At 40.0% G+C, this 72,089-nt stretch overlaps 1 long non-coding RNA gene across 2 annotated transcripts; it reads right to left on the bottom strand.

Moving 5' to 3' along the window:
• Positions 1 to 3,984: 3,984 nt before the first annotated feature.
• Positions 3,985 to 22,542, bottom strand: LOC116453675. Of its 2 annotated transcripts, XR_004243896.1 has the most exons (3): positions 16,382 to 22,542; positions 16,008 to 16,116; positions 3,985 to 4,522 (listed from the first exon to the last, which is right to left on the bottom strand). It is a non-coding gene; the product is annotated as an uncharacterized LOC116453675 (long non-coding RNA). The 2 variants fall into 2 exon arrangements; XR_004243895.1 differs by lacking the exon at positions 3,985 to 4,522 and having other exon boundaries at positions 14,502 to 16,116.
• Positions 22,543 to 72,089: the final 49,547 nt, after the last annotated feature.

The raw sequence follows: 72,089 nt of genomic DNA on the forward strand, positions 1-72,089 counted from the left end.
ATATGGCTCAGCTGTAAATTGGTGTGCTAAGATGGAGTTTCTCACTGAGCAGAGCTATCTCTTGTAGCTTCATAAAGAGAAATTAGCATTATCACACAGGAGCCTCTTTCCCAAGTAAAACACGAGCCCAAAGTGCTAACTAGAGACCTTCATGGAAGTGGCAGAAGCACAAGAAAGAATCTCAGAGATCTGATAAAGCACATTTAAGCTATCTGACTGAATTTTCCCCAGCAAAGGGACTCCGTCTTAAGCAGATGGCAGAATATTAAAGAAATGCTGTAATGCTTCTTTAGAAGGATCTCATTTATAGTAGCAGGATGATAGGAAAAAGCTATCTGTAAACTGACAAGTACTATTAAAAAGGAATTATTAAAAATAAAATTAAAAAAACCAACTAACCAAAAAACTAGAGGGAGATGCACTGGGAATGCTAGTAAACTTAAACATGGACAAAAAACCATTTGTTGAAGAAGAGGGGTGGTTAAGTGTGATAACACATTACTGGTTTAAAATTGCTTTTGAAAGTCTGTTTTAATCCGGACTGGCAGCAACTATTGCTTTTAAGAGACACAGTCCCTTTATCAAAAAGCCAGCTGTATTTTACTTTTTCTTATTAGAGATCCACATGCAGACTGGCATTTTCCTCTCTGAAATCTTTTAACTGTTGTGGGTGGTCTCAGGTGTGCAGGCTTAGTATAAATGGATAATTTTAAAAGGTGTTTTCAGGCATAGCCTTGAGCTATTGGAATAAAACTACCCAGCCTTACGAGCAGCCACTGGCACAAGGGTAAGGTGTGCAAGAGAGCCATCTCAAACTCCTTCTTAGTCCCCCAGGTCCTACTTTTACTTTAATTCCCCTTTTTTTGAGAAAATTTATCTGCACTTTTCTTCTGTTTCGTGCATCACCTGCTAGCGAGCAGCTGAAAGAGCGGAAAGAAAAAACTCTAGGGCCTCCGTTTCCTCTCACAAACCTTCACACAAGGTTTTCGTGGCCCACAGAGAGGAGCTCCCCCTTGCTCAGCTGTTTTTATTTCACTCCAGTAGGGACTTAAGTAAAACACAAAGGCCATCTCCCATGGCTGCTAGGAACAGGCAGGGGACCCAGGGCCATAATACCTGTTGTTTACAAATAGGCAGCTCAGGCCTCCCAGCAGCTCTGGGACACCACTTAAGAAAAATACTGCAAAAAAATGCCTCTCCATCTTCCCCCACAAGACACCCTCTAGTTCACTTTTTCGTTACCTGACTCTACCTAAGGGATGGGAAATATTTTCCTCACCTAGAAAGCAGCCATACACAATGCTGTGGGCTCTGCTTTTGCCAAAGTGTGCTTTCCACATTAATGTAACAATATAAAGCCCAAAATTTTAGTTGGAATAAAAAGACTCCTTCGGATAGTCATTGGCAAAACCAACAGACATTGGTGCCTACAGAGAGCTGACCTCTATCCACAGAAGGAATTTTCAAAACCCTACTGCCCATAATCATAAGCTTCTAAAACTACTTCACCCCCATCTTTCTGATTGTGGTGCAATTCCCAGGCTCCCCTTGGCCTCTAACCGGTATGTTTTCCCCTTTAGCCCCTGTCATCACTCAGACCTCCTGCTCTGTTGCACTCCAGAGCTCCCTTAGGCAGCCCCAGCTCTTCTACCCTCTGTAATCAAAGAGTTAAGCAGAAATACCGCTTTTGTTTCGAGGTTCCCTGCCTCTGGTCAGATTTCCCACCCCACCACAGCAAGATCCCCATGCTGTAATGAACTATCACCTGCCTCTTGAGCATCCGCCCTGCTCCATGGCAAAGGTGGTTCAGAGACCACGGAGCACTGACCTCTGACCCTCTGGGCACTGGGCTCAATCACCCCGATGGACTTGGTTACATGGAAGCCAAGGAGAAGATGGATAAATCCTGCTGCTGTGCAACGAATTTTCTGTTCAGGAAACTCATCACAAATAAATTTTGTCACACACTGACATGACAGAGGAGTCATCATCGTATCTTATCAGCACAATAGAGCACATAAAGAACCAGTGGCATCTGCAGGACCATTTCACCTTATTTCCTTTAAAACATACTGACCTCTCTGGTTCCTTCATCTCTGGATCATCAGCGACCAATTTTTTTCACGCAGGGTCATGTGAAAAAGATTGTGTGTTCTGATTGCACATTAGATGAAAATCCACTTAGCATTGCATCCTCAGGCAGGCCAAGATTGTTTGACTTTTTTTGCAAGATGTTGTTGTCATGGTACCTTCCTCCTGCTGCTAGTATTTTGTCATCTTTTACGTAAACTTCTACCATAAATTTAAAAGTTTCACTACTGATCCTTTCCCCATGTGTTTCCGTGACAAACTTTTATTTATCATCTCTGAGCTGCAAGGTGAAGAAAGTGGAACAGGGAGTAAAGAGAGAATATGGAGGTAAATTATTTGAACTCCCTCTGTGAAAATAATCTCTTCATCCCTTCTTTGCCACTAACTTCCAAACTCTTGTTAGCCTCAAGGTTATCTACTCCATATGAACCTCACAATGTTAAAAATTCCTCCAGCAGCCTGTGGTCCAAACAGAGCCCATCTGGGGGAGCCCCAGGAGCAAATGCTCTTTCTACCCATAAAACCTTTTCCATTTGACTTCATTGTCTAGGAAAAATTACTTCAGCTCCTAGTGTTGGTGGTTTCATTCAGATATGAGTCTCAGAATCTGCTGGCAAACCTCAGGCATCTGCACTGCCATCTAATCATTATTCCTTCTCTTTTTCCAGTGTTAAGTTTGATGCTAGACTGTGAAATACTAATGCCTGGATTTCCCAGAAAGAGAATGAGAACCTAATAGTTAATCCTCTGGGAAATGTGACGGTCTTTGCAAAAGCAAGCAAACACAGCAGCCTGGAAATACAAGCATTGCTGAATGCTGCTATCTGAATAGATCCTGACATATGGCTGTCTGTTAAATGAGGGAACACGTTGTAGCACTTTGAGGAAATTTTGATTGACCTTCCTCTAAGCGCTTTATAAAGTTTTCTAAGGTTTCTTTGTTTTTTAGCAAATACATCAGGAATAAATACTGTTGATACCAAGCAAGATCTAGATTATTCAAAAAAGTTAGAAACACAATGCCATTTGTGATTGTGCTTTAGAATCCTTTATATGAACTAGCAGACTGTACAACAGATGCAAGAACACAACAGGATTTAACCAAGACAAACCCACACATAAGACATTGTCAGAGTCAAGTATTTTCTTCCCATTAAAACAATAAAGAAAGAGGAGAGCAATAATTCCTGGAAACCAGGTGTGTGTTTTAAGCAGAAACAACATGAAGTCTTGCTAATCTTTTTTTATTCAAGTAATTGTAATGGTGTAATTTTGTAATTTTGGAAAAGAAAAAGTCGTCTACTGAGAGTAACGGTATTTACATCACAGGGGCATCTGTGTCCAAATTTAGTTTGGACTCATAAAATCAAGCCTTGCTGCAGTAAGGACAACTTTCTAATGTTTGGTTATCTTCTCTTTCAGGAGAACACTGGTTTTGCCAGATAGCAGCTATAAGATAAACAGCAAACCAGTGTTAGTCCTAAATGCCCATTCTGGCTTTGAAAACATGGTTGGAGGCCACAACTGCTATGAAAGATAAAGATGTGGTCACTAAAAATTCTACTGGAGTCCCTGGGACAAACCAAATTATTAAAGATACTGGGATACACACACATTTTTACAAGCAATTATTGTCTTTCATTATTCCTCCAAGAACTGCTCCAGAGACCAAGTGAAATGGAGATAAAGCAGATTAACCGGTATGCCACCCCTAACAACACTAAAGAGATCTGCATAAACCAGGTTGAAGAACTTAAGGCAAATTCAGGTAAGGAATTACTTTTTGCATAACAGCACATCTGGAAATTTCCAGGCCCCTTGTCCCCTCTGACAATTTCCTCATTTCAGAGAAGGTTTTACAAACACCTTGTTCCAAGGCATAACACTTTTCCACTGAGGGAATGCACAGGGCTCTAAGGCTTTTCAGATTCTACAAAACTACTACAAGCTCTCTGCACGCGGAGGGGCCAGTAACAAGCTTTTTAGACGTTCTACTGGAACGGACCAAAATACTCAGGACAAAAAACCCCCAAATCTCAGATGTGGCATGAAATATTGACAGGTACAGCCACACACATGTGATTCCATAAGATGATGACAAACTCAATAACATTCAACAAACACAGAACAGTGACAATGGAGTTGTTATAATTTGTCAAATCATTTGATGTTGTCTATCTGCGCCTTTGTCTTTTACCCCAAAAGGAAATCCACAGCTTTTCCATAAGTTCATGAGGTATTTCACACTAAATTATTGTTGGTGGCATGAAACATGGGTGTGTGCTAGGTTAGTTTGATGGTGATGGGCTGTATTTGGCCAGAGCAGGTACCCCAGTTTGGTGGGAATACTCACCTGAGGCTTCCATCTCATCCTCTGAACATCAGCCAGGTTTTCTGAGGCTTAATTTTCACCATCAGATGATGTTTCTCCCTAAAAATGAGAGTCTGCTTTCAAAAGGTGTGTGGTGTTTCAGAGGACATGCTCAGTTTCAGAAATGTTTGATATGTAACAACTAAATACAGGATCTACATTAATCTCCTGACTCTCAAAATTAACTGTCAAGAATACCCAAGAGAACAGCGTTAATGGGGAGTCTTAGCCCACAGCACCTACTATCTGCCATTCCTATTAAACACAGGAGAACAAAGAAGCTGTTATAAATGTTGATATTTAGGCAAAAGAGAACACTTTCTGTGCATATTCATGACACATTAACATTAGCCGAATTTTTGTTCTGCCCAATGAGTTCAGTGATAAATAGATACAAAACACGGTTGAACGTGGCTATAGAAAATAAAGATGTTCCAGGAGCAAGTCAGAATATCAATTGATTTTACATGCTTGGCTTTTTGCTTTCAGTGTTCAGTTCTGCCTCGGGTTATGAATTTTCAGAAGCAAACATGAGCAATTCAGAGTAAATATAGAATTGCTATTTGGGCTGGTGCATCATTGCTCTTAGGGTCCTTTTTTTAAAGGTTGCTTAAATCAATAGAACTGTACACTTGAAAAAGTCTGTAATATATTCCAGTATTTTTCTTGGTCATTGAAAAGCTTTCCATAATATTTCATTCTCCTTTATTTTAAGATATATGTGGGAAATCTTTAATGATCTCAAGGACTATAGCTGGCTGTATGATACAAAAATTGATTCATGATCACTTTTTATGGATATAAGTGGTGAATTTACTGATTATATTATTTAATACTACCAGAACATACATTAGTCAATTCAGTTTTCACCTTTTAACATATATAATTTAGCTCAAAACCATCATAAATAATTTTATTATTTATACACATATTTTTAAAGCCATCCAGATGTGCAGCAGAATCATGTACTACCAAAGAGCCTCATACACAATGCCACACGAGGAAAGTAACTTCTGCTCTACCATTCCTCAACTGTAGTTCAACCATGTGGTTCTTCATCAACTTCTGGTTCTTCTCCCCCTCCCAGCTAGGACATGTTATACCTTCTCTATACAGTCTTCATAGAAGGGACACATTAATTACTGTGAAACTCCTCTATTGAGTGTGCCCTGATGACAGCTGAGGCCAATGGATGCTGCTAAAATGTCTGTAAAAATTACCAAAAAAGTTTTAAAGCATGAAAAGTAATTTTCTCATGGTCCATTGGTTCACAATATTAATCTATAACAGTATAATTAACGTCTCTGTTATAGTTTCTCTTAAAATAACTTCTGAATAATCACACCAGTGTTGAGCTTTCCTTCAGTCTGAAAAGTGCTTGCAGATGTGGTTTGGATGTTTTGCAGCTCAGAGAGCCAAGGTTCCCAGCACCTGGTTGCAGTTTGCAGTGGAAATGCTCCATTTTTTTCCAGACAGTAAAGGGCAGGTAATTAAATCTCTCTGCATTGCAATTTGTGCCCCCTGATGAATTGTCCCTGGCCCTTGGTCTGTTTTGTTATTTGAATTAGTAATTTTGGCAGGGTGGGGACAGTCTCTTGATCTCTGTCCTTATGAATAATTGCCATAAAACCACCAATCTCAGTGCCAGTCCCTGGCACCATCACGGAATAAAACTCCACCTCAATTTACATTGATACAGTGTTGCTGTATCCCTCTTGTTATTTCCATTCCTCTCACTTTGGTCTGTCTTTGGCTCAAAAGTGATTTTGCTCAGTCTGAAATATCCTATCAAAGATAAATTGTCTTCTTGTGGTATTTACAGTATTCACCACAACCATCACCAGTACAGAGTGATTGAAAGGAGTACCAAGCCTTTGCTCAATACTAATACTCAACATTAATCTAATGATGCATTGATGATGGAAAAAAAAGGCATGCATATCTCACTATGCATCTTGCAAAAATGCAAGCTCAAGTATTAAATTCTTTGTAGTAATTACTATCGAATTTCATGTTATTTTCTCCCCTCGAGTCCTAGCGCTGTGGGATGTTGTTACAGGAGGCAACTGTTGAAAAGTGGATTGTTTTCTTATGTGTGCAGCCTGTCCCTGGAACAGCAGCAACATCTCAGCTGGGCTAGGGAAGGACTGCAGGTACTGCTTGATCTTGGATTCTATGTTCTCCTCTTTAATGGGGTTTAAAGTAGACATTGCAAATGCAACTGAATGGTATTTGAGATAGTACTGAAAAAAACAATTTAAAAGCAAAAAAACCCACCCTTAAATAGTTCAATATGTACAGTGTGACAATTCTTTCCATTGGCAGATTGCTTTGCCAAAATTTACAATCGACAGCAGTTCCTTTCTTAGCCAGCCTCCTGGAATGTTTCCTAATCTCTGCTGCCTGTTAGGCACCTGGCAATCCCTGCTCTCCTTCCCATTCTCCATCCACCCGCTTAAACCCACTTTGTGCACACTGAGAGCCTCTGTGGACAGGGTGAGGTCTGGGGGGGATCCCACTGGGCAGCTCCAAATGGAGCAAGTCCACCTCTAAAGCGTGGTCTGATTAGCAACAAATTAAGCAAATTTTCCCAGCTTGAGAATTAAAGCCACCATACCCAGAGGTCAGAAAAAGATTGTGTCCAGGTCATCGCTCATTCTGCTGACCAACGGTATTTTTTGGATCTCACTCTCCTCCCTGTCGGGGTTTTTGCCTTCCCTGCAGACTGTAAGCCCTTCCAGACAGGTATTTCCCTGTGGTCTGTGCTCAGACTGCCTGGGCAAATTACATTCAGGTTGAAGTCGGGCACTCCGAGGTGTTTTCATAAAGTATTAATGTGCATACTTCCCTTTGACCATAATTTTTTAATGATATTTAACAGGCTCTGGCTGGGGATGTTTGCCAATTTAAAGGCTGGCAGCAATGCTACTTAACATGTTGTTTACTTTAAGTGGTACATGCAGTTTTCTTTAAATGGTAAGCAGGTTTTGGCTTCTAAATCTTGTTTTAACATACAAATAACCAAAGAGGAGTTAAGAGGATTCATTGCCAGGCGATGCAGGGATTTTTTATCCTGTATAAGGTATATGGCAAAGGCTGTGTTCTCAGTGCTACAGAGCAGCCCACCAGCACAGCTTTTGCCATCGGTTACTGGATCTCCAGCACTGAAAGCATTTCCAGTCATGTATTTATAAGGTTTGAGTTTTGTGCTATTCTCACTCAGCTTTGCACTGTGTATTGGTGTGAAATTGAAACAGAAAGGATGAGACAGAAAGAGAATCCCATGCAGGGCAAAAGCAAGTGTGTCAAACTGTCTTTCAATCAAAAATATGACACCAATGAATTAGAAAACGAAGAAATGGATGGTGTTACTGAACAGTGGCTTTAAAGAATTAACTCAATGTATAAATCTGAGATATTGGTTGTCTGTCACCCATGTTATGCATTGTTCTTTCAGCCACTGATTCAAATGAACCTTGTAAATTGAAATATGCACGCAGAATGAGATGTTCATAAAAGCCTTTGAGAGTTTCACAGTTTGGGCTATAATTACTTGTTTAGCACAATTCCTGGATACAGTGACTGCCTCTCGAACAAGGACTGATTCTCTATAGTTCCTCCTGGTTTTATTACAAGGTCATTGGGGAAGGCCTTATTCTATGCAGTGTCAGTGGAACCTGGACTAATAAATAACAATGGGATGATTGATTAAAAGCCAAGAGCCTAAGTACTCCAGATGATTCACTGTGCTGCAAATCTCATGATTTGTAGACAAAAGGCAAAAAGGCGTGCAGGAATAAAAAGGCAGCCCATGGCAAGGAGGAAAAAGAACCTGGAAGCCAATGACTTAATCACTAGTCTCATGTTTACTTCAAACAACTTCCTTCTTACTCTATAATTTTTTAATACCTCAGGCCAGAAACTTGTATCACATTTCTTCATCTCGCTTGGTTCTAAACCACAATAAAATGCCAATATATCAAGGCCAAGATAGGCTGACTACTGTCCTGGTAAAGAGTCAAGAGGATATTAATCTTTAGTAGTTGATCTGTGGTATTATCCAAAGCAGAGATGTGCTCATTTAGGAATGATTCCCTTCACCTAACTGGAGCTCCCATTATTCATCTAGTTTCTCTATGGAATTAATGGAGAGCACTGGCATAGGTGTTTTCCTAGGTGAGATGATTCATGCTCTGGAGGTGTGAATAATTCTTGTTTGACTAAAGAGGGAGCTTAAGCATTTTTAAAATTTATTTTTACATCATTAAAAAGTCGAGAAAATTAATTTTGCTATTAATGGTTGACTTCAATGCAGAGCTCTATTAGTCAAAAAGAGGTTACTAAAGAGGAACAAAGGAGTGAGGCTTCAGTTAGCTCAGTTTCAATGGCAGGACAATTCCATTATGCCTCATGACAGCAAAACACTGCTTTTGCCCTGAGTTAACATTGTGGTCCTGCCCTTTAAAAATGTTCAGAAGTCCACTTCTTGGCTAAGATCATGAGGCAGGTTGATTGCCAAAAGCTGTCCTGCACCACAGAAAGATTTACTCATGCAATAAAAATGGAAATGTGAAGCTGCTTTATGACTTTTTAACACACAAAACTATTGGGAAGTGCTATAAGCTCTGACCTGCACTCACAATTATAGTTGCCATCACTCCTTGGGAATGAGACCTGAAGTCATAAATACGTCCACTTCCATGAGATATTGGAAATTACTTCAAAGTATTCACTTTCAGAAGGAAATAATGCACTAATTAAATAAAAGGCTAAAAACTAAAAACTGGTTCCAGAGATAAGTCTACTTTGAGCAGACATTTGTGCAACTCTCTAATACTCATGCAGAAAGAGTCAGTGGGTAGGGAAGTTCCTTCAGCCCCAATACATCAACTAATACTCTACTCAAGTGCTTCTGTCAAGTCTATTCCTAGTGAACCCAAGAAAAAAGACCAATTGGCTGAAAAGATGGAAAAAGAGAAGAATAGTTCCTCAACGTTAAAATAATTTGTAAAAAATAAAATTAAAGAAATTAAAATCTAAACACCTCCATTTATTTAATTTCATTACATTAGACAGACTCCAGCCTCAATTACATTTATTTTCATGTGGAAAGAGAGAATCATTCATGTGCCTTGAACTTTACTTGCATTAAGGATAAAATTTCCAAGATTCCAAGGAGAGTGGAAAGTGCCATTCTTCAATTTCCAGGCTAATTTCAAAAAGCAGACTTTTGAAGGACATAAAATATGAGCTGTGTTACCCTTATAGCTTTACAAATAATCCTTTAAAGTGCTAAAAAACCCAATTTTTTCAAATGAAATATTCTATGGGACACTTTTCTTTTAAAACAGTTTTTTTAAAATACATATTAGAATGGTACCACCTCGGCAGTCTATTAAATTATTTGATGTGATTCAAAATACACGTAATGCTGTTTGCATTTAAATTCTACAGAAAATTCTGCAAAAAACATGGTTGCAAGACAGGGGAAAAATAACAGAATTTCTATATCCTTACTTCTGGCTAACCAGTCTCCAACTGGAACAGGCAGCATTTGCAAATGGATATGGGTTCAGTTATTTTCTCCTGATTTTCTCAATGTTTCAATATTTCGTTTTCACTTGTGTAACAAAGAAAAAGAACTCATAAAAAAGATGATAAGCGAGAATTCTGGGCAAGTCTTTGAAGTAATACTGGTAATACACTCCCGGGAAACTGAATTCCCGTTTGCATAATTACACTGGCCAGAACTATCTCCCTGTCCAGCTTGCAGGAGTTCAACTCCTCTGAAATGCTGTCTCTATACCCAGGAGACACTGGTAGATTACACAGCTGAATTGAGAAAAGAACTCAAAGCACAGCTGCCTGATTCAATATTACACCTTAATGGGAAGTATAATGCAAGTTACACACTATGCAGCAGCAATATTTTAATATTTTGGGTAAATAATACACAACTGCTGAGGACATATTGAATTGCAACACTGCAAAATTGGGGTCAATAGAGTTGAGGGTGTGGGGTTTTTTCCCAAATCAAGCAGGCAGTAGTCAGAGGATGTGGTGACTTAGTTTCCCCCTGTGTAAATACAAATCCTCTACACAGTGTTTGCTCCTGTATTTTGAAACTCACAAAACATGCAAAACTTACTCGTGGAAGTGTTGCTCTGCTGGAAGGCGGATTTCCACAAAACTGCAGCAGTGAGAAGACTTCTGTCTTATTACAGAGAGAGAAATGTCGACCAAGTGGGTCACTGTTAACCTCTGCACCCCGAATTTGTGTAAATGTGGTGCCATGGAATGACTGCCTGTCCAAACCTGCAGCCATAACTCAGCCATGGAGAGGATGTGAAGGCAAAGATGTCATGGGACAAGCTGTGTTCCCTTCCTGAGACAGCAATATATTCCTCTCTGCAGAGCGAAGAAAAGCCTTGGCCATATCAGCAGCAGCAGCTGGTGTCTAGCCAGCTAATTTTCAGTTTCCTTCAGTCAGTTATGCATAAACCTTTCCTAATTGTTAGTCAACACACAAGAAAAAAGTTCCTCCTCCTCAAAATGTGGCTGGGGCTGGCTGAGCCCTTGGAGACACTGAAGGTTTTCTGAAAGACCCAGAACACACCGAACTTCCCCCAAGGTGCCAGTGCCTGCAGCAGCGATCTGGAGCTCTCAGTAATTATGTTAAGTGAGAAATGTCATAACTGTGGAGGGAACTTGAGACTTCAATACCAAAATTGGTTCCTGGGGAATGACAATGTGCTTTTAAGTGCAGGAAACAAGCATGGAGTTTAATGGTGATAAACTCTGATAAAACAAAACAAACACACACACCCCACACCAAAATATCAACCCCCCACCCTGTATTTGCAATAAAATCATAAAGTGGCAGAAATCTATCAAATGTGCTCTGCTTGACCATAATCAAAAGGTGACCTTTATGTTTCCTGAACATCTATTTAACAGTGAATGCAGTTATCAAAGACAATTTTCTCTAAATAATAAAGGATGAAGAAACACCTAAAGAAAAGTTGGACCATCTGTCTGCCTCCTTAGTCATTAACATTCACCTTCAGTATATGCTTGGCTTGTTTTATAACTACTTGACTGACAGGAGAATTAGTTCATTCCCATGGTTTGGGTTTTTTTTTCCTTTAGACTTCATTTTTTTCTGTCATCTATGCATACATTTGTTAAACAGAAGGTGGGGGCGGAATATGTGAAGTCTGAACTAATTTGAGAAACTCGCGCAGCTCCTGCTTGCAGATGTCATGGTGTTTGCATTTTACATATTCATTGAAGTTATTTTCCTTTCTGGGGTAATGAAAATGCATTTTTAAGCTGCCTTTAAGTCCCAGGTACACCCTGAATTTGTAACCATGAGCAGGTTTTCCCTGGTGCTGGGGGACTGCTCCTCCAAATGTTTCTATACGTTGATGGATTTGTCAGATTTCTCTGTTTTTGTGTGTGAAGACAGTGGTCCACGTGTCTGAGCTGACAAGTCTCATAACTGGCTTTCATAAACCAAGAATGGCCTCCACAGGGCTGCAAGAACTCACCAGGCGCTGTCCAAGGTGATAACATAGAGCAAAATAAAGGGAGTCAAGGATTTTGACCAGAATTTGCAGGCTCTAATATGGAGAAAAATTACCATGTAGAAGGGATTCACTTTGTAAATTTACAATAAAAATCCCCAAAACACAGCAACAAAAAAACCAAATTTCCACTCAACTTTTAAAATCAATTTTATGCCTCAGCCCCTTTAAAGCAACAAAGCAGAATTTTGTGGGACAATAAAGACTGAAAAAGAGGAATGGTGACTCGAAGTGTTTTCTGAAGACCTAGGTGCTTTTAATATATTTTGAAGATGTTCTGAACTAAAATATTTTCTTGACATTCTAGCAGCTTATCTTTCATGTGTTTTTCCAGTGCACGAAGTACAGGCAGAAAATATCTCAAAAAACAAATCTTAAACAGATTTTCAATTAAAAGCATAATGAAAATGGCAAATAATAACAGGGTAGTTTGAAGTCTACTGAATTCAACAGCCAAACTTTTAGAATTTACTCATCAATGGCACAGAAAAGGTGTTTTCCTACTTTCTTCCAATGAATTCTCCTTCCATTTGCTGTAAGTTTAGAAGTTTTTGACTCTTATATTAAGTGTTTTTTCTAAGCCAATTTTGTAAGATAAAGTCTCAAAGAATTCTCCTTTTCCTCTAGAAATGAGATTATTTATAGCTTACATTTAGGATTCCAGTAGAAACATGATTCAACATGGGGTTCTGCTGCCTGTCCACAACTTGACAACAGTAATAATTGTTTATATTGAAATCTAGAATTTTTATAATTAAGTTCTTATATTAGCTTATTTATGCAAATTAAATAATGAGCTAATTAGCTAAAAATTCCCACAAAAAACCAGCTTATAATTTGCAACATATTTTTTGCTTCAACTGCTCTAAAACACTGCTGTGGAAGAGCTGCACAAATGGACTGACACTGGCTCCCAAACTGCTGCCATTTTGTCAGGAAATGAGGGAAAAGTTCAGGCTCAGACAAGTGAGCAGCTCCCAGAGCACCAGGAGATACCAGTCAGCCTAGTCCTTTCAGCTTCATATAAAAGGCCAACAATTTTTATCTAAACCTTCCTGACTTCAAGAGATCTTCTGGCTGTTATTTGGGAGTGGAGGGTGGAGGGTGTTTGCCTATTTTCCATCAAACTTTATCTGGCTTGCTGGTGTTCCAATACCAAGAACATGCACAGCAATATGCCACTAGAAAAACTGTTGAGAAAGAGCTACATATTATTTTTTAACATGCAGGTGGAGTTCGTTTTATCTGTATCAGGAAGAATAAATCCATCACAGGGAAAACTGGTGACGTGGTATTGCCTTGTTAAAAGTAAACTCTCACTGGAGATTCACTTAGAGAGTACAAATAATACAAACAGATGAATAAAGAATCAATAAAATTAAACTCTTTTGCAACTGATGACAGCAAGAAAAATTACCCTTTCAGTGAGGAAAGATCTGATCCAGAGTCTGATGATTTTAGGACAACTTTACAGTGTTGCTGTTTCCTGTGGCTCAGTTTGCCTTTCCTTACCGAATACAAACAGCAGGCAAAGTAAATTAAGCAGGCAAAAATCAAGTAAATCAAATAATTGAGCCATCATATTCTTTAGTGGTGATTATTAATATTTTGCTATTTATCTGAGTTAAAGTGGGAAATTTGCTCCAGAGTGAAAAAAGGCAGCTTTTTCTACCTTTCAAAAGGTAGAAAAAAATGTCCATTGCTCATATATTGTAATTCTCCTGCATTCAAGGCACTGGTCTCAACAGATATAAGGAGAATTTATTTCATTATTGCAGAAATCATGAGGCAGAGGCATGGAAGGAAGCAAGGATGTCCAACCAGAGGTCTGCCCTGCCGTGGAAATCACCAGAGGCCAGCAGGTCCTTATTGTAGGAGATACAGCCCATTCCCAAGCAGTCATTCTCAGGGAGGAAGGCAGATAAATTTTGTATCAGGCTGAATTTTGGATTGGCTCATTTTGCCCCTTTGTGCAGGGAATAAGACTACAGGTCCTTGCTGTCCCCTCTTTCTATTCCTGGCGAGGTGCTCAGGATGACACCCGTCCTTCAGGACTCTGGGATGAAAAAACATCTCCTTGTGCTAACCCACCAACACATGCTGCTAAATGTTTTATGTGTTTTGTTGCAATTAGAACCACTCCTGGAAGACAGGAATGTCAAGCCTACCAAAATTCCATTAGCAGAGAGCAGGGCTATGTCTAAAGTGAAAAACTGCATGCACAACCTTTGAAGGATCAGGGTCTGACACTGTTCACTCAGTCTGTGCCTCCAGCTGAAAAATGTATGTTTCACAATCTCAGAAAGTATTTGATTTTTCTTCAAACTGCTGCAGCTGAAGTATCGTTAAAAACATTTTTAGAAACCCCACTTCACTTAAAAAAATACTTTTAAATTTTAATTTTACAATGTACCTAAATAAAGTATTAAATAAATCCCAAGCACAATACCACATTTCATAGCTAAACATTTAATATATAGTAAGAGGGGATTGTTATGTTCCAACAGGAAAATGCAAAGTAAAAATTACAAAGAATTGTTTCTCTGCCAAGCTAATTTCATTTAAAAAAAGATACTGAACTTAAAACGAAAACAATGATTTACAGGGTATTATTGACAACATTTTTGTTTGTATTTCCTTCTTGGTTTAAAAAAAATCAACATTTAAGACAAGTGCCAGACAAAAACCCTCAAGTATATGAAAGTTTCAAAGGAATTTATAATCTGGCTGTGATCTCTTTTCAAGTGGGAAGCTGTTTGATAACTATCTCTACCATGCTCTTTATGGCTAATTTTTCTGAGTGGCAGTTGTATAGATTTATCTGGATTCAGAGAGGATCTCTCCACTAATTCAAACATTTCGAATGTGCCTCTTCAGATTTCTCGTTCTATATTTTACCATCATTTTTTTGGTGATTTTTTTTTTTGGTGGAATCTCCTTTACTTCAAAGCTTAGCAAAAAAAAAAAGATAGGCAAGAGAAGACCCACAACCCAGATGTGGCTGTTTTCTGCAACTCCTCCCTGCTCCATACTTAACATCAGCTTCATTCTGGTCCACAGCAGTCTAACAGCTTGCAGATGTTGACAAAACTGGCTGAATGCTGGGCTTTTCTGTGGAGCTTAGTAAAAATATATTCATTGAAAAGAGAGATTCTGATTTACTCAGCCGTGCTTCAGGTACCCCCCCACTGTGTCTCTGGAAGTAGCCTGGATTAGTGGATCCACTGTGGGACCACCCTGCATAGTGGTGTCCTCTCGTGCATCACAGCACACAGGAATCACATCCCTGGATTCAACAATGCAATGACTCCAATGCCATTTCCCTTTTCTCCAGTTGGCTAGAAAGATTCCACTAAAAATCTATGGTTTTCTCCCAGTTTCACTCAATTTTCATTGATCTCTGCTGCTTTCAGGAGGTCAAAACCTGGCACAGCCAAATAACCCTACAGGTAACCCTGAGCAGAGGTAGCAGATTTGCTTAGAGCAGTCAGTGGTTTATAAATGCTGGATTGTGTCATGGTTAGAGGTGTAAATGGTAATTTACAGGGAAAAAAGAACAATTTAAAAATAGTGATCCAACACTGAAATCAGATTCGAATAGGAAAACTCTTATTAGAGGTTATCCATAGAGAGCAGAGTATCAAATCACAGCCTGTATTTCAAGATTATATTGCTCTAAGAGCCAGTCTTGCTCCAGCATGTTTGTATTGACACTCCCATTTATACTCCCACATTCCTGACAACTGACATTAGTCACACAGGTGTATCATGCCTTGTCAATTGAATTTTAAAAATATTTTTTAAAAAAGCACAGATGTTACAGTGCTAAACATTGATTAATCTGGGTAGTGGTGTTCCCTTACTCTCTTTTAAATTCAGTCTTGCAAGAGAAATCCACACTATCAGACAATGATAAGGCAAATCACTCATATCTGAATTTTCAATAATTTTTTTGTCACCTTCTGTACCATGTCTTCCCACGCAGGCAGGATTTGGTCCTGCCTTGGAGTCAGAACCATCCTGGGTACAGCTGTCTCTGTCATGGAACCACAGAGCTCAGCTGGATTTCTGAAAAAAACAAAATTGAAAAGTTATGGATTTATCCTAAGAAAACCCCAAAACCAAACAAGCAAACAAACAAAAACCACTGAAAAGAAAAAACCAACCAAAGAAAATAACCAACCAAAAAAACCCCCCGAAAAAACAAAAACAAAACTAACCAAAAAAAAAAACCCAAACAAAGAAAAAGCCACAAAGAGCAAACCCCCTTATTTTGTTCTCTGCCCTTTCATATTTTTTTACTACATGAAACAATACATTCTGTTCTTAAAACCTGTGCGTGTGTGGGCGAAGAGGAAATGACTTTTCATTGCACAAAGGCACATTTTTATTATTTTATCTTCTTCCTCTTGTCTTTCTTCCTAGAGTTCCCATTTTTTCTCCCATGAATGACTGCAAAAGAATCAGAAAAAGAATGAGCTTCCTCAGCATCCTTGTTACTTTCTCCTCAACTCATTACTTTCATGAACTGTTCCCACCTCTCTCTACACCCTGAGCCTAACAAGCCATTCCCTTCCCCACCTTCTCAATTGCCTCTGGTCCCCAAAGAGCAATGCACAGGGGAGGGAAGCTGCTCTCAGTCATGCCTTGTTGATGCACAGCAAGCCTTGCACATGTAGTGCAGGAACTCTAATGTAGTATTTGTGCAGTTGAGATAAAAATTTGGTCGTCCCTCTTTGGGGAGTGTATTCCAGGCTTGGAACTTGTCCTTAGAAATCATCATTTTAAGATCTGCAGGAAAATTAGGTATTGTGCCTGGTAGTCTAAAAGAGATACCTGAATTTTTGAGCTGTGCAGATAAAAAATTAACAGTGCATTTTCCTAATCTGCTTTGTACGGTTTCCCCCCTCAAGACAGATGCATTTATATCTCCAGATCTATCACACAGTACCTGCTATTAGCCTTGCATATATACTCTCTAACACACACCAGGAAATATAAAGAAGGAATAAAAGCCCTTGATGATAGTGTACTTGATTCAGTGCAAATCCCTGTGGATGTACAGCACACAGAAAGTCAAAAATAATTAATAGGGTCAGCTCCAAGAGATGTCAGGTTCACTGAAGCGTTGTGTGTTTCTTTGAAAGAGAAACAACATTGACACATTTTTAAAACTTAGGGTAAACTAAATGTTGTCTCTAGAGGTTGGCACTTCCACAGCACTTCGGTAACTTCTCCCCACCACCGCCTGTGTTTACTCTCAGTTATACTGCTGGAATGCGTTGCTTCTTCCAAGGATGTGGAAATTTACACATAGAATCGAGTAAAAAACAACTGCTATGCATCTTACCACGTTGTCCAGTAATTAATCCAGACATATAAATGTGATGGCCAAGCTCATGCACTGCTCATTTTTCCAGTGCAAAAAGAGCTTATTTCCATCAGGAAGATGCATTCACAATTCAAACCCAGTGAACGCACCAGATTTGAAAGGCATATCAAATTTTGGCGAAGTATTTGGTGGTTTTCTCCCTGAACCCATCAAAATCAAATACCAATGAGTTTCAAAGGAGGAAAGTCTATGCTTTTAGCCAATCCCATTAAGCAGGAAGCCATAACAAGCACGTGTACTTGTCACCCAATTCTACCTACATTTAGTAACTGTTTTTAAACTAAATTCATTAACATTTGCTTTTCTAGACACAAACAGCACCAATATTTGCAGGCTGAAATTTCAGTCATTGAGAAAGAAAGAATTCATCGTATGCAAATACGACCTAACAGCCTGCCCTGCTCGAGAACCTCTCCTTCCCAACACGGAAAACATTTCCCTTAGAATATAAATTTATCCCAGCATCACACATAATAATTTCTTTTGTTAATTTGGAATTAAAAATAAACCCTGGAGGCTGCTGAATTCTTTTCTGCAGTCACAGTGAGTGCTGCCAACTGAAGTCCTTCAAGTGTTTTTTTTGCAAGGCTCAGTTTACTGGTAACGGATTTTAACAAGAAAAGGGGAGCTTCTGTTCATTGTTTTGAGAGTCACAGGCAAAGCTCTGCCTTCTTAGGGACACACTGGAGGCTCGGGAGGAAGGCAGGAATCATTAGGAGGAGGACTGGCAGTTCCAGTGGCAGCCCTCTGGTGGCAGTGACAAGTGACCTCTACCAAGGCAGAGTCATGGCCATGAGAGAGGCCACACAGCAAAAATGCAAGGAATGAGGCAAAAGAGAGCAGCAGCCTAATGCAGTGTAATTTAAAAGCTGACCCTGTACATTAAGGCTAATGAAACTAAACAACTATCATCCTGCAAAGAAAATGAACACTATTGGGAATGGAGCTAGAGTACTTGAAATCCAATTATCCGTTATATCTCCCCAGAGATTTGGATCACATTCTTCTTCCTTTCATTAACTGAAATCTGTTTTTTCTTTGATTAAAGTTTATATTAAAAAACTCAAACAAACAGAGCGATAATCAAAGGTATGTATCATCTTATACCCACTCTGCATTATTAAAACCTCTCATTTCAATAATTTGCATGATATTTCACTAGCAGTAGGCTTACTTAGAAATAATCAATCTGCCAATTAGCAAAATTCTCCTCAAACCCACAGCTTTTTATAGCCGAGCTAAGGATATTTCTGCCTTCTGCTGTAGTTTGACATATTTAACCCTAAGAACTTGATGACGATCCAAGAATATCCAAACCCAAAGCAGGTGAACACAAAATCTGAAACTCATTACTGATTAAATTAATTAATATTTTAGTCTGTTTGTGATACATTTTAGGTAAATTCTCAGTAGTGAAACAAAAACAGCGATACAAAGAGCTTTCTTTCTACCTTATTTATTAAAAAAATGAAAAAATCTATCACTTATCTCTGGGCTTGATTTCGGTGTTTTATTCAGTTGAAGAATGCCAGAATTAGACCACTGAGTATTTCAAAAAGGAGAAGTGCCAACACATTCAGCAGGCATAAAAGAAACGAGATATACAGAGGAGTACCTCAGAACACAGCCAAGGACAGATATATTCTCCAGACTCCCTTGATGCACTCAGCAAAGGTACCAAATCTCAAATAAACCCTGTGGATTCTGGAAGCGTGAATTTGTATTTTACACCAGAATTCCAGACCAAAGAGTAAAGGCACTAAAGTAGGATCACTGTTTCTCAGCCTACATTCATTCTCCTCCCCAATGCTCAGAGCCTGCTCCCCCTTACCTTCAGTCATCCTATCACTTTCCCAGCTGCAGAAGAACAAGGGAAATCCACAGTTTGAAATAGGACAGGCAAGATTTTCCTACTCTCACTCCCTGAAGGGCGCAGAGTTGCACTTTTGACATGAAAACTGTAATAATTTTGAAGGTGGGCAACAAACACAGGGAGTGGGGAGATAATTCTCATGTGCTTGACTTCGAGTGTGAGGCTATGGGAGCATGGAATGTCCCTTTCCATAGAGTTCCCTGTGCTTCAGTCAGGCTTTTTGGACTTACCTTACTCATCTTTATCTTCAGCATCACACACCTAAATTACATAAATTGGCTGGAACTGCTACTATAAAACTGGAGCAAAATGCTGCTTGTACGAATGCACTTGTACTCACATGTGGAAATCAGAGCTATTGATGAACGCATGTTCAACTTCCAGAACTTGTCCTGAGGTAAAATTTCAGTCAAAAACATCAACTTAAAACATTCTCTTTTTAATAAAGATAACCTGGTTGATTAGTAAAAAAATTCAATTAAAATTATTTTAGTAATTGCTTACCCAACCTTCTATCAACAAGATAACAGAAAGGATATGGTTTCTCTTATTTCAAACAAGAGAAAAAAGAAGTACTTCAATTAGACTTGTTTCTGTGATGTTCTGTTTCATAAAACAAAGAACTATAATAATTCAAAAACTTAATAACTTTTTTCAAAATTTTCTAAAGCTTACTTCTTCATTGGTATTTTCAGTAGGCCAAGAGCTAGGTCTGTGTCCACCCTGGACACACCTCCATAATCAATCATGTTTTTAAAATAGGTCAGACTTGATCCTTTAAGTAAAACAAGCTGAACTGTCCTAGTGCTGAGCAGCAGGTGGCCAGAAGTATATCTGTGCTGATCCAAAGTGGGAATTTCTTATCTCCTTTCCTGACAGCAAATTCAGCATAGGACATCTAAGGATCTGCTGTGAAACCTTGGTGATTCAACTCTGTATCAAAATGATGAAGTACAAGTGTATTTGCAGCCCAAGTGCAAGAGAAGTCTGGGAGCTAATTTTGTATAAGATCACAACCTCCAAATTAAATAATAGATGTAGCCTGCCTGCTGCATCATCAAAGTTTCATTAGGTTCTTTGCAGCTGTATGTCTTTGATCTCAGCTAAATAAATCATAGATGCATTGTGGTTTTTTGGCTGGATTATGTGCCATGCTAAAATCACTTATGGAACAGAAAAAGGTGTTTGGATCTGCATTGTTAAAAAGAGGGAAGGAGATGGTAATTCCCCCTGAAACTTCACCTAGAGCACTAAACTACTTCAACATCTACCTTTATCCCCATACCTGTATTCAAAACTGGCTAATTTTTTTCCTTTTTTCCCATCTTTTTCAAAGAGCAGTACCACAATTCAGCAACTGCACTGCTGTAACTTGTGGAGAGGAGACAGAGGCTGAATTGAAGAGCTGCAAGGGCCCCTCATGAGCCAGGGTTTGAAAACTCTTTGCTGTTTGGTGTATCTGAAACACCTTTGTACTTTTTCCTACTGTCTCAGTTCCTGGGCTCATTTATAGAAATTAAATCAACAGCACTGAAATGTAACAGATACTGAAGTTCCCAGCCTCTGTAGCAAAGTGCTGCTCACAATCAGGGCAGTTTGCTTCTCCTTTAAAAGATTAAATGTCAGGCCAAATCCTGCATTGCAGGGCATGGACACCACGTATTTTACCTGAGGAGGAAATAAATTGATCGATTTATTTATTAATGACTTGCAGCAGGATTTGCATTTTGAGCATCACAAGATTTCCAAGAACTCTGATTGCACATCCACACCCTTAACCTAGATCTGAATGAGATCAAAAGGAATCCCCTTGGGAGCTGCTGCTGGAGCTGGGAACTTCACCGCTTTGTGTTTCCAAGAGCTATTAATTTCTAGGCTTTATTTTGCTCCTGATTAAGACCAAATTAAAAAGCAACTTTCTATAAAGTGCATATAAATTATTGCATTAGGTGGTTGTCATCTGCTGCTGAACTGCACTTTATGGCTTAGTAGAGTAAAATAAATCATTATAAGGTCAGATTCTTCTTGCTAAAGTTGCTTGTTTTCACAAAAGCATACAAATTACTCTGTAAAACAAGTGAAATCAGTTACGTTTTACCCAAAATTCATTAACAGCACTGAAATTTTTAAGGCTTATAAATGAAAATTGATAGCCACAGTCCCACTCTAAATGAGGCATTTTAATTAACGTTTGCATGTGCAATTGTTTTTTAAAAAGGCAGACAAAAAGCCACCCTGCAGCACCTTATGTCTTCCTTAATGTAAATAGCTCCTAGGAAAATATGTCAAAAAGATTTTACATAGAAAATCATATCAATCACTAATAAAACTATTAACTAATCAAATTATTACATATTTGTACCCTGAAGAGAACCTATCATTTAAAACCAATGCCTACTCAATACCAAGAAACGTTAAAGAATGTATTTCCCATGTTATTTCCCACAGACAGAAAGTTTCAAGGAACACTTTGTAACTCAGATAAATTTTTTTATTTCTTTCTTGAATGGAATGGACATCTGCTGCATTTTATACCGCTATTACTACACACTCCGCACAAGCAGCTCTGTCTCCCACAACGTAATGAAAGATGTTTTCTAAAAACAACTGTGCAAACTGTGAACGAAGTCCATTGATGAGAAAGCCAAGTTTCCATGACCTCAATTTCCTGACTGTCGCACTGACCCTCGCTCCTCTGCTGGGCCAGCCCCTGCGGTGTGCGGCACAAGTGGGGAGCAGCTGGAGGCTCTCGGCTTTAAAGCTGCTCCTCAGGAGTTCAGCTCTGCCCAGGGGGGCTGAAGCTCCAGGCACAGTGGCTGTCAGCGGCCCAGACCAGGGAGAGGATAAAAAAGTAGCGAGGAGGCTTGCCACAGGAGGTAATCCAACTTTATTGGGAGGTATCCACAGAAGACAAGCCCAGAGCGGATCTGGGAAACATCTTATAAAGGGAGGTGTCACAATGGGGGCTGGCTTAACTGGGGACCAATGGGGATCTCTTAGGGGAGGGATATGGACAGGGATAGTCACTCATAGGGGCCAATAGTCTCGAGGGGTGGAGGGAAAGGGGTCACATGCACCAATGGGGCATCGCGGTTTAGGGGATTTCCAAGAGGGAGCAGGATCTCGGGAGACTGACGGGGGCCATATAAGGGTAATTAGGGAGGGCTGTGGTGACAGGCACAGAACTTTCGGGAATAACGGGAGGGGTTTGGGTGATTGATAGGGAAAGAGCTAGAACAAGGGGAGGAGAACAACCACATAGGGAGCACCGGGGGAGCGGCTTGGGTCTGGGGCAAACCAACTGGGAATAGGAGTGGGGAAGGTGGGGATGAACTATTGGGGTACGGAGAATATGTGAAAGTACAATAAAAGTATCGCATCACCACAGCTGTCATTTGGTGAAACAACTTTCTTACTACAGAAAACAATTTTTTTCTATTCATTGAAGAATGGCATTGGCTCAGGATATTTTTTAATTGTCACAGAGCACTTCTGCTTTGCTGCTTGAACCACGGTGTCCTCCCTAAGCCAACACGCCCAGGGTTTGGGCACAGCAGATCCTGTCCATGCACAGCACACAAGGACAGGTTAGGTTTGTATCAACACTCTCAGATATTGTTTTGGTTCTTTAGAGCATTCTCTTCACTAAGCTGTGCAGATTTGATATCAAGTGTTTAGACATAGACCATTTGTACAATTTAACCTTCACTATTTATACAACTATAAAGGGAATAGGCTGTATTTTTATATCCCAGAGCAGTGCATAAAAGGAATAAAAAATGCAAAGAGTGGATAGACAAGCTTTCAGAAAAACTGTATACCCTGCTCTTATGTTGCTGCATAATGGTGTGTAAAATGTACTCTAATTATTTGGTCACAGGACACAGAGTGTAGCTGGAAACAAGAATATTAATGACATAAATTCTACATATCACTAGCCTTGAAACCTTCATATGCCAAGCACAAGTTTAATATTCTCCCTAAACGGATTTTTTTCTTGTTCTTTTCCTCTTTAAAACAAAGCATTTTGCATAGCAGAATATTTTGATTACCTACTCCTGTGGCAAAAAGCATGTCTCAAGGGGTGTTAAGTTACCCTAGTACACTGGATTCATTTTTGGCTCAATATTTTACTCATCATCTCTTTTCCTCACTTGTTACTTTTAAAACTACTATAGCACAAGGTACAGTCTCAAAATATATAACTCAATATGTTAGTTTCTTTGCCACATCAAAGACATCTTTCCTAAAGTGAATAACCATGACTGGATAAGAAACTATTCCGTGTATTATAAAACACTTTGTGTTTTATTTCAGCTTTTGTTACGCTTTTTGCAACTACCTGATGGCTGTAAAATGTACCTTTCCTTGGGCGTTTTTTTTTTTCCAGCTTGATACAATCTCTCTACAGCATTCTCTAGGTAAGCACAAAGGAGCCAATCATTAGAAACAATCCCAAGTTTCTGAGGACAGTTATCTGAAAATATGTTTGAAATGATACAAGGGTCCAACTCGAGCCATTTTAGAAGATTCTGATTTACAGAGAACTTGGCTGTTTCTGAAAGGTCTTTCAAGATGTCAAGTTAGCCCTGTAAAAGGACCAGTCAACCCTAAAATTATAGGTCATTAGGAATTAAATGCATGACAAATTTTAAAAGGAGCTCAGAATAATACCAATATTTAAGTTATCTATTCAAAAGACACTACCATGGGCTCCCTGGTTAATTCTCTATGCAGGTACTCCAGCTGTTACGAACCCCAACTCTGTCAACAACAGAAGTGCCCCTGCCACTGCATGAAGAGAGTTTTGATAGAAGCAGAGAGACTGAGACCTCTTTTCCTGCCTGCAGAAGGGCACAGTGTTCCCAGGTTACATGAGCACAGTGAACAGGAGAGCCAGGGAGCAGCTGGCACAGCCTGGCAGTGTGACTTGGGACAAACGACAGCACACAGGGCCACTGGAGGCCCTGAGGAGCATCCCCAGCACTGCTGCAGGAGCCTGGCAGGTCAGCACGCCCTGCTCCTCAGGGTCAGAGCTGAGTCACTGTGCTTTACAGAGCTCCAGCAAGTACCACTCCAGAGCCTGGCGCTGCTCAGGGCATCCCTCTCTGCGTGGGAAGAGGGAAAAAACCCATCACAAACCCAGTAGCCCCCATCCAGGGGACAGCCTGGAGATAAACACGCTGCGACAGGGACATCTTGAATTTCCCTGCTCCAGCCTCTGACCAACAGGCAGCACACACACACACACGCACAGAGACACACACACACACAGACACACACAGAGACAGACAGAAGTAACAACTTGCTGTTACTCTTTTTCCAAATGGAAAGCTGGGATATGAGAGGAGATAGTGACTTCACTCAGCCTGGAGAAGGCTGATTTACAAACAAAGCAACAACTTTTGCTAAATAATAGATTGTGAACTACTCATTAGTCCCTGAATAGAACTGCACAGCTGCTGTCTGTCCAGCTATTATTAACCACACACAGTCAAAAATGAAAGCAGTTCACACAGAAAAGCCAAAGTATGAAATGAATAAAGAATTTCAAACCTTGTTTCAATTGCAACTTCCTTAAATGAAAGAGTTGGTTTCTAATCAGGTGACAGTGAACTATTAACTTCCCGGACTCCTAGCATGTAGGAGACAAAAATCTCTTTCCATTATGTATATTAAATATGCTGACATGTTTTCTGAGCACCTTAGATGTGTTCTTCAGGGTAGTCTGTGTCAACCAATTTAGTCAACACTTAAAAAAAAGCCACTCACTGTTCAGGTCTCAGTCCTAGCCTGAAAACCAGATAATGTCCGTGATACCAAGAGTGCCTGATTGGGGATGGGATGAAATCATCGCTTACTAATTGAGGATGGAGAGGACAGGTATGGACAAGGAAAAAAAAGTATATCCAAAACTAAGATATAAGGTTAAAAGAATAATTTACCTGTTGTTTTAGTCTTGTGTGCTCGTTATCAAGAAGATAAAATAGATGGAGTTAATAAAAAAAAAAAACCCTAAACATAAAGAAAGTGTAATTTTTCTGATGAAGTATAAGGCTAGCTGGTGCTTGCACATGCATTCTGTACAAGCTGAAAAACAAAAGCATGCTCCTACAGTTGATAGCAGCCAATTTTCTCATTAAATCTAAGATAATATTATTATTTCATGTTTTAACTCCTTAAGACCCTTAGTAATTCTTATGTTTCCAAAGTAGGGCATGAAGATAACATGGCTCAAACCACTTGGAGAAAAGCTTCTGAGGAAGCCTAAAATAGGCACTGCAGCTGTAAAAGTGAAAGGAGGACAGGTATTAAATAAACAATGCACAGAAGGCAGGAGCACATGGGCCACGTTCTAGATGACACAAGGAGGCCAGAAAGGAAATAATGGCACAGAAGTTTTGAAAAGACAAAATGCATTGAAGAATTAACTACAATATTTCCACCTTTGTTTTTGCCTCTGTGTGTTTCACAAATGTGAGGACTTTGAGGCATAAATAGAATTACTGATTACAGGAGGCGTTTTGTTTTACTCTAGCAGTTGGATTATGAATTTTTCATGCTTTACCAAGGAGGAACATGTGCCCATAGATGTAAAGAGTCTATGAACTACACTTTGTGCCTTCCTCCTCAAATGAAGCACACCAAAAAAAATCTCATTTTGGGGAAGGCTGGATTAGAGAATTTGAGGAAAGATTGCAGCAATATTAGAAGGCTGGAAGAGAGCAAAATTTCCATGTCACAAGACAGCAGGGTAACTCCAAGAGGCCTCTGGCAGGAGTGGCAGACATTTGGTACCTCACAGAGATGGATGCACTGCGAGGCTTTTCCAGCAACAAGCAGAGCTTTATGACGGTTTTGTTTTCAGCAACGTGACAGATAATGCCCATGAGGGGCATATTTCAGTTTCCTTGTAATCAAGCTGAACAACAGCACTTAACTTAATTCATGCAACTGTCATGCCCAGAGAGGAGATGTCACAACAATATGGAAATGGAAAGTGTGATTGCTGGAAAGAACAGTTAACAATAACTTTCTAAAAATAATATCATGTTTTTAATTGTACTCTCAGCTAGGAAAAGATAACAGAGATGCAGTAATTTAGTCTCCAACATCCTCCCTCCCCTAGGGCTCTTATGAATTACTGTCTCATTCTGGAAAGCCTCATTCTCCCATTGGGACCTCACACTACAGGAGTGGTGAATCCTGGTCACCCTCAGGAGCACCCAAAACCCAGGAAAATCATTTTTGTACATTACACCTCTTGCACCTTTGCTGTCACGGACAAGGATTGGGTTTATTTTTACAAGTCCTCTATAAAAGAGAGGATAGAGAATAAGAAGATAAAGAAGAAGATAGAAAAGCTCACCTTCCTATAGATAAGGAAGGTCCACCCTTATAAAAAGGTGCCTCTTCAAGCACAGAATTTGAGGGAGTTCCCACAGGCCATCCATAAAGGCAGGAGGAGAAGAGACATGAGCACAGGTTGCTGGAACCCAACACCAGCACTGGGAACTCTCATTAGTAGGGATTAAGGTGTTGATCAAGGGTCCATTAGTCACTGATATTCACAATGAACCTCTTGCTTTGCAATTCATCATTTCTGTACAAATTACCTATGAGTAAAGCCAGATCACACAGAAATAAAAGGCAGCATTTCATCCCATGCAAGTATTCACATGGAAGGCATCAGACACCAAACATTACCAGTAAAATGTAATTGGGATAATCTGTCAGCACAGCAGCGTGCCAAAATACCCCTCTGACAAAATATGAGCCCCAAGAAACAAATTAATTTACAACCAGAGGCACGAAAGATTAATTGCTTGAAGACAGAGGAAGAACCAGGAAGGCAGACTTCGTAGAGCCATCATCAAATATGCCACATAATATATAGTATAATATATAATAATATAATGTAATAAATATAATGTAATAAATATAATATAATATAATATGCCACATAATATACAATATAATAACATCACAAAAGAGAAAATTACTGATTTTTTTTTCAGGAATTTTGTTCCCTGGGAAAAGAAGTCCCTATTACACTGCATGCAAGAGAAAACAGATTGGTTTTAAAAGGTACCCCACTACCACCAATTTTGACAGCGGCAAACTTATAAATTTACCTGGCTGGCTTCTGGTGGTTACTGTAAGCTGATTTTCCCTCTCCCTGGGCTCTTGGTTCTTTGTGTGAATGCAAGGGCTTTCAATCCTGCACCCACTCAAGAGCAGTTTGGTAACTATTCATGTTGGAAATAAACACTGTGGTGTGGGGTACATCACAGCCTTTAATAAACTCAGAACAGATTCCCAGAACCTCTCCCAGGGACTGCATGACTACAATAAAATTCCCATTTAATTTGTTCTCTAGGCTCCGTGGATAAATGTGACTTGAAACCGCAGGTTCTCCTTTGTCCCACCCTGCCTTGTGTCTGCTGCTGAGCTCTAAGAGAGAGCTGGGACAAAGCTTGTTTCACATTTTGGAAGAAATTCTTATTCCCCTTTCATTCCTTAGTTTTCCATCCCCAAATATACCCAAAATTTGCTGATTCCCCTCTGTCCAGGGCCCTGTGTCTGATGTGGGGCCTGACAGAGTGAAGGAGAGAGGACACATCAGAATCAATCCTTGGCTCTGTGACAGACCCAGTTGAAAAATGGAAATATTTTAGCAGCTTTACTCCCAACACTGTTACAATTCCCATCAACATTCTGAGAAAATAATCACGTTTTCTGCAATAAAAGACATTCAGTGAGAAACAACTGGAATCAGAAAGAACATTGACAGCAAACTTTGAAAAGTACATTGATAGAGTACAAAATAAGCTACATGTGATAAAATCAGCAATGTAATAGTTTTTATACCCATCCTGGTTTGCGTAGGAATAAACTCATATAGATCTTCGAGACATTGTCGTCCACAAAGCCTGTGAATCCAAAGGACTTTTGTTAAATATAATGTAATTGCATGACATGTTAGCCTCACTGTCACCATGATCCTGTGTTAAATACGTCACAGGATTACCATACTTATAACTAATTATTTTTTTGCCTTAAACAACTCAGAACAAAATACAGTTCAGTAAAAAAAAAGCCTGAAAAATGGTAATTCATATAGATATGCATATACATGTGAATATAATTATATTTTAAAAAATGAGAGTTTTCCTTTCTATACTGAAAAAATCTCTACATAAAAGTTTTCAAAACAAGTTTATATTGTCACAAAATATTTCAGTTTGACTCTGCAGAAATTAACACAGGAAGCAATGAAATCCCAGGCTATTTCTCAGGCGTACGCAGGAGCGCAGAAGCTGGAGAACAAGTTCCTGTTTCTATCAAAGGACTTGAATTAATCAACTCATTTCCCTGTGCCTAAAATTATTTCTATGGCATTTGCATCTTTATTATCAGAAGTCTACAGATAAAACACACACAGCACAAGGATTAATTTTATTGGCAGAAATGAAGAAATCGCACACAGCTTCCCTGTGCTCCCCTCCCCCCGGCAGTGCCAGGACTGGTTTTCACCTGGTGTTTATCAGAAATTACTATTAGCAGACACGTTTCTCTTAAGCCATAATTCTTAGGCTCCATGCTGTGCACTTGAAACTCCTATTCAAGGCGCTGGGAGTTTGGAGACAGCAAGTGTGATGACCTTTATTATGGGCTGTCAGCATGCCAGGAACACCAGCCCAGTTTCAGTGACAGTGAAAAAAGAACTCCATTACCTGAGTGGTAGCAGGATCTTATTCCTTTTAGGCTCAACTTCTAGAAAGAGATATGGCCATTTATTCAGTGTATTTGGAGAATTGTAGGAGAAGGGGGCTTATTTATTCATATTGTTCATGTAATGCCTCAGAGTACTCATAAAAATGAGGAGGAGCTGCAGCTCCATTTGAGACACACTGCTTTCTGAATTTTGGGGGGGAAAATGCATTTCTTTGGATCAGGCCCTCTCCTGTGAGTAAATGCTGGCACATGTTGGAACCGACAGTGCCCAATATTAACCCTCAAAACTGCTCTACTCTTTGGATGCAATAATTGCATTATGTAGAAAAAAATCCCTTCCAAACATACTGTGATCAGCAGGAGACTTAATGAAGATGATTTGCTGTGTAGACTGTAAGTATAAATTTTTGCTTACCAAATCCTGTCCCCTAAATGAGTTGTATTTCCTTGCTTCCAAGTGACTGTCAGAGCTTCAACGGCACTTTTTGCGGACCATAAAGCCCCAGATGAACTCTTTCCTAAATAAGATTTTAATCTCATTAAAAATTTTCATACATTGTGCTCTATATCACAGGGCAAATGAGCAAAGGATGAATGATTTTTTTGGCCTGAGGCATAATGCATCTAGCTTCAAATTTTGTTTGAACCAATAGCCTCGTAAGAAACGGTGCAAGTTAAGTACATAGCAATGAATTCCTGTTGATTTCCCCAAAGATATAATCTCAATTTAAAATATCTATGATTTTTAATGTTTTGTAGATGGCCTCTTTTACAGTTCTATATAAATACTATTATTAGTTAGAAATAGTAATAAAAATTATTAATATTCTCCCGCTTTTTTACAACACTTTTCTTCCCTCTCAGACTATGCCTTATGTTTTTCTTCCCCGGTATGCAGAGTTAATATCTAAGTAACATGAAAAGAAATCCATCAACATGACTGGAGACCTCAGAGGTTTGGTAAGAGGACATCGAGCATTTCACCCAGAGGTTGTTGATTCCAAAGTGCCCTTGGCTGGCCACCACTGAAACTCATTAACATTTGAGGGCTCTTCAGTGGTCTGCAAACCTGGATCTTTAAAATTCAAATTCTGGTGCAGTCAGATTGGGCCTGGCAGAGGAAATGCCTCCAAACGAAATATGAACAGAAGTAAAGCACTTTTCTTGCTGATAAGTAGAATGCATTTAGTCGTGAATGAAATTAAACACTCATTTATACCTGCTCTTGTTTTTAGCTCAAGTAAAAAAGCAATGCTCAGTGGGTAGAAGATGTCTGGCTGAGGATTTCTGGGGTGCCATAAATGAAAGAAAATTGCTGATGGGGACACTTCTTGCCCACAGAGAAGGTCCAGGGGCAACAGCGTAGAGATGGAGTGCCAGAAGCACTCTCAGTTGAACACAACCTGCTCCACAAATAAACAGAATTTAGTCTCTAAGGCTGTCAGCCTGGGATATGTCATAAGCCCTTAACTGTTGTTTGAAGTACAGAGATATTTTATAGATGAGAAGTGTAACAAATAATTGATGGTTGCAATGCCATTTACTGCAGGAGAAGGAAGATCAGGTCCATCATAAACTCCTGAGATGCAGGATCCAGAGGCACAGATCAGCCAGGACAATGAGTCTTCTGCTCGTTAATGCCCCATTAATGAAGCTCTGAGAATTCGCCCTGTGGAACCACACAGATGTCACTATTTTCTTCTGATCTCCTCCTCCCATGTGACAGTTATAAACCTAAGTCTTCCCTGGCACTTTATTAAATAACTTGAGTTGACTACTTGGTGGACTTTGAGAATTATTTATATTCAAGCCTCCTGAATCTTTTTCTTTTTTGCTGTCTTAATGCCAGATGCCCCTGTGCCTTTGCTACCTGGAAGCACCATAAGTCTTCCATAATTCTCAGTGGGAGCTGAGAATTTCCCTTCCCTCAGGATTATGTCTTTTAACCATATCTCAGAGAGAGGAATAAAGCTCCCTTATTGTGCTTAGGGGTTATTTGAATATATTTACTCTGTAAAATTAAAGAAGCATCTCAGCAGTATCTTGAACACAACTTTACAGACTCTTGAAAATCTGAATCAAGTTGTTGAGGGATTAAAACTACAGTGAACAGCATTAACAGCTCACTGGAATAGTAGTTCCCATTAATTCTTGGAAATACTAAATTTTTGGCAGGAGACTTTCCAATACCCTCAAGGCTTTGTCTGTTCAAATTTCAATGAACAACTTTACTATATTAACAGAATTCCTAAGGGAACCCATAAGCTTCTGCTCTTAAGAGCTAGGTAAGAGGGGAAAAATAAATCCCAATAAATAAGGGAAAGTATTCCTGAGTTAATTAAAATGTTGTCATTTAACGTATTGATGGGTTTGCTTTTTAAAATACACCCGTTATAGTTATAAGCTTAGAAACAATTAAGTCAGTTTGTGAATTGTGTTTAGGAACAGAGGCAGCTGAATATGTAAGTGATGAGAAAATAATCACTGGAATGGATGGTTCTCATCCTATAAGCAGTTCACAGTATATTAAAAATCAGCTGCTGCATTTTCCTCCTCCCAACCTATTTCCTTCCTAGTATTTGCAGAACTAGGTCAGACATAATGTCTTTATACTAACAAAGTAAGAAAGTAATTTCTCCCTATTCATTCAATTCATGTTTTTAATCACATCATAAGGATATTAAAACATAGATGGATCTCCAACCACTGATCATAAAGATGATGATTTGTAGGACAGGTTCAGCAAATAGTTTCTACATCAATCATGGTATGAGAATACCTTCTGGGCTAGATCTTTAACAGGAGAAACTCTTTAATGAGGCTGATTCTACATCCCTGGAGGACACATCCTTCCCCTCTCATCCCATTTCTTCACCACCTACTTCCTGTCATTCCCTGCATTCCATCTCCACCTTCCAGCACAAGGGAGAGATTCACCTTGTTGTTCTCACACATCAAAAACCCCACTGTGGCAACCGGCCACGCATTTGTAGAACGTATCACTCCCAGGATCCCAGGTTCCTTACAGACTGTATTTTATGAAATCATTTAGTTCACAGCCAGCTCTGGAAGGACGCAGAGCATATAAATATACACATATAGTTATATATAAATAGAAAGCAGCTGTACAACACACAGGAGATGAAGAGAATACTCTAAAATGTTTCTTTGCTAGAAATCCTACATAAAAGTGCAGTTGTTGGAAACAAACTAAAAAACACAATCAAAGACAAGTTGCTTTTAATCTGGCATCAGAGGAGCCCCATGAAACTGTACTGGTTTATGTGGGTTTATTCACACCTTATCTGACACCAGAATAGCTTTCTGCTTTAGACAAGCCCGTAAAACAATGAATACCACAGGGAACAGAGAGTTTTACTCTCCCTTTGTGTTTTTCCCAGTATTTTAGGGCCTCATTCGTGGCTGGCAGCTTTAATACCACCATAATAAACATAATACTTCTGGGCTGGTCATTGTGATTGCCACAGAAAGGAGAGAAATTAGTAGTAAACTTGTATTTCAAGATATCTCTTGCAGCTGAACAGCACAAATCTGAATCTGCCCCTCAGGCCCAGAGTGTATAAGCAACACTCACCCAGGAAGCCATGGGAAAGCCAGGAATCAAGTTCATTTCTCCCAAGTCACAACTCAATAGCCAAACAACCCTCCCCATGTGCAGCTGTGCCACAGTCACACAGAGCAGGAGCTGTGGTGTGACCTGCACTGCAGAATGGCACCTGATGTGACATCCTACCAGTGGGGCACAGCTCATTCAGAGCTGAACCATCTGCCTGCCATCCTTCCCCACCAATTTCCTCTCCCAGGGCTCTCACACAGACTTCAAATGGTTTAAGATCTGAGATCTGCCAAGGCCGTTGCTCAAGGCAGAATGTATGACTGTATGGATTCAGTTCCCATGTTTTGTGTGCTTTTTCTACAGGAAAATGTCATTGCACTGTCCAGACCTGAGTTCTGCTCAGGAGCAGCAGAACTGCCACTGTCACAAGAGACAGAGACTTCTTCATTCAGGACTTGCCAGCTGGAAGCTGACCAAATGAGCATTCGCTTACACTGTGCGACCAAGCTCACATGGTTTGATCTGGGAAACAGCTGCTTTGGATGGTTATGGCTCCTCCTGGACCAGAAAAAAAAAGAAGTCACATCTGAAAAAAGGTCCTTCCAGAAAGTAATTCAGATTCCAGTGTGCCTACATTTCCTTCTTAGAAACCATTTATTATTTTATTTCTGTCCTGCGTATTCCTTCTGACTGGCCTGATTAAACTGATGTCTGAAACTGTAATGCCTGGACAACTTAATACTGAATCCCACGTACATCTTACTTCTCCACTATTTTTCTTTCAACTGAAAGATGTGTTTAGTCAAAAAGTCCAGCCACCTCCCTCTTCATCTAGAAATGACTTTGATGTTTGTGGATAAAGGTCTCCAGTGTCAGCTAAAATCTTGCTATTCCAGTTCAAGCGGAAACTCAAATGTGACCCATAGGTAAAGCTTTGTAAAGGGAAGGCCTGGTCAAGTCATGGCTCCAGCCTGTTACTTAGCCTAAGTAGAAGAGGACTGTGAGGGTGACTCAGCTAGAATAGAGGAAGTGAGGCGTGCCACGTAAATGCCTCATGCCCGCACCGTGGTGTGTGGTGGTTGGTTAAATTGGGTTTGACAACCGACTAACGGCATAAAACGGCCGGGGTTTTGTCAGTGAAATTCCTCCTTTGCACCGCCTGGGACTCCTCGCTGCTCCCTAGCGTTACACTCAAACACTTCCCTCTTCTTGAACCCACTCAGGGCTCTCTGGATTCTGGTTCATTACCCCTCAGGAGAATGTTCTCTAGGGCTCATAAATTTTTTAAGGCGTACTTCTGGCTCTGTCTGCCCCACAGGGTGAGTTTCCAAACCTTTCTGTCCAGAAGCTCGGGTACAAAATGACCAGGGGAAGATGGGTTTTCTTGCATGTGCACAAAGTCCCTCCCAAGCCACTCACACAAGCTGAGGGTCAGCTGTGCAAGATGAAGTATGTCTTTTCTACCATGTCCAGTTTGAAAACAACAGTCAGTCCCCTTTTAATATGAGGCATTCTATTTGTTTAATGTCCAAAACAAAACCAAACTAAAATATTCTAATCCCCTACTTTGTCACTTTATGACTTGCTCATTCTTCAAGCCATTTGTCAAGAGTCTCTTTTGCAACTAACACAAAGGAGCCAGTCTGTATTTAGGGAGGGGAAAAAAAACCCAAAAACAAACAAAAAAACTCCAACACCAAAATGAGCTACTGAGAAGATCATAAAAAGTTCTATAAGGCTCATCCTTATCATATCCTTTTGCATTTATCTTCCATCTTCTATTTCCATGTAACAGATTCAAGAAACATCAGAAGATAACTGATGTTGAAATGATCCTATTTGGGATGCGGTGGGCACAGGCTACGGGTAGCCTCACATTAAACCCAAAGGTTCCCTCAGTACCTACGTGTATAACAAGCAAGAAGGATTTTGGAACGTGACAAAATATCAACATCAGCCCCTGATATGAACCCTATGAACATGGAAATTTCCATCGTGCTTAGACTTTAAAAGAGCAGGCAATAATGGGCCCAGGTAAAGGAGTTCAGGCAGGGCCAGGAACTGTTTAATTTATGAGCTCTGTTATTTGCCTTAGTTAGCATGCAGCCACAGGAAGGGAGAAGACCTTGATTATTTGCCTGCTGAGGTGCAGAGCACTACATTGAGCTGCTAATCCTAATATTAGACTGTACCTTTAGACTTCTATTTACTTAAAAAAAGATAAAGAATAAAGAAAGGGGGGGGAGAATAGGAAGATTTCCCAAAATCAGAGAATTAATTCTTATTCAACTACATTTCTGAATGTCCTGGCTACCAGTAGTAAAAAATAATACATATATCTATTTTACTAAAATTCTCATATTGTTCTGGAGAAGGCCCTGCATTGCCGGGTAAACATTTGCTGCTCCAATGGAGGGATTACACAGATTTCTGGGAAGAGCACAGACCCTGGGCAGAAGCAAAACAAGAGGGTGAAAATCACCACCTCCCCTCAACACAGGTTAAGGGAGAAGCAAAATTGCATAAATATGAATGTACTAAGAGAAACAGAAAAAATGCGTCCTACCAACATGTCAGTCATTAAATACACAGTAAGGCAGTTTCTGCACAGATTCCAAACCAGGCTGCACAAGCAGCAGCCAAGATGCTGCATCCACGACTCGCGGTGCTGGGATCTGTGCCGCAGCCAGGGCCAGACTGTTTAAAGGATGGATCAGTTTGAAAGTGGAAATTAATTTGCCAGGTGAGAGCCCTCATCTGCAGCAAGTTGATATTCCCCAAGTGCCAGCCACAAAGACTTTGCAGCTGTTAAGCCTAATCCCAGTTTAGTGAACAAATCTCACAGTACTGTCACAGAGCTCCTGTTTTGGATCTGGAGATGGTGCCAGGGCTGTCTTCATCCTATCCTGGCTGCTGCACACACACAGAGTTTCCTCATATCTGTGCCAGAAACAAATGCATTGCTCCTCAGTGTACTATCTTCAGAAAAAGGGACTGCTGGGCTCAGACACAGAGACAAAATCGCCCTTCCTGATCTGTCCTGTGAGAGTACCAGGCAGCACGGCCCTTACCCAGCCTCTGGGATGCTGCCTTCACAGACAGCTGCAGTTTGTCTGTGCACATCAGCAGCTTTTACTTTGAAACATCTCCTTCTCAGTCTGTTTTCTTTCTTGGGTGCTTTGGTTAAATTCATGGATCCCATAAACCTAAGGAGGTTTCTCTGTGGAAATTTCCGAAAAGCCTGAGGAAGCTCTCTGTCCAAATACCATCAGAACTGCTGTTCAGCTGCCCATGCTCTTTTAGAATCTGCAGCCTATTCCCTTTAGAAACTGCAGCCTATTCTTCCTCTTGCTCTGGAGACACAGTTGTATTTCTTGAGTGACTTCCATAAATTCTCAGGAATTTAAAAGAAACACAACCTCCAGGTCTCTCAGTGGCTCCATGCTCCCTGGTTCATTCTCTTTCATTCACTTGTGCTAAACAGATAAAGTCTTCAGTAGCTGATTAGTTCACTACTACTAAGTTATGTACAGCTCATACTGCAAATTATTTGATCCTATCAGCTCCCAGCTGCTGCAGTTTCAGCTTCTCTACTATCTTTCTATGTCTGTTTGAACTGAAAAGCTCGTGACCACCTATGCCTTAACTCTTACTATTTTTAACCAATGCCCTGGATGCATTTCTTATTGCTTCCTGCTTAATTTCCCTTGCATTTCCCTGACACTTCAGACCCTGTGTCATGTCCCAGTCTAATCCTAGGCAAAATGGCCTCAGCTTGTCTTCTCTAACTAACAAGAAAAACCGATCTGCCTCTTAATTTACCCACACGAGATGTTGATTCCCACAGCACCATCAACACCAATGGAGCTGCCAAAGGGGGACACAGCAAAGCCTCACCCCCAGCTGCTGGCATTTGCACTTTATTATGCAGCAGATAATAGATTGTGAAACTTCTGTCTGAAAAATTCAAACCAAAAAATGAATGGTTCGGTGTATGTGCAGTTTAATTTGATTTGACTATCTTATGGAGAATTTCATCATCCACTTTATTGTACTGCTCTATTTACTGATGTTGCCAGTGCTAGGAGCCTGGATTTCTTGTTTATTAGGGCTGGCATAATTGAAGTTTGCCACCCGATTAATTTTAATAGTTTAGCAGGGAACCTGAGGCTAATGCATATTGGCTGTCAGGCTACAGATAAATTTTGTCCATTTGGTTGTAAAGATTTCTGAAATAAAACCTGGCTATTTTCTATTGTAGAGCAATAGTTGGGTGAAATAGTGTTTTCTAAGGAAGCCACAGACTCAACTGCCCTGATTATGCACTGAGGCTCAGGAGCCCCAGACACAGGCTGATCCAACATCCCAGTTCTGATATCCCTCACACTGAGCGCTGATGTAAGAGATTTGAGACTCTGTGGATGTAGCAGCAGTTTAGAATTGGTTTGCCTGGCAGAATTCCAGAAGAGCCCAGAGTGGGGAGTCAAGAGATCTGGACCTCAATCCCAGCTCTCTTAACAGCCACTTTTACCTCCTGTGCCTCAACTTCCCCAGCTGGAGTGCACTTCGTGTAGGTGATTTCCCCTGCAAAGCACTGTGTAAGTGCTCATTACCATCAGCTTTGGGAGCAGAGTGTTCCAGCAGGATCTGAAAGGGCTTGGAGAGTTCATCTGCAGGTGGAAGTGGTGTCTAATTGTCTCTGGACTGTGCTGCTGAGCACCCAAATATTCGCCTATTCTGCAGGGGAACACTTTTATTGAACCTTCAGACCTTCTGGAACCTGCAAACATCCCGAGGGGACAAGGCTCTATGTGTGTGTTTCTTCCACAATGGAAAGGAAAAGGGGAGGAAAGAGAGGGGAGAAGCCTTCTGTCTTCCTCCTGCATTATCCTAAGCTCTTCTGCTTCAGAAACTTTATAATGTTTTCCTAAATATGTAAAAATTTCTTTCATATGTACATTTGTATCTGGAGGCTATCCCTGCTTCTATTATGACTTCCCTGCTTAGGAACTGGGCTGGAAAAGGGAGGTGCGTGGTGCATTTGTGGGATGGACGGGTCAGGCTCTGGCAAGAGGAATTAAAAAAACTTTTTCTCAGCTCTTTTTCAAGCAACTTAATTTGGAATATAAATGATCTACGCTGAAATGATTAATCAATGCACTCATTATGCTTGCATGGTTACTCCTTAGCACCAAAGGAAGTAAACAACAGCCTGCAGGATAGCATGAAAGATGAACAATCTTAGACCTCAAACCTACAAATTAATATATTAGGTGAACATCAAAATCTCTGAACAGAGACAGTATTAACTCAACCCACACAAAGCAGCAGGCAGGATCAAGGCAATAGCGCATCTGTTCTAATATCTCACAGTGCAGATCTTCACTTATTTGCCAAAAAAAACATCTATTAAAATTAAAGGGAGTTGCAGAATTTGGTGTTGACATAATGAAAAAGAATAGTTAATTTTATTTAAGAAGCACATCTATTTAATGCAATTCATATCAGTTTTTGCAGTGATGAGTTGCTTGTTTGTATGAAATTCAAAGGGGTTTTTTTTAAATGTTATCTGAAACTTTAAAAAAACTTGACAAAATTCTTCTACCAAAAGCATTTTGTGCTGACTTTTTCTTATTTCCTATATATATATACATGGTCAGTCCAAATTCCTACAAACATTCACTTATAAAGGAACAGTTAATAACTTCAGTATAAATTTATCTTTTCTCCCTCCTCCTCATTTCTATCTCTTTTACGCTCTGAATTACTGAATTCCAGTAATAAACATAGTAAAATAAGTAACCTAGATAAGATAGATAATGAGAAAATATGAGTTTGGATCTTAAATTGGCACTAATTTAAAAAATAATCCACTTATCCAGATCAGAGTAGAAAATAATGGAAGGATAAACTTCACAGTTTTATCAGTCTACAGAAAAATGTTGGTACATGAGGAAAAGGCACCAAGTGCTTATCTCAATATACAAATCTTAGAAGCTGAGCAGGAAAAACGAACACTTATTTCTCACCATATCAACTGGAAATGTTGAGGGAATTGGTCAGACCTAGGAGACAGTAAAGCAGAGCAACACAGCAAACCTCAGCTTAGAGAGAAAATGAGCAAAAATTCATCAAAAGGCCATTCACTTGAAGAAAATGCATTGAAATAAGTGAACATCTTGAAAAACAAAGCAATAGAAGAATTTTATCAAGTTAGTATTTTCAGCCACATTGAGTAAATTATGTCAAAAATCCCGAAGTCAGAAAATTGTTGCAGAAGCATCTCCAGAAACCTGGGGTTGGATGGTTGGGTTTGTTTTCTTGGTTTCTTTTATTTTTGGTTTGTGGTTGTTGTGAGGTTTTTTGGTTGGTTGGTTGGTTGGATTGGGAGGTTTTGTTTGTTTGTTTCTTTAGTTGTTGTGGCTTTCTCCTTTAGGGCTCCAGTTGTTAATTTACAACAGGGCTTTGGCCACATTTTCAGGACTGGTCTTCTGGTGAAGATTGAGACAACCAGAAAGATTTGGGGGCAGGACAGGGAGAAAGGAAAAACATCAAAATTTGGAAAACATGAAAGCAGGAGTACTCTTTACACCTCAGTAAAACACCCAAATATCATAAATTTCAGGGAAAAAACCTTATTATTTTATAGGAAAGCTGTGACAAAATACATTTTTGAACAATTAATAAAAGCCGAAATCCACTCCACACTGAAGAGATTCTGTTAATCCTTAACCATCTTCCCAAGGGACCAGCCCTCCTCTAATGATAAGCCTCATCAGGCTTCCTTGGACTGTTTTGGTCATCAAATCTCACAAAGAGACGAATTTCAGAACACCAGCCTGTGTACTCATTATTTAGAGTATAATCCTACTCACATTATCATACCTGCTTTCTCTCTGCTCCGAATAGCAGTGTAGAAATAACTGTGCCAGAGTTTACAACAGACAAATAAAACCACACAATGCTGCCCTCACACCATTACAGTCCCCAAAAGAGCCATAGCCAGGCAAAAATGGGGAAAAAAAAATGGAAGGGGAATTTTCTGTGCACATTATGAACTGCAGCAGGGCCTCCTTGGGGTTTATTTATTTTTAAAGGACCAAGGATTCTGAGTAGACAGAAGTTGTTGGGACACCTTGGGAGGGTTTCAGAGAAGCCAACTTAACCCTGGCCATACCCCTGGGCTCTCTCTGAGGCGGTGAAAAGCAGCTTCTCCTGAAGGTAACTTGGAACAGGAATCCCTGGTCCCCAAATCCTGAAAGGTTTGGGATACTCAAGCTAAACCATATGCTGTTGTTTACCTGTAATTCCAGCACACCTACCCACACCAACTGTGCTGAAATGCTTAGCTTTCTTGGAAATGATCCCTCACTCTGCAACAGGCAAATCCATCTCTGGATGCCTTCACCCAGCAAGCAGAACCTGGATCCCTGGAGCTTGGGACATGACAAACAGCACAGAGCGTATGTCACTGCCTCATCTGCCCCAGAAGCATGGCTGCTCTCTGGCTTGCAAGAAAAATAAATATTTGCTCCTTACATTCATCCCAGTAGGACTGGGAATGTGAAATATTTGCTGTAAGATTTACGATGGTGGCACAATTTTCTCTCCATCAAAAGAGAAAGGCTGATTCATGAATAATCTATAGCCACCATAGACTGAACTCCTAATCAGAACTATTCAAAACAAACTCAAGACTCTTACATAATTAAAGGAGGGAGGAGTGGCTCTCGGTGGTTCATACAGTAGAAAATGTCAAATCACTACTCAAAATAATCCCTATTCACCTGCAAATTATCCAATTAAACATCTGACAGACACTGACAAATGTTGTATCCCCCTTCTACAGCAGCTCAATCTTATGAAGAAACTGTGTACTGAATATTTGTATTTTTAAATGGTCTAGCAGAGACCTGAAATTCATCCTTACCATATTTCTTTCCACTCACAAGTCTTTAGGCTACAAATAAAGCTATAAACCAAAACATATTTTCTCTTTTTTTTTTTAACTTAGATGTGGCATCTCATCCTCAAAATTGTACCAATTCTTAGGGATGAAGACAAATCAAAGTACTGGTACTGTACTCCACACCAAAAATCCTTACCCACATCATTCCTACCTAAGCAATTCTAACCTAATTTTGGGCACAGCAAGGAAGAGAGCAGGGCAGGGCATATATCCAGATCCTCCATCTATATATAGGATTTGTCCATCTGTCCTTTTCCCAGCACAGGATCCAGCCGTGAAAGCAGATTAAAGAAAAAGCTCCATCCCCACTCCACATTTTGACCTATGATTCATGTGCTGCTGCTTGAAGTGTTCCCTTGTCCCATGGTATTTGACATAATTAATGTTCATTTACTGAATAGCTGTCACTGCCCATCAGTGCCATCACTGTCCTGCTGTCCTGGGGCTGGCTACGGGGCACAGTAAGATCCTAATAAAAAATGTTGATAGCTATCTTTTGTATTAAGTGAAATCTCAGCACAAATTAAAAGAATATACCCTTCAAGGCATTTAATTTCAATCATCAAGCCCATGTTATTCCTTAATGTACTCGTAAAACTCAGAAAGTGCATTGCACATCACTGAAAATGTGACAAAACCCCGAGTTCTGAAGCTGTAAAGAGCATCCAGTTTTCCATTTAGCTCTTCCATGATCATCCCACTGAAGGCCAGGCCCACAGTGAACTCCCTCTATGGGTTGTGGCTCCTGAGGTAATATTTCATTTTGAACAGTACAGATAAGAAGAAAGAGGGAACTCCTGTAAGCAGCAGGTGTTAATTATTCTACTTGTATAAAATAGCAGTAAATTAATAAAATCTCTGGGTACTTCAGTAAAGTTGTGGCCAGCTCTAACAAGACTTTATGTGCCCTGAAAGGTCTCTATGCATAATGGCAACCTGACTTTGAAACTGCTGGTTCAAAAAGCAGCCAGATTAAAAAAGCAGCTTCCTGCCATTTTCCAGTTTCATTAAAATCTTTGTCTTTGGAATGAGACATTAGAAATGAAATGCTTAATATATTCATGAAATACAATCCAGCTGTTTGCCATGGTGACCTTTTCAGCCTTCTGTGTTTCATACTTTGATTAGCCATGTACTGGTAGGAAAACCCTCCCACAGCTTTTGCCAGCAGCCCTGACTCCAAGCCCTCCATGCTCCTGGGTAAACAAAAATAATGCAAGAATGTCAACAAGCAGCTATTCCAGAGCAATAGGATCTCATAGGATCTCACATTTCCTTCAGCTCTGCAGAAGGCTTGTGTGCAGGTTTTATAGCACACAGAGAGTCTTGCCTCCTGCAGCCTTTATTAAAAACTACTGCACCAAAAGCAGTATCAAAAAACCAATCAAAAATAAATTTACTGGGAAAACTAAAGCTACAATGCACCTGTGCTTTTATGCTCTGACAAGGGATTTTAAACTTGGGAATGTTTGTATCCACTTCAGCATCCTCTGCATGCACAGGCAGAAAACCAACTGGATTAGGTAAAATTTAAGCACAGATACAAAAGCTGGAAGTGTACCTTCAAAAAAATCAACAGATTCTGACTAAAAATTGATCCAGAATCTTTTGGTCTTTGGTGTAGACCACTGTGGTTATTGAGAACACGTAATTGCTTTAAGCTCAAAAGATGGTATTATGGTCTCAAAGAATTGTTAAATCTTTTGCAGATGATTTTAGGAAATGGAGATGTAATCTGGACTGTGGCTATTCTGTTTCTCTATCCATTCTATTTTTCAGTAAAATGCTTATTACAAAAATACCAAAACCAACAACAAAGAAAAAAAATCCCCAAACCCTAGGAAAAATAAAAAAAGGGCTATTTTAAAGACATTCGTATCAAATGCAGAATTTAATAACTAAAATAACCAGAAACATTAAAATAATATAATAGCTGTTTCACAAATTGACAGAAGACATTGAACTCACATTTAAAACTGACTCTGTTACTGATGGTGAGTTAAAAAGGCTCTGCCAGTTCAAAAAAATTGCTATTCTAAATCTGTAGCTCAATTAAGAATTACAGACACACTCAGACTTCAAAGTTAAATATTTGAAAATATGCCTCCTTATTTACAATCCAAGAATCTGAGCCCAGAGTTGTACCTGAAGGGCTGAGCCTTTCCTTTCCTTGCCAGAGGCACCCAGACCCAGGTTACCCCCAACAGGAGCTGGTGTTAACACGAGGTCAAGAAAGGACAATTTTTGGGTAGGTGCAAGAAATCCTCCCATGAGCAACTGAAGTAACCTGAAAATGAGCAGCCCTGCTTAGTTAGAAGACAGATTTTTAAATCCTCAGTTTCAAAATCCACCACTCCTACTGACATCCCATTCTTAAAATTCTGTTTTCAACACCACTTTATGGGGATATGCTCAATAGGCTACTCTGTATTGCATAAAATTTGTGAATTTCGAGCCATAAATTTACATTTCCTCAACATGGACAACATCAGCCTAATGCAGAAATTATCACTGGGAAATTGGATTACCCTACTCACCTCCACATAGGATACCTGCAGTTCTAGTTGGGGTTTTTTGGTGTTTTTATCCTTTCTTTTTAAAATAAATTTCAATTTCTAAACCTGTGTGCATTTAAATTCATACCCTCAATTACTTGCACCAGCAAAAGTGTTTCACATCTAATTATATGGCACAGGCTGCCAAACATACAGACCCTTTTGTGGTGTCACTACTTAAACATATGGATGGAAACAAAACTAAAATAACACTGGATGTAATTCTAATACTGAATAAAAGACTTTCTTATCTAACACAAGACTACATTATAAAGCCACAATTTTATTATTTAGTTTTATTGTTTTAAATTAAATAGAACAAAGTGGCTATTTCATCTTCCTGATTTAATAAGTTAATAAAGGCTTTTGGAAAACATATACTTGATGTATTGTGGAACACAAAAGCTCCTTCTCATGTTGAGGAAAGAATTAAAAAAAGTCTTCCTGGGAGGTGCTGCACCCTGCACTGTACTTTATGAAGACAATATTTGCCAACAAAGGGGAATTAAGTCATTCTCTGACACAGCCTTTTGTCTTGCTTTACTTGTGCTTTTACTGTAATATGGTAAATTCTCTGCATTCTTACAAATATCTTCTTGCCTATCCCATTTTCATGTGGGGCAGGGATTGTTTTTAAGCATTCCGTTTGATCAGCCCTGGGGAAACACTGTAACAGGAGATGCAGTAGAACATCGCATGAGGAAGGAGAGAAGTTCCCTGCTCCCAGGTGGCAAAGGGATCAAAGTGCCCAGTTCAGGTCTCTGCCAGCTCCACCCTCAAACTGTGTTTTCCTTCCCTTACAGACATACAAACATACTGATAACTAAGATAATTAAAATAGTTGAGCTTATCAGATGCATCTATGAAGCTGTTACGGTTTTGGCTTGGGGGTTTTGTTTGGATTTTTTTGGTATTGTCATCAAAATATGCAGTAATTTAGAATGTCTATCAGGCTATTAACACAGCCGAAAAACAGGATAAAATTTTGGGAGACAGTCTGTTAAGTGGCACTGGGTGATCAAATTCTTGTCAGTGCAGACCTGACAAAGTATTAATATAACTATGTCTTGGTATTCGCACAGTTAACTAAACACTTTCATACAAGTGCTCCTCCTCACCAGGGAGCTGAACTTCTCTGGATATTACAGCTGAAACTGGTAAAAACTTCTAGAATTATATATATATATATAAAATTCAAAAATAACATCAAATTAAAAATGGTCTGTCATAAAGATTGCTCAAAAATGAGAGACTGTCTGTCCCCAGACTGCAGCAATGTACATGGTGCCTGTGAAATATAAAAACTGGAAAATAACCTTGAGCTGCCTCTGTCCCAGCTGGCGTTTGGGGAAATACTGAGAATTTCCCAAAATGCAAAGCCCACCTTGACTGGCACTTTTCCACAGGTACTCCTTAGGGTCTGCATTCTGCACAGCCCTTAGTAGGTGATGGAAATTAATCAGAGAGAGACAATATTAGGGCAGAAAGGCAAACCCAGGCAGAAGAAAGAAAAATAGCAACAGACAGCCTCATATATCCACATGAGGAAATTAAAACTTGACTGGGAAGGAGCAAAAGTCAATTAGAGGGGTGATAATCAGAAAGAGAATTTGAAACAAGGGCTTTCATTTTCTCTGACATTGATTCTAAAATCTGGAAGGAATGAGCACAGTTCTAATGAATGCTATTTAAAAATAATTAATATATCACAACCAAGCATGTCAGAGAAAGATGAACATTACAGCCTTAGGAGTATTTTTTTCACTCCCTGCAGAGAAGTGCCTGATATGAAGGAAGCCAGAGCTGGAGGAAACTATAAATATATTTGTGAGATATGTAATAAAACAAGACTATAAACTCCTAAGTTTAGGTGAGATAAGGCAATACAAGCATTTGCCCTTACAGAGTACTGACAATAATAGAATGATATCTGCTCAGTCATCTTCTCAGGAAGAAATGCAATGGGATTAAGGCATTTTTTTGCATAAATGAGAATTAATTTCTCTAATGACTTCAAAGAGAGGCCAAAATTAAGACATTTGCTACATACTACTCAGCCCATCAACAAAAAAAACTCCCCTGGTTTGGTTCTCCAAGTGGTAGGACTGGACAATGGTTGAATGAAAACAAACCCCATAACATCCTGAAATGAAAGGAAGGAGAGGGGGCTGAGGCAGATATTGGCCACTAAGTTCACTTTGAAAACCTTGTGTCTGCTGTTCAGATGCCACCAGACACCAAAGCAATAAACACCCTGGGAAGACTGGGATTAGTCACAGAGCACACGAGAAATTTGCACCAAATCACAAGAGATCCCAGAGTTCAGCCCCCAAGAAAGGATAAGTGAACTGGGAGGGGGCAAGGCATGAAGGAGTGGGCATTTCAGAGAGCTGTGAATGACTATTTAAATATTAAAGCCCAGGAAAGCATGTCTTACAAATAAAAAATGTCACATAAATCCAATAACCTGACTGTGAGAGGGTCAGTGGATCAGAGCTACAGATAAATAAAAGAATGCTGTGAAGATCACAGCTAAGAAGAGTACACTGGAAAACACACATTCTTATCTCACACAAGTTGAAATCATGACTTCTGGAATGAGCCTTAAAAACACACAGAACTAAGCTTTTTATATGGGTTTCCATAGGCAAGGGATCAGGCCCCCATTTTGGGAAGGCAGGGGCATGGCAGGGTGGTGGTGGGGAGGAAGTGTGTGAAGTATTTTATTTTATTTTATTTACTCCTACCTTTTTTTTTCCCATTTCCATCATGGCTGCACGATTTTGTTCCACATGAGTAACTATGGAAATGGGCTGAGGATGTGACATCTGAGATTTCAGAATTAACCTAAAATATGCACAAAACCTTCAATTTCTCAGAGCAGACAGCATGGAAGGCTCCCCATGGAGTACCTGCAAGGCATGAAGAGACCAGAAGATGAATAAAAAATACATTTGTAGCAGCTATTGTAGCCCCTTTCCATGCCAGCAGAAAAATTCCTCCCTGTGCAAAGGACCAACACAGGACCCAGGGCACCTTGGCTACCCACCTGAGCCATTGAGCACGGTGGTCGTGGGGCTTCTCCAGAGGCAACAGCACCAAGGGCTGGCACACAACCCACATTTACTTTTAAAAAGCCATGCTAACTTCTCCCCCTCCTTCTCTTCTTCAAATCAGGTTATAATTTTTTTTTTCTGGGAAACTACAGAGGTTTCCCAGAAAGAAGAAACCAAGCAGCACAGATGCAGAGCCAGCAGCTGTAATCAGGAGCAATGTCTCTGTACTTAGGTGCACATGAAGTTCCCCACACCCTGTATTGCACAGAGAAAGCTGGAATGTGGAACCACCAGCAGATCACAAACATCATTAAAAATAACTTGTCAGTATTTATTTGTGACCATATGGGATGCATTGCTGTCCGTATCTCCTTTTGCAAGGATTTTTTGCATGGGCAAGCAGTGACAGGACAAGGGGGAATGGCTTTAAGGTGCAAGAGGTTACATTTAGATTATGTACAGGAAGAAGTTCTTTACTATAAGGGTGGTGGGACCTTGGAACAGGTTACCCACAGAGGCTGCGTGTCGCTGTTGGGGCGGTCACAACACACATGGACAGGGCCTCCTTCAAGGGCCAAAAAGCCATTTTATTAAACAAAGCAGCCTCTTTCATACACCTTTTATATGTTAACATTCGTGTTACAGATTCATTGGCTGCTAAACTACTACACTAGACTCACTGGCTATTACTAACCACAACGTGTTACCATTGGCCACCTATAGCCTAAGCACTCAAGCATTCAGAAAAATAACAGGTGCGGATATGTTGCTGTTTTCTCCTTCTACTGTTTAACTTATTGCTTCTGTTGATGCTACATTCTCATGGGTAAAAACTAATTGTTTTTCTTCTCACGGACTTTTCTCACAGTGCTTCTCTAGCCGAAGTAGCAGGTCTGATCCATAATTTTACAAAGGCAGCAAGGCCTTCATTTTATAAGGTTTTACTTAAATGCCACAGTTGTGGACTCCCCATCCCTGGAAGTGTCCAAGGCCTGGTTGGAGCAACCTGAGATGGTGGAAGGTGTCCCTGTCCATGGCAGAGGGTGGAACCGGATGAACTTTAAGGTCCCTCCAAACCCAAACTATTCCATGATTCTGTGATCTCCTATTTGCCAGGGTTCAACTGCTTCCATAGCAAGTCCCTAATTCAAAACATTATCGGGTCATAAAGCACCTCCTTTTCCACAGCAACTCCCGTTCAGAGCCAGAAGTGCTTCACAGAAGAAATCCTCAAAGTGCTTGTCTTGAAGGAAAACAGAAACCCAAATATTTTAAGTGGGGCCAGGATTAGTGGACCCATAACTGTTAGGAACTATGTCATATAATCCTACACTCCTTCCAGTGCTTTCCTAAATTAGTCTCAGTGAGTGTGAAAGCACTCGTTTCTCATTAGATCTCATAGTTAATAAGACTGAAATATGGCATCAATTTTTTTGTTATTCTTGAAACACTGTAATAATTTTATAACTAGAAATACTGAAGTTTCACCAAGAAATTAAAATCAAGTATCACACTACTCATTAAAACAAGACCAGAATAAAGAGATTTTTACAAAACCACAATAGTTTCAGAAATAAGAAAACTGTTAGAGAATGAAATGACATAAAGTAAAATGAGATGTTAATGCAATAACAGATGGGAATGGTTCAAATCACTACCAGTTGTGCCAGATTTGGTGTTTGAGAAGGTAAATGTTGATGAGCCAGACCAGACTGTGCTGGGAACACAGAGGGCAGCAGGTTCTGACCATTTTAAAGGATCACTTAGGAAATGGAGTGGGCTGTGCCTGACATATGGGGGATTCAGCTATATGAAATAAAATATATCATAATAAAGAATGATTTAGGATCATCATATCAACTGTACCAAAATCTGACCATCTAAGCCATTAAATCAGTTTTACTGCAGCAACTTCCCAGCACTTCTCTTTTTTGGAGAGCACATCTTTGTCCAGTCCTTCCCTAGCCTAAAAAACCATTACTTGTGACCTCCTGAATGTATAGTTTTTAATACAAAAAGCAGTTTTGCTGCTTTTCTGCTGCTCTCAAAAATCAGAAATACTTTTCAGAGAATTTGAATTTAATCAGCAAATTTCCCATTTTAAAGGCTCTTTCTAAATATTTTTGTGTCAAATCAGTTATTTTTCACTCATCAAGTCCTGTAACTACTTCTGGATTAGTGTGTGTTTGTGGAAGTATCCTCATGCAAGGCAAACTAAATTGCATCACTCATTCCACCAAATACAGGAAACCAAAATATAAAATGTCCAAAAAGGAGAGCAAATATTTTAAATTATAATTCACTGAAAGCACACACACACACAAAGATATAGTTATGTGAGCTTATTTGAGTCTAAGACTGAGATAAAGCCCCTGAAAATTTAAGTCCTGTCACATCTTGAAGGTTTCAATTTTTTCAATGGACTAATTGCAAAATGGCAGAACTTTTTTTTGTGCGTTAATCTCAAACTGAGATGTAACAAAGTCATTTGGCTCAGTGGCAGGAGAACATTTATCTGGAGTCTAATGAAAAAGGAAAGATGTCCCTCAGAGGAAATGCCCAAAAGTGCCACATTGGAAAACTAAAAATATTTCAGGAAGGATACACAAAAACATCTACCCTTTCCTTTTACGTGTGTTCAGCATTTCTAACCACAGTGAGGTGGGATAATTATCTAAGTACCTCATTCTAATGCATTTCAAAGGGGCAGGACACAGTGTTAGAATCGATTATTAAGGTTTTTAGAAATTCCTCTGCCCAAATTAAGGCGCAAATGAGACCATGTGCCAGTGACAATAGTATGGGTTTTATTTGATGAGAGGGGGAGAGAGAGAAAAGGAGAGACAAGAAAAGAAAGTAGAAAATAGGTGGGGGGGACAGAAAGAGTGACAGGGACAAAATACGGAAAACATCACCACTCCCTGGATCCCAGCGATGTTCGCTGATCCTCTCCAGCTGGTCTTCTCGGTGCTGAACGCCCCCCCAAAAAGCACAGAATCCCGTGGCTTGACATACCCTCGAGCCAGGTGGCAAAGCCCAGGCATGTCCCCTGGGGGAGGGTGGGGCGTCTCTTACAGCAGACTCGGGATTTGTTGCATCTTTGGGGGGGTTCTGGCTCCCCCTCAGCTGCCTCTCATGTGAAAGTCCCATGGATGTGGGGTTGGGGGTTCCACAGCTGGGCCGGTTTGTGTAACGGAGGATGGGTGTTCACTGCCTCTGGCCAGAGGTTACGCCAAGCACTGAAACCTCCTCCTTCCTCATCATTTGCAGGGGGGAGTCTGTGTAAACCTGGTTTCTGTGAGCTGTGTTCTCCCCCCACCCCAAACTCAGCCGGGGATGATTCTCAGTGCAGCTGGTGGCTTTGGCCTTTCGTGGATGCATTCCTTTCCCTCAGCCTGAGATGATTGAACAATGGGTTTCCCTTTATCTAATCAGCAGTTTGACTTTCTGTCCAAAGTCCCAGTCTTCAGGGAAGCTTCTTTGGTTGTAGCTTCTTTATAATGAGCAAAACCTTATATCAATGTTTGAGGCATGAATTATTTTCAGTCTCTGACACACAGACACCTCTGCTTTGTGAATGAGCAGGTACAACTCTCCCAACCTGCAGGGTGGGTCCAACACACCAGGGATGGACCAAAATCACCCCACCTGCAGCTGGAGACAGCCCTGCCCAGGGACACACCCAGGGTGTGCCAATAATTGTGGAAAATGCACCCAAGAAAAGCAGCAGGGCCCCACATTTCCTCTCCACACACTGCCACCCAGAATTCAGTCGAGGCATCAAAACTCCCTCAACCTTAACAAAGACACCACAGGGCTCAGGATCTTGTCTTCATTAGAACATATATTTTCCTGGATTGAAATTGTGAAATTTAAGTCATCAGTTCATAGAGCAACTCTGGCTGAAAGGAACCAGAGCTCCAGAAATGGTTGAAACCTAGATTTTGAACTTGTATTGGTGGCATCTAACCCCATATTGACCCTCACAACAGGCAAGGGCTGTCCAGAGCAGCTCAGGTGCCTCTGGCACTGCAGGAACATCAGAGTCACCCAGGGCTTTCCATGGCTGTGTTTCCCCAGGAGGGATTAGGAATGAGTCACAACACAGCCTGTCTGGATTACCCACAGACACATTTTTAGCAAGGTAGCCAAATTCAGTTTGATATCACTTGAAGGGAGATTGAGCTGCTTGCTCGAAATATTTGTCTGCTCACACCCTCCAAGTGAAGCCACCAGTAAGGGTGTTAGAAACAGCTGAGCTCTTGAATCAAGTACCCAAAATATTCTGCTCAATTCAAGAAGCATGTGGAATAGTTTGAGCCTGGAGTTTCTCCTTTGCTCACACAAGCTGCAGATTATGAAAACCAGCTGTCAGTACAGAGCAAGCAAATATTTCTGCAAGCTTTGGGGTTTTGTTCCTCCATTTTTGTGCATGATTTTATTGGGGGTTTTTAAATAACCACATTTCACTTATCAATAATAGTTAACTTATACTGTTAAACATTTAATTCTCAAATACATTCTGTTGTTTTTGGGGGTTTTTTTCCAGGGAAAGTTTGGTTTTCACAAAGATTATTGCCACATATTTAAATTTGAGACAGGTTCTGCAGCCAGCAGGTGCTCTTCTGTCAGGTGAATTGTAATAATGAACATCTGCCTTCCAAGGTGAAGCTGAACAGGGCATTTTTTTCCCCAAGAATGTGACAGAAGGGGAACTCTATCTGCTAGACCAAATGGCCTTCAGTAGAAGCACTGTACCGCCAAAAAGATAGCAGTGAGCAGATCTGAGCTTATTAGACACTTGTCAATAAGGGAGAGCTGCACCTGATGCAGCTGACAGCAGGGAAAAAGGATGACTTTAATATTGTTGCTGTCCCAGCAGCAATCCAGTTAGGCAGGGAGCAGAGATATGGGAATGAGCAGCACTGCTGCACACTCAGCTGGCCTTCAGCTGACTCCAGTTTTCCTACAGAGTGCAGAATTTCCCATATTTTGGCCACATAATTATCATGTGATACAGGGGAGCTACCCCTCCAACCCACACAAATATGCTTTTTATACATAAAGCTCCCTTAGTCTCATAAAAAGAAGTTGTACTAATTTTGTACACAAATGTGTTGGCATTTGTCAGAATAAACAATTAAAAAATATAGATGAAAGAAGATATTTTAAGGCCATTATTATTGTGGAGTCCTTTGGCAGTTGCTTTTCCCAACCATTTTATCCTGTGTCTTGAACTGCTGTAGGTTTTCCACTCTTGTCTCTATAAAGGCCCAAACCACACATTTTTGCCAGTAATTTGGGGCAGAATTTCCTCCTCTATAAATATTCATTCAGCCCCAGTCTCTCCAGTACCTTTTTCACTATTTCCAACAGTTTTTGTGCTGTTCCATTAGTTTAACAGGGTTTTAAAAAAAACACAAAACAACATCAGCCATTAGAGAACACTAATTTATGAGCAAAATTCATGTAGAATTGTTGAAGAGAAAAATAAAATACTCAGAAGCAGCAGATTTCTCATTTTTAATTTAAATAATTTAAAAACACAGATGTTTACAAATTTTAGAACTGTTTATAAATATTAGTGATAAACGAGTAGATTATAAAGGGCACAATACTAATAAAAAACTAATATTTGAGTCTTTCATTTCCAGAAGCAATAAAAGTAGGGGTACCCAGACTGCTGTTGCTGAGCTACTCAGCACATTGCTCTGGTATTTACTGGAGGTAAAGACAACACAATCACCCAGAAAACAGGGTAATAATCAAACAAGCTAGAAAAAGATATTTTATATTTAATCCACCCATCTCATTTTAATTTATAAAGGCATTTCAAGCTTAAATAACTTGAATGATTCATCTTTCATCTCTCAGCAATGATGCTACTTAGTCTTGATATTTTTTTCCTTTGATAGGAAGATTTTACTATAAAAGAACGTGCGCTTTTCTGAATGACTTAGGGATGGCATTTAGAGCTGATGCTTAGAAAAGGAAAAATGATGGCAAATATTTCATTAAACTTCACTGCATTTCTGCCTTTCATGTAAGTGAACTGCATGTCTTTCTTTTTGTCAGAAATCTACATTTGGAATTGTACAGCAACTGCTTTCTTAATTATGATCTCACTCAAACTCAATTGAGTTTCTCTCTGTCTCTATTTCTTCCTTTTCCTCCTGCTGCTGCTAATTAAGATAAATACATCAGAAGTGTTATTGCTGAAGGGAAAGCTGCAGCAAGTGTTATTGGTCCCTGTGATATTTCCCATTTTGCCATGAGCTGTCACCAATGATTTAGGACCAAGCGCCAAGGATTATATTAATCTTGATAAAATTAATAAATGCTCTGTGATGTTGACATCCTTTGGTGCTAAATGACATTCCTCTGGCTGGACCATTGCCACTGAGGAAAAAATACTCTTTTTTCCTCTGAGGATAGAAAATGAGGGCATTAGGTGAACACTTTTTTTCCCCCAGAAAGGCTGAAGGACAAATTCGAGTGTTACTTGCTCTAAACATTTAGCCTTTGTTTCAGCATCATTGGTGAAAATCTGTGACTGACTCTTAAAGGACGTGAAAAAGCTCTTCTGAGGCCAAGGGTTGAAGGAGGAAAAGAATTCTATTATATTTCTGCTTGATAAAGGAAACTGTTATACAAGGAAATACTGTGTGAGGAAGATTATCTTCGTGGACAATGTACAAGAAATAAAACCTTTTTTTTCTTTAAAAGCACAGTGCATAACTCCTCCTGTAAACAGACATATGCACACATCCACCTCTTGTGCATCTTCCTGGACACAGGATTTTCCTAGGACTTTCCAAATCTGGCTCAATACAGCAAGTGCAGACAAAAAATCACCTCCAGAACAAGTGACTGTGTCAGGCTGAGCAGGGCTGTCCCTTTCCTTCCCTTCTTTGCCCATATCACTCAAGGCATAAATGCATCTTTTTTCAATCTGAGGGAGAAAGAGCTTCTTTTAATTCTCTGTGTACAACCTCCCCCAGCCCAGAAGACACAGAAAATAAACCAGAGCTTCGTTGTGCTTAGGTTAAAAGCTTCATTAACCAGCTATTAAAATCTGTTTTCTTTGCACCCTGGGCAGGCAAGAGGTCAGTTAGTGATACTTATTTACCTGTGTGATCATCCACACTCATTTTTATGCTCATCATGGGTATTTGCACTCCTCATTTGGGGTTTTTTTGACCTTACACATGACCAGAGCCACTTCTCACAGGACCAGAGACACCAATGCTGGCACAAGGTGCTAAATAACTTATCCCACACTTCCAAAACTGACCCCAAACCTTTCAACATGGCTCATATCTGACCTGACAGCTGAATTAAGCTCCAATGAGCAGCAGATCTTTACTCTCTTTGAGTAAATGTACTGATATTTTAGGAGGGGTAGTGCTCAGGCTCTGTCCTCAAAAGAACCTGGAGCTCCAGCCTGAGAGTGGCCATTTGTAGGATCAGGGTTTGCCACAGCTATGCTGATGCATCTTAATACTGAAGTGACCCTCAGTAAATTCTAGAGTTTATGGATTTGCTGCCACTGCAATTTAAAAGCAGACAGTTCTTAGCAAGGTTGAATTAACATGTGTCAGCACAGATTTACACAAGGATAGCTGATAACTTCCTGGCAGGAAAGGAGGAGAAAGTTATTTTTAAATGAAAGCCTGGAAATTGTAAGGAAAATGTGGAATCAAGGGAGAGGTGCAGATAGCTTCCCAAAAGGAACACAGCATGAAGTGTCATTTTTACACTTCTGATTTTCATCTGGAGGGATTCTTGTTGGGGCTTTAGACTTATAAACACACATAAAATAATTACTATATAAAGGCTAGAGAATGTGATCATGAAAACATTAAAGAAGATCCATTATGTTTGGTAAAAAGTATCAGACAGGATTCCATACTCTCACTGAAACTGTTGAATTAGACTACATATGGTGTATGAAATTGTTTGACAAGTTAAAAGCCCCATGACTTTGCCTATAAAGTTTATGTAGTCTGTTGACTGGATCTTCCTTAGTTTAATTTTCACTTTAAAAATAGGGAATGTGAAATAAAACATCTCTCACCCTATTTAAGGCTGGCTGCTATGACTGATTAAGGATACTACATTTGCTTCCTGAGTACATTAAAGCCAGGGATGATAATTCTTGCAATACTGCCTTAACTCAAAGAACTGATTTTTCAAAGCTTTGCATTAGCATAAAAGAGAAGTCTGTTAAAAGCCCCAAACCAACAAGTGTTCAGGGACATTCATATACAGATGCAAATGTGCACATCAGTATTTGAACTTGAAGTAAACTTATGGATGGCTTCATGCATTTGCAGGAATGTTTAAAAATATAATTACCCTATTGTCACACTTCTCATTTCCAGTGGAAAAATGTGTGCATACGGCTTTTATAATCCCTGGTCAAATATGAATGAATGGTCATGTAAGATTCAGATTTTGAGAGTGACGTGCTGTTGGAATAAAATTTCTGCCTGAGAAAAATATTCTCTACAGAAAAGAAAATACCATCTAAAAACACCTTATCAGTGGAGGAGGGACTGTAGGAGCTGGTTGTTCATACAGAATCTCTCCACCAAATCCCATAAGATGATGATCCATGGGATCTCCATCCATTGGATAAGGACATACTCCACTAAATAAGATTCAGAAGATAAATTGTCTCCAGCATTGTGGTGACATATTTAAAGGATGTAACCCATGGCCAGGGCTTTTAATGTTGACTGTTGAGAAACTCTTCTGTAGAGCCAAATACACTCTAGGAACAGTCGCCCAAGTTTTCTCAGCAGAGAACTTTGGGAATTGCAGCTCCAATCCCAAGCCACTTCAGAAAAAAACTATAAATTTGTCTTCTCTTCAAACTATTGATGTTTTTATTTACTTCAATCTCAGACTATTCCTGCTCCAGTGCAGAGATTATAAGAGGTACTTATGGGACAAATGACTTTTTTTTCTGATTTTTTTTAAGCATAATAATTTCTTCCTTATTCTTGCATAGGACTTAGAAGTGGCTACAGGTTTCTTACCAGGAAATTGTTTCAATCACCCAGCAAAATCTTTGCAATAAATAGTACATTTTTATGGAAAGGACAATGGATTCTGAAGCAGAATGAGAGAACACCAAAGGAAAAATTTGCCAATACAGGAAGCTGTCCTAATGTCTGCAAGTGACACTGCATGTCAGCTGTTATTCGAGAGGATTTTAAAGACATTTAAAATGTGCTCGACTCTTTCTAGCAATGTAACAAGAACTAGATGCTTTTACAATCTATGCTATTTCTTCTGAACTACAATTCCTGTTGTCAGTCTAGTCCTCAACAAGACATTCCATCAATCATTCTACCAGAAGGAAACTCTAAGTGAGTTTGAAGACACTGCTGAAATAAAAGTCTCATGTTTCATTCATAACATTAATATTTATACTAAAGCTCTCCTCGTAACCATGAAAAGCAATTAAAGAAACTAAAAGCTATTAGGAAATTCAGTTCATAAGAGAAAGTTTGTCATCTTCTATTATCTGTTTTATTTGTGCAAGACTGCAGCTGTCATGGAGCAACTCAGCTCTCACTGCTGATGTACAAAAGTTTAAGAGCTCCCAGTCCCATCCTGGAAGGTGCAGGTCCACAGGGGAGGCACAGGGAGAAAGAAATAGGATGGCTCCTGCAAGGACAGGAATGGGCATCACCTTTACTCACCCATTACATGCTATAGCACAGGAACTACCATCAAAGCAACAAATAAAGAATTTTAATGATGCTGAAACACTGATGAACTGCTCGCTACTATCAAGGCCAACTTGCTTTTCTGGTAAATTAAGAACAGCGAAATCACCTTGCATGTCTGCCTAGTCTAGATCCATTCATGGCAGGAGACTTCAAAATCTTTCACACTGGTTTGAGATCATCCAGCTGTCAACAAGAACATAGAAATATTTAAACAATTCTCAACCACAGTCCAAACCCAAACTTTGAAAATCTGAGTGGGCTTGGACATGAAATCTGGACTGTTCTACTGTAAGGGGGAACAGCAGGAAAAAAGAATCACTGAGACCAGAAGCAAAATTCAAAGTCTTCAATTTGAGTCAAAGAGACTGTTTATTTCACCAAAGAGCAAAATGAAATATCGAACTGTTTTGGTTAATAAGATTAGACTTTGTCTTAAAATCAAATGTGTGTTCCACAGGTAATCCAGTAATTTCAAAATTCAAAGCAGTATGAAAAGCCTGAGCTGGAATTAAGAAGTCATCTGAACAGTTTCTTGGTTTATCTTAATAATCATAAAAAGAAAGAAATTCCGAAGGTATTATTTTAACTTCGCTGTCCTAAAAAATCGACTCAGACTTTCTGAAAACATTTTGTATTTGATCAAACTCCTATTTGTGATCAAAAACAGTTGTTGAAATTTCCAGCCAGCTCCAACAGAGATGTTTTCAAATATGTTCTCTATATTAAGCTCATTACTTTGATTTTATAAAATGTCAGACAGTAAAATTTAGCACAGATAATTATTTAAATGAGAAATCCTGTAAAACCTAAATTGACATACCATCTTGGAGCTGGAAGAGTACTTTCAGCTTATTCTTTTGAACATTATTCACTTTTCCACGCAGTTTAATGTAACTATCAAGCAATGAACAAACTAATCAGAATATTCTCAATTTCCATTCATTCTACCAGATCTCCACTGAAATGCTCAATTCATTTAGTTTACAGATTACTATTAAAAAGCCATTACATTTACCATGGGGAAGACTAGTAGAGACCAAGTCATATATTGAGAACACCATCAAAGTTCAATAGAGCTCAAATTACTCTATTTTAGCAACAGTAATTACTATTTGCAACCAGTGTGATGGGTTTCGTAAAATTATCGATTTCTACTATTTTAAGCATAATTGTACTTCATCCATAAGACAACACACATGGCCAGTGGGTCATTTAGTTCTTTCCCAACTCTCTGTTCTGTCCTTAGCAAAGTTCCAGTCTGTTTTCTTCCAGTCATGGAATTGTCCAGTTTTTACAGCTTGAATGAGTGAAAGAAACACCAAATTCTCTCCTACAACATCTCCTTAGGTTTAGAAAATATGTAAGTGCCCAAAGTATGCAATTATGAGTTAATTAGAGGGATTTGTACTTTAGGCACACAGACACCAAACTCCCAGCTGATACTAAGGACAGGAATTCTTGGAGGAGATAAGGAGCTGGAACACACAGATTAGCCTTACAGATAAACCAGGAGATAGCTGAAACACTCATTGATTTGACCTTCTCACCCTGCCCTATTTAAAATGTGATACAAACACGACCTTCAGAGAATGATCATGCCAGAGGAGCACTGCTGCCATCCAACAGCTTCCAGCACAGGATTCTTGGTGGGAATTTCAGAGGTAACAACACTCAGAAGGTGAATGTTGCTTTCAAATCAATATTTCCTTGTGAACAGATGTGCTTCCCCTATGTATGCAGAGAGGAGAGACTTTTCCCAGCAAAAATGTAACTGTGAATGCACCCATAACATCTCTGGGGAAAGTAACTTCCTCCCCTCTAAATAAGAGACCCTTAAACAAATGCAAGTTGCTTCACAGGGAAGTTGAGAGCCTTCAGAAAAACGTGTGTGGAACAAATTCCAAATCAAAGCATTTATGTGAGGTCTGTGAGATCTGGCATCAGGCTTGATTTTTTTTTTCTTCCCTATTCTTTTAAACATTAACAAGTACCTGAAAAAGAAAAGAACTGTCCTTTTCCCATTTCCTACATGAGGCAGCTAGAATGCTTTCTCATTCACAATTAAAACACAAGAGCAATTAATTTTTTACTCCATTTCTATTAGGATAGAAAAGAGTGAGAGAAGTCCCTGTAGGAATACTGACTGGAGAAGAAAAAAAGTACAAGATTTTAAAATCTTGAAGGTGGTGTTAAATCAAAAACAGTCCTTAAAAAATCAAATCTTCTTTTTTTCTTGCTTTTGACTTGCAAATTTCTTTGCAAAAACCCAAGCATATTGTTACACTCCCAGCTTATGGTACAGTGTGGTTTTACCTTTGAGACCCAGATTGTCATTGCTTTAGGAAAAGAACAAAGAGCCTAATTTTCAGAAGGAGTGAACACACAGAATTTGTGCTGGAGTCAAGTATAGCTGTAGGCATTCAAGATCTCTTGAAACAAAATGTATCATAGCCACTGTTCAGTCTTGTGCCTATTTATGCATAAACAAAAAAGAAAGAGTTATTCCCATAGTATGGACTAGACTTCTTTTTAATACAAAAGAGAATGGTCAGGTTTTTAATTATTTTATGCCAAGCATAGATATTTTGCCAAATTCCAAAGAAAAGTCAAAATTCCCTTGAGCACAGGTTCTCAGGTATCCTTGCAGCATCAGGTATTATTTCAGAATGTCTTTAGTAATTTCAGGTGTGTCTCATATTAATTGGAAAAGAAGTGAGGTGTGAATGCTACATTTTTATGGTCATTAATCTTCAGGAAGATGCTCCAAGGGCTGAGCTCTTCTGCTCTGGAGCCAGGCTGGGAGAGCTGGGGGTGCTCAGCTGGAGGAGGTTCCAGGGAGACCTCAGAGCCCCTTCCAGTGCCTAAAGGGGCTCCAGGAGAGCTGGAGAGGAACTTAGGACAAGGGATGGAGGGACAGGACAAGGTGGAATGGTTTTAAACTGCCAGGGGGCAGGGTTAGATGGGATACTGGGAAGGAATTTTTCCCTCTGGGGGTGGGGAGGCCGTCTCACAGATTTCCGGAGAAGCTCTGGCTGCCCCATCCCCAGAAGTGCCCAAGGCCAGGCTGGATGGGACTTGGGCAACCTGGGACAGGGGAAGGTGTCCCATAGCAGGGGCTGGAACAAGATGAGCTTTAAGGGCTGTTGCAAGCTGACTCAAACCATTCCTGAAAAGTTGAATAAAACAGAAGATTTGGATTTTAGACAAAAAGTGGCCACATAGAATCACTAAAATCAGAAAACAATGAATGGATCAGTGACTATTTCTTGAAAGCTCACCCAATATAATAAAAAAAAAATTCTGGCCATTAAAAGAAATAATAGAAAATCACATGGAATATTTTATAAGGTGATAAAAGAGCACTTGGTGAACACAATTTGTATTCATTTTCAGCTGCTTGAAGTATGAGGAACATGTGCCTTACTTTTCTACAGGAATATAACATGATCTGTTGGGGGCAGAGGAAATATGAACACCCCAAGCCTCTTGAATAGGACTGCTCAAGGTGGGGCAAAGCATCACAAACTGGGCAAGATATAAGGGGACAGACTGGAGCAAGAGGGATTTTCCACCTGCCTCTGCTTTCCTTGCCCCTTCTCTCCCTTCACCCTCAATTTAATGCACAGTGGGATGTCAAGGCCATTGTTGAAGTTGATCCCGGCATCATTCCAGGTTGGCAGCAGGGAACAATGAGATCCTTTTAGAGATTTATTTATTTGTTCAGTTGGCATTAAACAATGATATAAAGCTCAAAATAAAGGTGATGAGGGAGCCAGACATGAAGAGTGCAGGTTCTGTTGTGCTGCAAGCTCCTGATTGGGGGAGGGAATGATGTTCTCCCCTCCCAGCACCATTGTGCACATCACTCAGCACTGGAAGGACACAGGGAGACAAGCAGGAAAAGCCTGTCTCCCTCACAGACACACCAAGGAGATCCTACTGATGATCCTATCATAGAACTATTGCTGTTCCCTTGAAATAACAGTTTATAGAGTAAGTAAAGCAGTTCTTCAAAAGATTTTCACCATTCGTCACTCACACATCTTCCCACAACAGCTGAAAGAGAAAAAGTGAGACCAGACTTTCATGCGTGCAGGATCCTCACATCACAGTAGTTTGTCATTTAAAACAGTTCAGTAACTTCTGGGAAAAGCCTGGCAGGAATCAGTGCCTTCCCTGCAGAGTGGCTACTGCATCATCATCACATCTCTGCTCCCCATTGTCATAATTGCACTTCCTTTGCTGAGGAGATCCAAATTTAAGCCACCCTGAGATCCAAAAGAATGGTTTAACCAGTTAAATATTAAAAAAAGCTGTTCACTTAAATTCATGGCCAGCAATCACCAAGCCAAATAGATCACTACAAGGAGAAATTGCAGGGGGTTTATGACACATTTTAAAGCTACTTTCTGAAGGATCTGGGTCAGTAAATATTAGCAATTAATATGAAATGAGTGTGAAACGCAAGTGGGAAATCAAAATATTCAAAAGAGAAAAGTGCAAGTGTCCTGGGCTGCAGTGTATTCTATTACCATCCTCATGAGCTGTTGAAACCAGGTGGGGCAGTGTTTTCTTGCCTCCTCCCTCCGGACTGTCTTATGTTAATGGGCCCATCAATGCCTTGCTGCATGACTCATCATCCCATTGTGAGATGCTCCACCCAGAAGGAGGAACCAAGCATTCCATCCTAGATATAATCTGAGATTCCCAACACCAGAGACAGCCTTTCCACTGCATTCCCAGAGGACAGGAGCTACACAGCCACCACTGGACCTTCCAAGGAAGAGCAGACGCTTCTACAGGATCATCACTTCAACAGAACCACATCCACCACTTCAGGAGGACTGCAGCCACCATTTTATCAGACTGCTACCGCCACCCTGACTAACAGGATGTCAGGTTGTATCCTGACTGTCAGTTTAAACCAGTGTTTTCCTGCCATTATTTTTTAAAATTTCCCTATTAAATTGTTATTCTGACTTGGTGCCTCCCACTGGTCTGTTTTCAAACTAGTACAGCAAGTTAGTACTTGTCTTATATCATGGAATTCCTGGTGACTTGCTGAAGTTCATTGTATCTTCGCTTTCCATCTTTACCCAATTTTTCTTTTATCCCTGGAATCCCAGTCTCACTGTTAGAAACTTATGGAACTTTTTTATTTGCTTTTCTCCTTTTGCCATTAAGTGTGGGTGAGGGCTTTCTGTCCACAGAACTGGAAGGTGTCATCTCTGCTGACTGCTTGGCTTTGAAAACCATTACGGTGTCCCTCAGCAACCTGTCACATGGCTGACACGTGAAAGAGAGTGTCATACAGTGAAAGACTAGGATCCTTAGCAAGGAGTAAGGAAGATGAACAAAAATGGTTCTTGTGCACAAGGGCTTGCAAAGGAAACTCCTAACTTTGCAGCCAGAAGTTCTCACATGATACGTAGGAATGGAAACTGCTGCCTCAGTACATATTTTCTTCCATTACTCCATTTGCTTTCATAATGGGAGAGTTTTTTGCACCGCAACCCTCAGATACCTCCTCTCTGGAGTGTCAGCTTTTCTCCCTGCATGCTAATAAACATGGTAAGCTGAGGCTGATAATTGAATTCACCCTGAAAGGTTCAAAATTAACAAGAAAGGTCAGGCCCTAATTGGGCATGTGTTTGGTCAAGGACAGAATGTGCCGTATTTGTACCTTCACTAAGGCTGGTGGGAGCCCGGTGCACACAGAGCACTCTGACAGGTGTGGAGAGCTTCCCCCGTGCTGTCCCTGGAAATCCTTTTCTTCCAATCCATCCCCTACAATCATTAGCTTGTTTTATGCGTGTGTACAACTCCCAGTTGAAAGAGCAGCTTACTGGAACTTTGAAAACACAAACATCAGGGTTTCAGTCTGATCAAATGAGCTCTGAGTTATGATAAACTCTTGCTTGGGGCAGCTCTGATTTTCAGTGATTAATAAACAATTGCAGTAATTTCTATGTTTCAGCATTTGCCAAGAATTGAGGGAGCAAACACTTGTCACTGTACCATGCATAGGGAAAGGGAGGCCTTGTAACTCCAGCAACCATCTCCCTTATGCCTTGAATTATATCCTCCTCAAAAGGCACAAATGCTTTCAAGCAATGGTGCAGATAGCAGCTAATGCAAAACATTAGCAAAGATGTAATTTCATCTTGCTCTTCTCTGTGAAGACTTGCAGAATTTCGTTTCCAAAGGGATTGAGACAGTAATCACCTCCTGTCCATTTACACTGCCCAGTTATGAACACTTATATTGTGCCTTATTGAGACAAAGGATGATTTAGCAGACTTCAGGTCACTGGTTCAGAGGACTCCTATTTAATGCTAGTACTCAAAAATACATTTGTGTTGAACATTTCTGTTGGATCTGAAAAGCCTAAGAGTGTGGTCCTGCTGGCAAGAGCCTTGCAGGACTTAAATTGATTTTTCAGATATATGTGCGTGCTCAGCTAATTTATACTTTTCTGCCTGGTTTGCTTAAGGGCTTTAATTCAGTGACTGTGCAGTGTGCTGCAGAAGTACTGTTTGAGGCTATACAACTGCATCATGTTGAGATGATTTTCTCTCCAGCTCCCTGCTCTGCTGGGAGTTGTTTTACACCATTAGTACCAGGAGCACTCTCCACTTTGCTCCTGGACTCTCCAGTACATCAAGCCCGCCTTCCAGGTAGGGCAGGAGGGCCAAGGAGTCACAGGGATTAACTGAATAAGCCATATGAAGTTAAAGCTTGCCTAGACAACTGCCAGCTCCTGCTCTCAGACACATTCCCCCTCTCCTGTCCTGCTTTTCCCTGAAGCCCTAAGCATCCTGATTGTGAACTGTGATCATTACTTCAGCTGTTTGCTGCTGGGGAGCTGTGTTAACTCTGGCTCTCTAATGTAACTGAAAGAGCAAACTAATCTCCCAATCTGGTGCAGGGTGATTCCCACACACGGATGATTAGATTTTTGGAGCTCAAGGTCCTAAAAATCGGACAGCATTTTGTTTTCAAGTTCAGCTGTTAGGCCAGGTGTGGACTGTCAGCTTCAGAAAGCACAGCCCCATGTTGTACCACACCTGCTGACCTCAATGTTTGCCATTCCAAAAAATAAAATCAAACCCAACAGTTGTGCTATAATGGCACAGGAACTCCTGGAGGTAAATGTCAGTATTTCCATTAACAACCCAGAGAAGCACTGATGTGAAATCAACTCATTTTTGTCACGGTGCCAGTTGATGTCCCTCACCCTCCAGCATCAGCAGTTTCAGCAGAAGAACATTGGACTCCATGGAGTTAAAGATTTACCTTTAACAACCCAACCAGAGTCAGGCTCCAAGCCCAGCAGGCTCTTAGTTCTGTCCAGCTTGGTGGAAGGCCTTCAGGAGCCAGAAACATCACACCAATCTGTTCTACAAGCCCTGGCTTTGCACGTCAAATATTATCAACATTTGGCCAAACTTCACTTAATTAACAATCTCCTGCTTTAAAAGCAGGTATATTCTTTTAACAACAGTCCTGCTGCTTTGAAGAATTCAGAGCAAGATGAACCTGGGGCCTGATGATAATTCCAAGCAGCCTTATTGCACCTTCTTGGCAAAGCTGTTCAAAAGCCCTGATTCACTCCCTGCACTGATCAGTAGATTGGGTGCTGCTTTCAAGCTATGATACACATGTTGCTTTTTGATGATGCAATGGAGGAGTTGATGTAAATAAATAAAAGAGGATGTCTTTAGAAACCAACTTTCGGGGAAGGAGGAACTCTAAGATCACTTTGTAGCAAGTTGGAAAGTGTCTAAATTATATCACAGCACACTCATAATGGAATCTAAGATATACATAAAGTGTCAGAGTATTTCGAAGTAGAAAAAAAAGCAATTAGAATTGTTAAAATGCTTTTAAGAGATTATGCAGCAATGTTGCAATCTTTTTTGCTCTCATTCAAGGTGCCATTAAGACATACAAAACTCTTTCTTAGTCTATCCATCAGCACTGATACCTCCAGCACGGCAGGAGCCTAGAAAGGGATGACAAAACAGCTCTGAGGTACCGGAAAATCTCAGACACACAAACAAAACCAACAAACCACCAAAACCCAAATGCCAAACAACAGCTACCATCACAAAAATAAAACAAGTCTGGGTTTAAGAAATGCAGCTCATGAAATGCTGGTGAGCAGGGACACGCTTTCTGCTCTAACATCCAGCTTTCAACATGAGTGAAAATTCATTAGTCTAATCTTTTTAGCAAACTAAATTATCACAGCTTTCTCTCGTAATCAATGTAGCAGATGGCTTGGTTTTCCTAGATTGATGACAGCATTAAAAACATTTTGAGAGTCATATATTCACACATGAAGCTGTAGCATTCTTTATCTAAAGAAGTTTACATTTCCTCTACAAGCTGCTAATAGCTTCTCATAAAATTAAAGACATTAATTAGTAGCAACTGATCTCTAAAGGTAAATTACCTAAAGTAATTCCACTTTGATCCACATTAAATCCTCCATCGTGCTATTGATTTCTCTTAGCCTCAGCTTCCAGAATTTATGTTTAAAAAAAAAAAAAAGAAAGGAATGATTGGTAATGAATTGGCATTACACTGAAATGGCTTAAATTCTCATCACCATCCACAAAGTTTTCCCATACATTTTAAATATAGCTATTCTAAGACAGTCACTAATACACACTGCAAACCTCCCTCCATACCCCCAGGGAATTACAGCTCTGCCACACAAAGGTTTGAGGGAAAGGATTTGGGGTGAGATGGGGAATAAAGGGTTAACTAGCAACCTGTCATTTCAACAGAGTTGGAAATAAACTGCTTTTCACCTCCTCAAGTTACAGATTCTCAGAGTTAGTACAAGGGATTTGCATAGACACAATTATATGAGAGGAGATTTTAATTTTCAGCTTTTGCTAGAAAATTGCTAATTCACCATACTTTCTTCTCATGGGTATTTGCTTTATAGTTCAATAATGTCAGGGCACAGGTCAGTCACTAATGCTCTGCAGAACATTTACCATGAGACTACTAATTAAAGTAAACAATTTACGTAATCTCACTTTCCAGTCTTCAACCTGAGCACAAAGGCAAGGCAAAGAGAAAGAAATTAACTTCAAAACAATGCCTCACAATTAAAATTTAATTTTCATAAACATGAAGAAAGTTAATGGCATCCACTATCCCAAATTAAGAAGTCAGCCTACTCTCTTCATGCACCTGTGCATATCAACCATTGAATTTTAATGCAGCAGTAGCAGTTCTCATATGCAAGGACTCTAATCCTCCCTCCAAAATCACCTGCTCCAGCATGATCCTGTCTACTACCATTCAGTAAGGTTTGTACACCCTTTGCACTCGAGGAAAGGAGGGAAGAAAAAAATTAAAATTTAATAAGGCTCAGTTAAGTTGAGCGGAGATAAAACACACCATTATTCTCAAGCATTAATTCAAATTAAGAGCCAGTCTGCATCAACCACTGTGATTTGCATTTTCTGCTTCCTGCACACAGTTTTGTAAATAAGAGATTAAGTTACTTACAGGAAGGTTACTGAATGACAGGAACAGGAAAGCCCCTCTCCAAACTGCAGTAGCACTGTGTAAAATTCAGCAGGGTCCCTTAGCTTTGGGCATCAAGTCCTGCCTGTGGAAGTGTCGGCTGCCAGAGCAGCATATTCCCACAGTCCAAACATAGCCCTGAAAGCACTGTACAACTCCCTACTGCAGGTAAAAGTGTGGAGTATCCCCTGCTTAATCAACCAACTCATGAGAGGATGAAACCAGAGTAAATCCACCAGATGCAGTTTTCTAGAAGGGCAGTTCTACTAATATGCTCATCCACTATAACTTTCCGAATCAATAAAAGCAGCCAGACAGAAAGCTTTTTCCTGTAGATAGAGCCTTGCCTTGCAGGTCAGAGCCACAAGCATGGCACAGAAGTGAAATAACCAAACAGCACAAGAGAAGCAGACCTGTGCAGAAACATTCATCTTGTTGAATACCAACAAGTTACACTCCGACAGTGGAACTCTGTCAGAGTTACTGGCTCTCTGACAAGCCCGTTTGCCCAAGCAGGAAAAGCCAGACCAATTAAGCCACAACTTTTTCTGCCCTCAGTTTCCAAACCTGCAAATGTGGAGCAGAGCTCTCCACAGCTTTGAAATCCTCAGAAGGTTCCTTTATTGACACTGAATAATATGGGACAATGAAATCTAAAGACAGTTATAAAATTCCAACAGTTTTTGTGGGATTAGCACATGAACTGAGAACTCCCTTAGTTTTGTACAGGTCACAAGTCTCAGAACTCTCTCACTACAGGGACATCAGGCTGCCATGAGTCTCAGCAAGGATCAAAGCAGTAAGAGCACATTTTTAGTGGTTTGATTATTATTTTCACTATAAAAGATTAGAAGAACTTCCCCCCTTTACTAAAGAAAAAATAATTTCGAGCCAAAACAGCAGAACAAGTCCACCAGGAAAAGCTGTAACAAAGGTCAAAATAATTCCAGCATTAAACATTTTGAGATTTTTATCCAAGAATGATAAAACAAGTCATTCTGTAAATCCTGAAATAAAATGCACTTATTTCAATGAGTCAAATATTTAATTTTTTTTCTTTCCAATCCAATCCATTAGCACTGTTTGAAAATATGGTTAATAATGAGTTGCACCCCTTGGGGATGCCCAGTTATGTATTAGGAAATTATGCTTTAATGTTCTCTGCTGTAGACTCCTGGTGCAGCACTCAGCCTTTTTGTTGCACTTAATCTATTGCATAACTAAAGCTCCCATAGAATTCTCCATGAGTCCTTGTTAAAAAATAGCACCAATAAATTTCCCCCCCCAAATGCAGGTAGGAATCCAGAGTCAGCTGTTTTAAAATTTATGAAAAGAAGCAGTAATTTAAACACGAGATGGGAGCAATTTTATTCCCATTTCAACTAATGATAATGTTCAGATTTTAGTTATTAAAATTAATTTGCTTCAATTATATTAAAATCAGTGGAATTGTGTGCCACTGTATTGATGGATAATACCAATAAGCACTAAGTATGACGTCTGAAACCTCTACTCCCTGTCAACAGGAAGCATAAATGCAGCCATAAAGGCAGTAGAAAATGGAAGAGAAAACTGATCCCTTTCATAAGACAAAAGCAGAAAACTCCACACAAAAAATTGCTATCCAAAAAGTAAACGTCTGCCTGCATTTTAGGCGAATCATGCTTTGATACTGATCCCGTATTCATGGACTTACTGAAGCCTGGACAGCTCTCAAAATTCCTCTCCTACAAAGTGCTCCTGTGCCCACCTTATGACACAGAGTTCATTAAATTCTCCTGTGCACTTCCTTTACATCAGGTAAAGTCAAAGACTGGTTTTCCCCCCATTGTCATTGCCTAAAACAGAGATTTTACTACCCAGCAAAATCTATGGGTAGGGTTGCAGAGCAACGCTTGGAAAAAAACATCTTCATCATGTTGGTAGTCTTTAAAGGAGCTTTGATTGATCTTATTTACAAAAGGTTCATGTGGATCTAGTTTTACTTAAGATTGGAAAGCGTGTAATAGGAGACCATAAAGCTAATGGAGGTAAAATTCTTCAATATTGCAATCAATTACCAGCTACCTTACATTTATCACAAGTGACTGTTTTTGTCTGAGATGATTCTAAGCCCTTTATCTTCTAGATTTCCCTCCTCCCTTTCTTTTTTTTTTTCTTTTTTTTTTTTTTAGTATGCTTATTGCATGTTTAGAAAACCCTCACTAGAACACTGAAAAGAAATGAGTTGGTGATTTATGCATTCAGGAAAATCCAACTGAAAACCAAACCCTCTCCTCATGGATGCGGTGATCCTTCTCAGTTCTGACACGGAACAGAACTGAATACTTAGGAAAGACATGCCACAGACATAATATCCCTGAGAAGACACTTTATTCAGTGACAGCTGTAATTCATCAGGCACGGCCTCTTTGAGGAGGATGATATTATGGGACAAGTACTCGTGTCATGCTGCACTATCTGCAGCATTCCACGTTGCTCTTGTTTCAGCAGCAGCACCCACAGAGATCCACACTGCTGGGGGAGGTAGGAGCAGACCCTTCCAGATTTCACTGGGATAATGATCCCAAACTTTACTAAAATACCTGCAATTTTTCTGCTGAACAGGTTTTTAGTGACTTTTTTTTACATAACTCAGAAGACCTCAGCTTTGTTGTCCCGCAGTGCTGCACCAGAGGCACATCCATGGTTTTGTGCATCCCTGCAGTCCATCATCCAGCCAGACCAAGCAGCAATTTCTCAGCCTTCCAACGCCCCACTTGCAGTCCCAGCAGTTCACTGAGCAGCTCCTCATTGTTGACTTTGCATAATGGGAAGAACAAACCCTGAGACTGCTGGATTCAAAGGCAGGAGTTATTATTGTCTACAGCTTGAGAGACTCTGGTGTTGTAGAGACAGAACCAAGTGGTGACAGTTCAGTTACCCAATTACTTACACAGGCTTGAAAGAAGGTGTGATACTTAAAACACACAGGGATGGCACCAGTTGGAAAATCTTAACTGGGAGACAGCCAAATACAAATAAACTTAAAGATTGTCTGAATGATTGAGAACTTGCTCTTGTATGTTTTTGTATACTTCCAACCAAGACAGCCTTTAGACAAGGTAGTAGTGCAGAAATTGGAGTTTCAGAGCTTGGAATTCATTAACTAGATTGTGGCATTTTTGTTTAAAACAGTGTTTAAATATGCAGGTTGTTCCTAAGCAACATTAGTCCCTTAGTCCCTAAAGCTGAGGAAAGACCTGGATTGTAAGCGTCCCCTTTGAAAGGATCATTCATTGCACCAGGGTTTTCAGGCATGATAAATTATACCAGCCCTGAAGTTTGCATTTACCTCTGGTTTTGTTGCCCTTTATTTTTCCATGCATTAGAAGAGTTTTCTTTAGGGCTCAGGTATTATATTGCAAACTAATGTGGACCTTTGCTAATATTTTGATTTATTTGTAGTATGAGTTACAGACCCCTTCAATGATATTGAATGGCCAAATGATACGAGGTCAAACAGAGTTTGCCAAAAGCTAATGCATCTCATACTAGACTGCATATGAAACTTGTCTGCTATCATTCTTCCACCATATTACTTTTTCTTTATTATTATTATCTTTATCTTCTACATTTGGAGAGGACAAGACAGTCAATAATACTGTGGGGGATTCATCACACAATAGGCAGGACTTTTACAAGCAAGAAGCTTGTTAATGAAAGTATTGCAGAATGGTCTGTACATTTTAATGGACCTTGAACAAAGATTTGGGCTTTTCTTTTTCATTTTTTTTTTTAACACCACATGAATTTTCATTAGTATATTACTCCAGACTTGTTTTGAATACTTAGGGGTCACCTTCCTTGTTGGAGCCTGCATAACGGCAGAGAGGGCAAAGTGGAGTGGAATTAATAAATAAGGAAAGATTACACTGTACCTTTCAAGGACAGGAACTACGAACAACGTTTGGGGGTTTGTTTGTTTTGGTCTTTTCCCCCTTCTCAGTTTTAGCCATTTTTTTTTTTTAATCTAAGCTTGTCAATACCTCATGCACTGTTAGGAATGGCAAACATTAGTCATACTTTGGGACTAGCAATTAAAAAACTTTTTTAATAATACAATATTTTTCTGTCAGCCAGAAGCAGTCTTGATAATTCAAGCTTCAAATTAGTTTTTGCCTAAGGGTACCAAATAAGAGCTAATGACAACTCCACTACAGATGTCATTAAGCTTTTAACCTGCCCACATTAAGCAAAGCCCACCCCACATTCTGCAGTCATCCAGGAGGAAAAAAACAGGCCAGGAGGGTAAAACCTGATATATTCCCCAAAAAATCTGGGGTTTATGCAAAGAGAAGTTAAGCTTCACCACTGATAGAGTGTACAGCTATAAACCCTGACTCTTTGCATTGGAAGGAGGATGCAGAAACATGAATTGACCTCAAATGCCAAAGCCTTGGACAGCAGTGATGTGTGGATTAATATCCAGAGCGTCCTACACACGAACTCCTGGGGACACGGGCACGTAAGGCTCAGAGCTAAGGAGTGGGGTGTGCTCAGACCTCAAAATTCATCCAACAGGAAGAAGGATTAAAAAGGCCGATTCACTGCCAAGAGCAGCTTGCACGTTCAAAGCCTGATGGGATCTCAGGATTAAGAAGAGGAAGCAGGAAGCACACAAGGAAGAGGTTTAGCTTTTTAAATAATAATCCAGATCACTAACATCCTGGCTGTCTCCATGGCAACTGAGCTGGATTGCCTTGGAATCCAATTGTGGGTTGCCAGTTTTCAACCCTTGAGAATAAAATGGCATTGGAGAAGCCCACTTAGGTGGGTTTGAAACTGGTTTTCAGCAAGGAAGTGATTTAGTACATATGCACTTTTACATAAAAGTATTAGAATAATTTTTATTTGTGCTGGCTGGTGAACATTCATTACAAGGGACACAGAGTTTTCAGTACAAGTCCCCAGTACCACAAGAACCACTTCATGTTAGGGTGGCCAAAAAGGCTTCTCCCAGGATGCTTGTTCTGTTGTGTTAATCTATCCCAGTTTGGATTCCCCAGTTGGCCGTTGGCCTCTACCCCTCATCACTCCCCCAGAGCTCCCCATTGGTCCCCGTTCCCTGGTCCTGCCTTTTCCCCACCCCCGGATAAAACTGTGAGCTTCAGGATCACGTTGGTATTTGCCCGTGTAACCTTTGGCAGTGTAGCAGCAATAGATGCTCCTGGCGGAACGCACACAAACGCCCTTCTCGACTCTTTGCTACCGACTGCAACACAGAACCCACCCGTGCGCCTGTGGGGGCACGCGGGACCCCACGGAGCCGGGCAGGGACGGTGTTATTTATTCATTGTTGGAACTAATAAAGGCAGATGAAATACTCCCAAAAACCTTAAAATAAAATATTCTGCAGAACCATCGGCAGTGGAATGTGAAAGTCCCAGTAAATATGGGCTTAACTGTAACTTCTCCAAGAATTTTTTAGAAAGTCATTTTGCAGCCACCTAAAGAAGAGATAATACTTTCTGCATGACAATGGACAACAGAACCAGATAAATGTGTTCCCTCACCCTGGCTGTGTTGAGATGTTCCCTTGACTGTACTATCGTATCAAAACAGGGGCCGCCAGAGAGAACAGAATAAAATGCAGAGTCATGCAGGGATCCACAGCAATTAAACAGCAGAAAAACATTTTTAATTGCCATATTTGTTCCGGGGGGGGGGGTTTAACTCAGAAATGTGTAACTCTTTTCAAGCTACAAGTGATGGAGCCCCAAAAAACACACAGAAGAAAAACCCCCAAGACTATAACACTGTAAACTCTTGAAACTGAAGAGCACATTTTACTGTTTCTTTGTTTAACATGATATCATAGATTTTAATAAGTGCAGGTCAAATCCTGAAAGGTTTTGAGCACATTTGATGACAAATTACTTATCCCTTGACACACCCAGATGAACAGGGCAGTAGATTCTCTATAAGATTCTCAGTGAATTTAGATAAGATCAGAGTTTTATTTAACAGACTTCACATGAGGGATCCCTCACCTAAAACAAGATCTACTAGCTTTGCCATCAAGTTTGTTGTCTGCTTTCTCTTACTTCAGGGACTGATCCAATGCATTCCTAAATTTCTGGTGGCAAGGAAATTGAGACCACTAGAAAAACATTTATTGTGGCAAGCAGAGCTCAGGCACATCTATAGCAGAATGTAGTTCCAAGTCAGAGTAAATCTATCAGCAACGTGCAAGTCTTTGCTTTGCTCTGGCCATGAGTTAGCTATTGGACACCTGCTCTGCAACTGAACATTTTCTCCTTAAGGAGAGAAAAGTAGTCTATTTTTATCCTTTTAACTCTCAACAAGAACTAGGATCAAGTTTCTGGTTTGGCAGATTTTTATTTTAGCGATCTGCTGAGCATCTCTCTGCCTCGGTTTCGTGGAAATAGAGTTGGGGTTTTTCTGACCCATGAACGCAGTCAGGATTCACAGCTATCCATCTTCACTTGGTCTTGACATTGATGGGAATTGCCTGATTTCACTCCACTCATGTCAACATTTTTGCAGTCATTTAAAAACCATGTAGGGACCTGTCCTCAGGTGTAGT

Source organism: Corvus moneduloides, chromosome 19, assembly GCF_009650955.1.
Source record: "Corvus moneduloides isolate bCorMon1 chromosome 19, bCorMon1.pri, whole genome shotgun sequence".
NCBI lineage: Eukaryota > Metazoa > Chordata > Aves > Passeriformes > Corvidae > Corvus > Corvus moneduloides.